At 41.4% G+C, this 60,948-nt stretch overlaps 2 long non-coding RNA genes across 3 annotated transcripts; both read right to left on the bottom strand.

Annotated features, from left to right (window-relative positions):
* Positions 1-9,083: 9,083 nt before the first annotated feature.
* On the bottom strand, positions 9,084-11,808 carry LOC134472635 (uncharacterized). The gene is made up of 2 exons (XR_010042528.1): positions 10,380-11,808; positions 9,084-10,025 (listed from the first exon to the last, which is right to left on the bottom strand). It is a non-coding gene; the product is annotated as an uncharacterized LOC134472635 (long non-coding RNA).
* A 6,338-nt stretch (positions 11,809-18,146) lies between these two features.
* Positions 18,147-28,566, bottom strand: LOC106025892 (uncharacterized). 2 transcript variants are annotated; one of them, XR_010042524.1, is made up of 6 exons: positions 28,382-28,566; positions 26,605-26,839; positions 26,307-26,423; positions 25,221-25,362; positions 23,179-23,324; positions 18,147-18,504 (listed from the first exon to the last, which is right to left on the bottom strand). It is a non-coding gene; the product is annotated as an uncharacterized LOC106025892 (long non-coding RNA). The 2 variants fall into 2 exon arrangements; XR_010042525.1 differs by lacking the exon at positions 18,147-18,504 and adding an exon at positions 21,245-22,194.
* Positions 28,567-60,948: the final 32,382 nt, after the last annotated feature.

The following is a 60,948-nucleotide window of genomic DNA, read 5'->3' as shown; positions in this document are numbered from 1 at the left end:
GACACTACAAACAGTTCTGTTCAATGATCCAACAAAAACTTAATAATATGGTTATCAATCCTACACACTTAAACATGCATGCAGTTATATCCTTTAGAGCACTTTTTTTTCCTCTCTTTTTTACAATAGCAATTACACATTACTCCTACTTCGATGATGTATATTATTTCTTGAATCCCCATGTTTAAAAGTTGACTTTTCTCTCTAACTAAGTGGCATGGTTGGGATCCAAAATGCCCCCCAAAGAGGCTCATTGTATTGAAGACCTGATTATTTAGGGGAAAGTGATTAAATAATGAAGGCTCTAATTTCTTACATCTGTGGATTAATTCACTGATGAGATCATAAACTGATGGGATTACTGAGAAGTGATGAAAACAGGAAGGGCGCCTAGCTGAAGGATGTGACCGTGACCGTGACCTTGAGACTGTGTCTAGTCCCTGGCCTCTTCCCCCAGTTTTTCTTTCTCTCTGCTTCCTGGCCGCCATGAAATGAGCAGCTTCCCCTCCCAGGTTCTTTATGCCAGGCTACAGACCTAGAAGCCTGAAACCTCTGAAACCATGAGCCAAAAATAAAGCTTTTTCGAAGTTGCTGTTCTAAAAAAAATAAAAACAAACAAACAAACAAACAAACAAAAAAACCAGTTGTTCTCAGGCGTTTAATCACAGAGGTAAAAGCTAACAAGTAGAGGGATTCCAGATTCTGGCTGTGGAAGGAAGCAGGGAGTCCACGGTATAGCTCCATGGCCGCCAAACAGAACAGGCAAATGAATCGCTCTGGCCTCAACACTTCTGTGATTCAGGGCCTGGCCAAGATCCCTGATTGCCTGTATCAAGGGTGCAGAGAGAGGATAAACTAAGAAACAGACAAATGTAGTAATACATGATGAGTGATTGGGAAGTTGATGTCTCCAGATGGACCAGAGAACAGCACTCCAAGACAGCCACTATCTATTGGGTGTGTACAGTGATAGGCGAGGTAGCACAAGATTCAAAGTTCGTGGAAGACTTGGAGGTCTATGCTCAATGGGCAAATATAATCTTGGAAAGACTCAAAAGGGCAGAGATGATCTTATGCCAAGAAAGAGCTTGCCCTGGAGTGTTTTTTGAACTTAGTGATTTTGATTGTAGTCTTAGTGGTGGGAGAGAATGGCCCATCCCTAAACAGTTAATGGGAAATCTCAAATGGGTGATATCAATAATGCCAAGCCTCCATTTATCCCTTAGGGAAGTATGCAAAATTAGCCATGATGAATTTTTGCTCCCCAACACTCTGGGACTTACATATACTTTTGAAAGAATAATTGCATTTTCATGGTGATTACATTTAGAGCTCCTTATCTCTGAAGTTGATAAGCTTGGTTTTAATAGGACAAACTTTGAGAACTTAGTCACTTTTAATGTGTGTAGGCCTAATGGTTGACAGAATAGTTTCAGGTTTTTCAGCTAATCCTGTAAGTATGCCTAAGAAAAATATTCTTTTTATTAAGGCTGACTGGCACAGTTTATAGGTGTGTGACGTATATTGCTTAAAGACCATGCTTTAAGCCAAGTGTGGTGGTACATGCCTGTCTCCCAGCAGTGAAGGAAATTGAGGCAGGAAGATCCAAGTTTGAGTCCAGCCTGGATATTAGCAAGACTCTGATTCAGGGGGAAAAAAATCAGACAGGATATAGCTCAATGGTATAGAGCCCCTGTCTCAATCCTGAGTATAGCACTGTAAAAATAGCAACAGAAAAGACTGACTTAGGGTTTGCCCCTAGCCAACAGATCTTTGCTTTCATGTTAAACTTTGTAATCAGAAGAACCTACGTCTGACCCCAGAGGGACATCTTTGTATTTAACTTTATCATGCAATAAAAAGTAGAACACATTAATTAAATGTAAGATTATTAGATTTTTGACTGAGGATGTATCAGGGTACTCTGAAGATACAGTGAAGGTTTAAATTTTTGAAAAGTATTACAATGAGACACATTTCCATGAATCCTCCCTCAGAATACTCCCATGTGCTTCAAACACACCTATCACTGTTAGAAGCATCAAGGACTCACGCCAATCTGTTTTATGGATCTACACTGGGAAAGGTCATTGGTGGAAGCTATAAAGTCTACACCAGTGGGGTGAAGGATCTGTGCCAGTAGGTTGAGGTTTCTACACTGGAGCCAAGAAATGACACTCAAAAAAGAACCAGGGCTACCCTAAAAAGTACCACAGCCATCCTCAGCGACAGTGAGATCCCAAGCTTCTCCAATGATGAGAACAATCGAGTACATGTCAGGAAGCCAGCGTGACAAGTGAGATTAAACAGCAAACATCTTTCCTTCTGGAATAAGGAAGAATGCTCCATAAAGTAAGGATCAGAGCTCTCCCAAAATGAACTGCAGCCATTCTGAGCAACAATGTCCTGAGCTTCTCCAGTGATAACAGCCAAATTTGTACTGGGGAAGCCAGTATGACAAGCTCCTCCAGAGAACCAACTGCTCCAAACACTTAGAAGAACCTACAACACCCCACTCTTCCTCTAGAAGGACAGCTTTTCTTAGATAAGCCATCTATACTCAGCACCATGCTAATTTAATTTAGCTGGTGTTAAGATGAACACCAATTTTTAATCCATAACACACCCTCAAAAACTAAGGAGGCTGGGCTTGTGGCTCAGTGGGAAACCACTAGCCTATCATGCACTAAGCCTGAGTTTGCTCCCCAGTACTGTAAAGGCACACACAAACACACACACACGAAAAAGCTAAGAATGGCAACTTTAAAATTTTCAACAAGGGAAAAATTGACTAACATGTTCTTTATTTTTCTTTATTTTTGAGGCGAGATCTTGCTGTTACCTAGGCTGGTCTGGATCCCCCTGGGTCAACCTCCCGAGTAGATGGCAACTATTGGCATGCATCACCATGTCAGGTGAATAATGCATTCTTTATATATTTGTGATACATAATGGTGATATTTATTATATATTATATATATTTATTATATATATATTTATTATATATATGTTCATCATTTTCCCTCTACTATCTCCTCCTGATTAATATGATCTTAATATTTACTTCCATTTACAGTTCTTTCTCAGTGTTAATTACTTGTTAAGTCATGCATTTTGCCTTGATGCAATTTTTCCCTAGGCAAGGCTTTTTGGGTCCTGAGGTAAAAATACTACCTCCCATTAGCTTACACAAAAGGGAAGGCTCCTGGGATAGCTAATGGAATCCAAGGGCATGGAGTATGCAGCTAGGCTCCACTGAGGACTACTAGGAAACCAGAAGCCAGTTTCTATCACTTCATGCTTGCTCAAGTTTGTGTGCTCCACTGGCCTCTCAACAAACTAGGGTCATTGCTAATGCATGAACAAGAGCCCATGAGCCTGCCTTGAGCTCCCTACTTTACATGTCCTCTGTCCATTGACCTGCAGAAAGGACTAAAAATCATTTCCCAGCCCTGATTCAGAGCTCTCAGGATGGAGATCCACTAGTCCATCAGCTACCTGTGAGGGAGAGCCTGTATCATCAGCCTCAGAGCTGTTCCGGGCTTCAAAGTTTGTAGCTAAAAGGTGCACTGAATGTCTACCGCCTCACCTGTTTGAAGGGAAGCTGTCTTAAGTACACCTAAGTACACGAGGATTTCAGGAAACTTTCATCTATACCAGAGTCTCTAGAATCTGAAAATCCCTTTTCCTAGGAATTGATAATGACAACACCATATCTAAACAATGATCTTTTATATCAAAATTGTGTTTGTTGGTCAAGGGCTTTTCTTTTCATTACAAACCAAGCTTTCTGGGATTTGAATTATTTCTCCTATCATGGTTTCTTTTTTTCATTGTTAAATACAGTGGTACCTTGGTTCACAGACTTAATTCATTCACAGTTCTGGGCAAAATGGGAAATGTTCCTGTTTGGGTGGCGAAAATGACTGCAGTTGTGTTTGTCACTCAACAGAATGACACACAGAGTGTGTGAATGGAGCAAATTTTTGCTGAACAACTCTGTCCATGAACTGAATTGTTAGCAAATAGGAGCATTTGTGAACTGAGCTATTATTATACATATATACATATATATATTTTTTTAATACGTGTTTGTGATACAGCATGAGTATATTCATTGTTAGTTTCTGACCCTCTGCACCACTACCAGCATCACCACACACAGCTAAAAAGACCCTTCCTTAAATATTTAGCTTGAAAGTTGTCACTTGATCTATTGATTGCAATCATCAACTATCAGTAATCTGAAGAGGTGGTCAAAAGACAGAATTATGACTTCCGGGAAAACATGGCAGATAAATAATAGCAGCTATGGAGGCTCTCTGAGATAGCCAGCTTAGAATTCAGGAACGGTGCGGTGTGGTGAGTCCTAAGTAAGGGGAGATATACCCTGCCGACCCAGGAATGAACTAAGCTGAGAGAAACCAACTGGAAATGCAATGCTGGTGCTATAACCAGAACAGATAAAATCTCAGCACGGAAGCTGGAACCCATGCCTCTGGAAGCCATGATTTGAATTTCCTGCTGCCACTGCTGCGTTTGAATCAGCACAGCAGGCAGAGCTCGAAAGCTCTGAGTGGGAAGCTGTGAATGGAGTTGAGAGCGGGACTGGTGGGGAGCCCTGCATCAACCTGCGGTGAGTGAGAGGAATAGAGACCCTTCCATAGACTAGAAGGCTACAACAGAGGACATTCTGGGATTGGGCAGACTAGCCGAAATAGGACACTGCAGTGACTTTAGTCGCATATTCCCCTCTCAAGCGGGATTGGTGTGGAGTGGTTGGCCTGGGTGATGCTGCTGACTAAGACCCAGTAGGCTAGCCCAAACCAGGTCCCAGTGCCTGGCAGTACACCTAGCAGTGAAGCCTTCAGTAGGTTGACCTGGAGGGGTGGGCCCAGCCGAGGCTGCCCAGGGCTGTGTCTCCCTAGTACACTGCAGTGGGCGGGAACACCTAGCCGGCAGATTCAAACTGTAACAGACAAAGAAAAAAAACTGGGCCTCCTATATACGCTTGTATGCAAGGAACAAAAAGTATGGGAAGAGGGAGCAACAAGAAAGGGTTCTCAGTCCCCAGTCCTGAGAACACTGATCCAGGAAAGGTAAATGCAAAGGAGAATGAGGACAGAAAACATGCAATATCAGACATGGCACCAATAGACAAAAAGTGATATCTCCAGAGCTTCATAGATGAGTTCAAAAGCGAAGTACTTAACAAAGTAAAGCAAGATATAAGTAGAATAGTTAGAGAAATGCTAAGCACCACCCAAGAAAATACAGATGGTGGAATGGAAGAACAGAAAAAAAGGGGAGAATTGTTTGATGGAGAACATAGAGAAAACATAGAATACGAAGCAGGTTCAAAGAGATTACCAGGAAACTAAAAACTCTATTGAAAGCTGGCATAACAGCTTGAAAGAAACTAGGGATAGATTATCTGAACTGGAGGGCAGATTTGTAATGTGGGAGCATGAAATGAAAAACTTCTTAAAAATAACAAAACTAACCGCAATAATACAAAGGCAAGATGATAAGAGGATCTATAACTTAAGAATTAAGAACATAAAAGAAGAAGTGGGGACACAAACAAATGAACTACAAAAGCTATTCACAGAAATAATCCAGGAGAATTTTCCTAATTTAGCAAAAGGTAAAGATACTCAGATGTATGAGGCATACAGGACCCCAACCACCTACAAACCAAACAGAGCTACACCCAAGCATATAATAATCAAAATTCCAGAAATCCAATATAAGAACAGAATATTAAAAGCCATCAGAGACAAGAAACAGATCACTTACAATGGAACACCATCAGAATTACAGCAGACTTCTCGGCACAAACCATCAAATCACGAAGAGCGTGGGGGAAAATAATTCAAGCTTTGAAAGATAATAACCTCCAGCCAAAATTGATATATCCTGCACAACTGTCCCTAGAAATTGATGGAAAAACAAGGTGCTTCCAGGATAAAGAGGAACTAGGGGAATTTGCAACCACCAATTCAACTCTACAGAGAATACTGCAGGATAGTCTAAAAAAGAAAAATACCAAGATTCCAGAAACAGTGGCAGAGAGGCCACAATGAATGGAGCAGAAAACAAAATGAAGAAGACAAACTGACAACTAATGACAGAAAAAGAGCTCAACAGAAATGAGGCAGAGAAGGTTGAATGGTAGGAACAGCTATTTTGGAGAAAACAAGACATCATAATAGCTAGTGCTGATTTAGTATCTTGTTTTGAAGTCCCATCAAGCTTTTGTTCTTCTATCTCCATTGGTCTTAACATGTTGTATCTTATTGGATTTTATTATATCTGATAATATAAACAAAAAGTTTTATAGACAAGGAGATTATACAGAAACCATTGTTCATTTTCTGATAGTTGGTTCTAAATATCCTGTAATGCTGTCATTCTCTTGAATGGTTTTACATTGTCTTGATATGTTTGGTGTTACAGTATACAAAGTTATACTCAAAGATTACAAGGAAAGAGACACTATGGTAACTACTTCTATGTCGGAATATCTTGTGGTGAAACACTATTTTGCTTAAATGATTATGTTTTGACCTGCGCTGTTTTGTTGTTATGCCCTCTTTTATCTCAATCTCCTTTTTTTATTATTTACTTTTTTATCTTTATCTTTTTAATGAAGGGAAAAATAAATAAAAATAGCAGGATACATTATAGTTAGCAACTTTGATTTCCTATTAACTTGATTTGAGACCCTGTATTGCTCTCACCATCTTGTTTTGACTGATTTTCCCCTGTTCTGCTTTGCTTGATAGTACCAAGTTTGAAAGTATTGGCAACAACTGTGAAGACAGCAAGATTCATTATGACGCCCATTCTGGTTGACTATTATCTTCTTTTGAAGTCCTCTAATGTCTCCAATGTTTTGGTTTTATTGGTTTTGTTCTTTACTGTTTTGTTCAATTTTATTATAACTGATGATATAGGTAATTCTTTTTAAGATAGCAAGAGGCAGTATGATAACCATTGTTGATCGCCTTGTATTTTTTTACATTATCTATTATGTCCATCCTTTTGATTTGACTGACTCTGTTCTGTTCTGTCGCATTTGGTTTTACTCTCTTCAAAAAAAAGTAATAAGAACTGTGGGAGTAATAAAACCCAAAATGTGTAATTGTCTTTATACAAAAGAGAAGAAAAGAAAGTGCTCTAAAGGATATAACTGCATGTATATTTAAGTGTATAAGATAGATAACCATATTACTGAGTTTTGTTGGATCACTGAACAGAACTGTTTGCAGTCTCACTGTTTGAAAGTCCACTTTATATGCTTTAATTTTGTAACTTGAACAACTATTTTTACGATGAGTATATGTAATCTATTAACTAGTGATTTCCTACTGTTTTATTTTTTCTGAAATTTTGTATAACTTGTACCCTTTTTCTGTATTTTTTTTTCCTTTTCTCCTTAAATAAAATTAAGGGAAAAAAAGAATTACACGAATTGAAAGATTTTAATTGGCTTTATTTTGAGTTTTAGAACCCGGCAACACTTGATAAAATAGAAAGATATTTTCCAATAGAATGGGAAAAAGAAATTGGTTTTACAGGCAGAAGGAGGTTAAAGGAAACAGAAACAAAAGAACAAAAAAGGGAGTTGTTTGTTTCAAAATTACTTCCCTTTTGTTAAAGTGGAGATAGAAGAGCAGAAAAACAGCTGATTAGTTAAAATCAAGTCACTGCAGGGATTATCATGCCCAAAGCTGGCCTGTTTGGGGGTTTGGGCTTTAGCTCTGTGGTAGAACTTTTTTCCTTACATGAGTAAGCTCCGGAGTTCAATTTCAACACAGAAAAAATTATTTTTGAACTATTTGGGAAATTTAGTTTTTATTTCTCTAAAATTTTTGTCTCAGAAGGCCAAATCAACAGCTAGTTCCTGCTTGATCATATGGAACTTTAGTGTGCTACCATTTTGAATTTTTGTCTGGTCTATTGCGGCCTATCACAGGATTTTAGGTGAGATAATGGCTTCCTATAATTTTTTTTAAACAAAGTGAATCCCAACTGTAGTATCCCAGATGGTTTTTATATATTTGTTTGTTTTTGAGACACAGTCTCGCTATGTAACTCAAGGTGATGTGAAACAACTCACCAAGTAGTCCAGCCTGGCCGCAAACAGGGTGATTCTTCTGACCTCCAGGAAATTAGAGTGTGGCAAACTGGCTGGGAAAGTGAGCGTAATCTGTTAATTAAAAAGTTCCAGGACACATGTGCAGAACAGTTCCCAAAGCCCTGCGCGGGGAACCAACCGGAGTGCTGTCTTCAATTCATCGTATGAGAACTGGAGCAAGCTTTACCAGAATGGCCTGGACCTGACGTCAGCCTGAGTGGCAGATATGAAAGGGCAGTGGATACTGAGCTCCGGGCTGCTGAGTTCTTTCACAGTAGTGTGCTTTTTCCCCTACTTCTACTTGGCCCAAACTCTCTCTGCAGAGCCTGTTTCTTTTTCTGTGTTTACACTTGTCTTGACCAGTTTCTCTGTTCAGCAGGAAGAACCCAGGAACCACCTCTAAAAGGAGCCTGTAACACCCTAGTCCTAGTGTAACACTTCCCCAGCCTCCCAAGTGCTGGGAGATTATCTCCTTTGTATTTTATTCCACAAACCCTCTCCCATTTCCTTGATTAATGTGAAATCTGTATTCTAAAAATAAGTTTAAAGAGTATTGCTTTGAGAGTGAATTTTGACTATTTTGTAGTGCCCAGTAAGCATTAAATGACATGAAAACCTAAGTGGGGAACTTTGGTCCTGTGAATGCATCCAGGAGACCCACACTCTTGTCAGCTGTGCACAGTAGTAGGTGGCTGTGGACACTCCCTGCAGCATCAGTGACTCTGTTTGCCACAGACCTCAAAGAGAGTTACACCTAGAATAGTGAGAAAGTGTGTGGAAACTGTCAGGTAATTGAGTCTCAATCTGGGCTGTGCATCAGAAAAACTTCACAATCTCTGAGAAAAAGTTGTTGACCAAAGTTCACACTGCCAGGGTTGAAGATGATCAGTGATAGAGTTATTTCCAAAAGATGAAAAATATTAACAAAAGATGAGAAATATAAAATAAAAAGCGGCCTTTATTCTGAGAACACGGAGAGAGATGACCGGCACCCCACCGCTGGTGTCCGGCGATCTCTCTGGCGGACACGTGGCGTGGGGGCCTGTAAATAGCCTCGGTTTGGGGTGGAACCTAAGGCGGGCATTAGGGATACACAGGTAGCCCATTGGTCCTAGGTTTGGTGCCATATGTAAATTCCCAGGGGCGGGAAGATGGCATCACAGGTAACTTCCTAGGGGCAGGGCAAGATGGGGCTTCCTGCTTCCGGTTGTGGCTTTCCTGGCTACAGTGTCCTGCCTGGGCCAAAACCTTTCATAGCCCGTCTTATGGTTATTATTATGAAAAGGGGCGAAGATTTCTCTCTTTAACTACTTCCTGCTGGCAAAGGGCGCTGTACTGGAGCCTAGGGGAGTCGACGGGATGAAGGTTGATGCCCAGGTAGACGCTGCTGCCAGGTGTTTTAGCCAGGACAACTTCACTGGTGAATGCACGTATGTCAGACTGGAAAAACAAAGAGACAAAATGTTATGAGGAGACATGGCACTGTCATATTTAAGGACCCAGGTGAGGTAGAGGGAAAGGTGCCTTTGATTTAGACATATCATTCTATCAGGACCATGTTGAGGTAGAAACATTTCCACAGTAAGGCAGAATTCTGAAAATTAAATGTGGGGTTAGGAGGAGTGGAGTTATGAGAGGTGATTACTCCCCCATCTGAAAGCATAAAAGTTAAGACGGTAGGTTGGTAAGGCTTGTCTCTGGTATACATGATGTTGGAGTCTGTAGGCAATACTGTTAAAGAGTCCTGCTGTAAAAATGATCATTAATAGAATGTAAGAAATTAGGAACCAAAATGGATAACAAAACATGACTTAGCCTGTTAACTGTGGCTGCGAGGCCTTTGTGAGACGGAGACGAGTAGGCGACAGAAGATGAGATGACCCTGAAAAAGTATAAACCAAGTGAGAAGATAAAAATGTATCTGTCAGTCTTGACCAGGGTACCTGAGAAATTGGTGAATAAGATAGGAGGAGGGGTGGTCTATATCACTGAGGAAGGGTCTACCAGCAACAACAGGTGGAAGCTGTTGAGGCCTCAGTGTGTCTAAGTCAGCCTGTATAAAAGGCATTTTGATTTAGGACTGGGACCTGCACAAAATAGGCCCTGTTTGTAAATGGCATAGGTTGACCATCAATACCCTGTCATAGAGATTGAGGACTTAATATAGCAGCCTGAATACTCAGGAAGAACTCTGTATATATGGCCTCTATGTCCACAAATATAGAGAATGTCTTACCTGAGACTTTAGTGCGACTTGGAATCTGAGACGGACACCTTAAAGGGGGCTGTTGTTGCCCTGAACTTCCTCAGTCTTCAGCAGCGATTTTCTGTCGGTGACGAATTTGGCAGTGTCGACATTTCCTGTCAGGGCTAGAACTTAGGATGACTTACCCACTCTCTGGTGGCTAGGACAGTCCAGTAGCCCTGGAGTAAGGTCTCAAAGAATGCCAGGATGGGGCGTCTTCTGCTGCATTTGAGCGTGGTCCATGGAGGGGGCAGGCAGCTCCACCTTGTGTAGGTTTACCTGTCTCAGAACTCCAAGTGTCACAAGTGTTAAAAATATGAAAAACCATATTAAGATCTCTCTAAGGTTTGAAGGTCAAGTTTTGCCTTTTTGTTTGGGATTTGGACTATAGTAGAATTAAGTAAGTATGCAGGAATTTAATATTGGCATTTTGGATTAGAGAGCAGGCTTTATCTGGATGGCATACCGCTTTTTTTATAGGGTGACACGTAGAATTAACAAAAAAGCTTTAGTCTGCCAAACAAGGCTTTAATGGAAACATTTTGCAGTAAAGGTTTAGCAATCTTATGAATAAATCAATCAAAACTGATCTAATACTGTCAAATTCTGAACACATTTACTTTTAAAGTTGTTATTTGCAGTAGTATGAACCAAGACAAATAAAATAAAACTTTGAAGAAAACCCTTGTCTTGAAATAGAGCTAGTGGTTCCCAGCAAAAAGGAATTTATAACCTTAGTTGTTAAACAGAAGATTGATGAAGGCTTTGATTGATAAACAAGGCTGGTAAAATTATCAGGTGGCCAGTAACTTTGATTAAATGGTTTGAGAATTGTAATAAAAAAGCATCTTTTGAGCGGAGCCAAATTGTAAAAAAAAGCATGCCTGAGCAGAGCCACTGAGCTGCTGTTTCTCTGCGCTCCAGCAGAGCACGCCCAGTGGGTGGGGCAAGCACTGGGATATAGCGCGCAGGGGCGGGCTCGGATTGCCCCCGGAAACGTGTAAGGTGGCAGCGGCGGCATGGGGGAGGGAGGGGCTGGGACGGCGCATGGGGGAGGGGCTGGGAGGCGGCCTGACACAGCGCGAGAAGCTGGAACTGCTTGCAGGGCTTGAGGATTAGAAAGCCAATTTAGGAACACAGCTCGGTTTTGATTAGCTTCCTGGACCTGTTTTAAAAGTTTGTTATAGTTAGTATGCTTGTCCTGCTCTGGCACAGCTATAGGCCTAGAGTCATTATAAACGTCCTTAAGATGTAAATCATAACAATTAATAATAAATTTAAATTGCCTGATATAATTCTGTGGGTCAACAGAGAGGCTACCTAATTTAAGGGTAATCTGAGATAGATCAGAAAGGGAAAAAGGCACATGGATGTTAACAAGTTCCTTGGGGCCAGCTTGCTCCCAAAGCGGTAGCAGAGCCTGAGGAGATTCCGGAGCAGAGGGCCACTGAGCAGCCATCCTTCCGGTAGGCGCATGTGAGCAATCATCTGTATAACGACTACAGAGCTGCTGCCGGTCACCCTGGGAAACATGAGCAGATGGCGTCTCACTGTGTGCCTTGCAGTGAGAGGACTGCTGTCGGCAGCACAATGAAGCATCATGTGCACTGCAACAGGACGGCTGTTGTAGTTCACAAGAGGAGCCACAAGGAGACACCTGTTGACAGTGAGGGCCCTGGAAACATGGCGGCGCCCTGTCACGTGACCCAAAACATGGCGGCGCCTGGGAACATGGCGGCACCCTGTCACGTGGCCCGAAACATGGCGGCGCCCTGTTGCCATGTGGCCCTCCGGAACATGGCGGCGCCATGCCACGTGGCAGAGGGTTGCAACATGGCGACTGTTCCCCGCGCAAGCTGGAACAATCACGCGACCTGCTGGAAGGACATAGCGACCGAGACCTAGTATGGTGGGCAGGCGGTGAGAATGCTGTAGGGGATACAGAATTCTCAGGAGAGGAAGTCGGAGACTGCGAGGAAGCGCTAACAGAGGGATTAAAGCTGCTGGGAGAGTTATGGGTCCCGGAAGGCAGAGAGGGAGACGATCGCCCAGCGGGAGGTATCTGCAACGGAGAGGGATTAGAGCTGCTGAGAGAATCAGGCATAGGGGGAGGAGAGAGCGGTCCGGCGGGAGATAACGGCAGGGAAGAGTTTGGTGGTAGGCAGGCGGTGGCCGGGAAAATGGATGGCAGGAAGGAAAAGTTTGCAGCGCAGTAGACTTAGCTAAAAGTATCTCAGCGGGAGCACAAGACTTAATGAGAGATGGGCGTGTTCTCAGAATAAGAAAGGCTTGGACATAAGGGAGTTCTAATAACTTGTTGCCAGCTTGACAAAAATCGTACAAGTTCCTGAGAATGCAGGGGTCAAATGTTCCTTTTTTGGGCCAAGGCTTGCCGATAAGCGGGTAGGTTGGCCAGACCTCCTGGCAGTAAAAAGTTAGTTGTTTAGTTTTTATGGTACCTTTAATTTTTAGAGTACGTAAATTGGAAATTAGGCATTGTAAAGGCGTCTTTTGGGAGTTAGAAAACACGTTCCCCATGACTGATTCAGGCAAGAAAAAAAAACCGGAGGTCCAGAAAAAAGTCGTCACTTATTTGTGGTACCACGCGGCGGCTACGGTTCCAAACCGTAAACTCCAGTCGTCACTGAGAGATTTACGAATGGAGTCTACGTGGGGTCAGTAACAGTTTTGCCCGTGAAAGCGCAAGGCTTTAAGGGAAGTGAGGCATTCTTTCAGTGTGGGCGGTCCCAAAAATCTCTGCTTTGGGCTATCCGAACCCAAAGAACGTGAGAGATTTTGTGGGCACAGGTTTGCCCAGAAAGAACCCTGCCCTGGGTGGTCCTAAGGACATGAAAATGCACAGACCCACGCAGACAGGGAGAACATTCCACTGGGGCTGCCCAGTGCGAAAAGTTCCCCGGGGAGTGCTCACCTGAAATCAGTCTGGCCGATGCGGGAGTGCAGGCGGCTGGCGACAGGAACGTCTCGGGAGAGGAAAAAGCTCGGGATTAATCCAGGATGTTATCTGGTTATCGGCGAGGAAACTCTGGGTATGTGGCCCAAGAGTCAGTTGCCTGCCGATCGAGTCACGGCACCAAATGATAGAGTTATTTCCAAAAGATGAAAAATATTAACAAAAGATGAGAAATATAAAATAAAAAGCGGCCTTTATTCTGAGAACACGGAGAGAGATGACCGGCACCCCACCGCTGGCGTCCGGCGATCTCTCCGGCGGACACGTGGCGTGGGGGCCTGTAAATAGCCTCGGTTTGGGGTGGAACCTAAGGCGGGCATTAGGGATACACAGGTAGCCCATTGGTCCTAGGTTTGGTGCCATATGTAAATTCCCAGGGGCGGGAAGATGGCATCACAGGTAACTTCCTAGGGGCAGGGCAAGATGGGGCTTCCTGCTTCCGGTTGTGGCTTTCCTGGCTACAGTGTCCTGCCTGGGCCAAAACCTTTCAATCAGGCTTAATAGAATTTTCAGACAACACATACAAGCTAGCAATGACTATTGCTTGGAAAGTTACCCACAGCAGAGTTGCCTCCCTTCTCTTTGCCTGACCTTCTAAATTCTAAAGAAAAGCTGCATCTAAATGATTAAGGCTAGTCATTTTTTAGCAGTACAGAAACCAGAGCATCTAGGGCCCCAAAGATAGCATCAGAATATAAAGCATATAAGTCACTATGGGGTTCAAGTCGTTGAAAAGAATGTGTTTGCCTAAAGAATTTTAGAAACTGGTCCTAGGAGGCTAAGTTCAATTATAATGCTATAGTTAGAAAAAAGGAAAAAGACATAGGTGTTGGATGAAAGACCTCACCTAGCATGCAATCTTCCTATCTGTTGCCCCCAGAACCTCTTCCTCAGGATTTAAGCCCTTCTGAACACCTGAGTTCCCAAGGTGGTCTTTTATGCAGCGGGGGAAGCTCCTTCCCACTTATCAGGGTACCAGCCTTTGAACAAACCTAATTTCCTTTCCACTAACTCTCATTGCCCCAGTATTGACTTTCGAACAGTAAGCAGGTAAACTTGGGAGTTATAATTGAAAAAAACTTTTTCAGGTGTTACTTTCAAAATAAATATGTGCATAATAATAAATTTTGTGCATAAGAATTAGAAAATAAAGAAGAAAAACAAAACATACACAACCTTATTAAGAGACAACCATTGCTACTATTTTATTAGATTTCCTAGTAATGTTTTGTGATTCTTTTTTTTTTATGTAACTACAGCTTTCTTGTAAATGCACAAAGATGCTTTTGCTTTGCAGTGTTTGACACAACCATAGTAGTATTTTCCAGTTAGGGCAGGTAGTATAATTACAAATAAATAAAAATCCTTTCATCTCTTTCCTTGTCCATTCTTCCACACACTTTTATGTTAGGTCAGCATAAGGACTCACAAAGGCAGAACATTAAAACATACAAAAAATGTTCAGTCTCAAAGCCTTTGTTTCATCTCAAAGCCTTATCAAATAGGGATTCTTAATAACAAAGCTCACACTGAACTGCAGATTTTAGGAACTCACTTTTTTTGTTCCTTTAAAACTTTATTTGGAGGTTCCTAAAAATTCTTGAGGGGATCTTGGAGTCAAAAACCTTCAGTTCAGAAAACAACGCGACCTCCCATAGCCTTCTCTGTCTACCCATAGCCTCCCCATGCAGAGTTTAACTGGGATCAGAGACGAGACCCAGTCCTACCGGGAGGACTCACCCAACCTAATACCACCCAAACTAAGGAAGGAGACCAGGGCATGGCAGAGCTGGCTGGGGAAGTAAGTGAGACCTGTTAATTGCAAAATGTCAGGACACACACCCAGAACAGTTTCCAAAGCCCTGGACAGGACTTTTCAGAATACTCTTTGATAGGATGGTTTTTGATAGGATGGCCCTGACTTGACCTCAGCCTGAGGAATGCGTGATACAAGACAGACCACCTCCAGCTTTTGCTACTGTATTTTCTGGTTATAGCCTGCTCTTGTCATATAGAGTATACCTGTTTTCCTACTTTTATTTGGACTCTCTCTGCAGAGTCTGTTTCTCTTCCTACCATTAATAAATATAAGACCTTGCTATCATTTGTGCTTGTCTTGACCAATTAATTCTTTGTTCAGGACAGAAAGGACTTAGAAACCAGCTCTGAAAGGAAACTCTAGCATCCTAAAATTTGGTAATGTATTGACAGAAATGAGCTGCTGCTGGCAGAGGGTTTTCCTGCCCATCCACTGAAGGTATTACTTGTCCCTCAAAATACCTTATCAAGGGCACGAGCTCTTATCAATGGCAGATGGCCTCTCCTCTGGAAATCTAAGTTTTCTTTGAAGTTTATATTTCAGTTAGGTTATTGCTATGTGTCTATGACTGTACCTTTTTATAGCAAAAAGGACAGTGGTTAAGACATCCTTTTAGAATACAGATCCCTTAGAATCTGTTGAATAAACATTATGGAAGACCATTGCTTTTGGACTAAGCTCGTACAGGGAATCCCAACAAACCAGAGTAGAATTGAAGCTAGGTTTTTATCTCACCTCCCTAGAAATCAGGAGAGATAGCAGCTAAGTTTCCCAAACAGGCCAGTTTCGTGAAGATGGATTTCTCTCTGCTTTAATCCTTATATAAAAAGTGATGAATCAGTTGTTTTGCTATTATGCATCTCTTCTCTGTCCTTCTTCCTCTCCCCAGTTCCTTAAATGACAAATTTATTTTTTATTCTTTATTTCTGTTTTTTTCCTTCTCTTTATTCTTTTGTTTCTTCTTTGTCTATGAAACCAACCTATATGCTCAGCCCATAGAATATTTATTTTATCTCATGGAATACAGCGGTGCCCAATTCTAAAATGAAAAATAAAGCCAATGAAGATCTTTACAGTGAATTTTTTGTAATTTTACTTTTTAACAATTCTTGGGCAGATATGGAAACAATGATAGATATTTTGCCTTTGCCTTCTGCTGAGCCCAAATAAATACTTCTTAACTTTGTTTGAAATACCATTGTTTTACACAGTAAGCATTAACAGAGTAATTTAACCAGAATGATTTTCTCACTAGTAAAATGTGCATCAATGGATAAATGAATAAAGAAAAAGTGATATATACATGTATATGTATAGATGGAATATTAGTCATTAAAAATAATAAGATCTTGTAATCTGTAGTGACATGTATGAATCTGGAGGACATAATGCTAAATGAATTATTCCAAGCACTGCATGTTTGTGGGAGACAACTTCATTGATTCCCTTTGAATCTAAAACAATTGCTGTGACTTTGACACTTGGAGACTCATTTCCTTATACTGATATGTAAAAGGCTGGCTAAGGTATTTCCTTCTCTCTTCAATTGGCTCTGAGCATCACAAATAAGACTAGCCCAGGTGCTAATGTGCAAAGTCTATAGCCATCAGACAGTCCTGTTTCCTCGTACAGTGTACTCCACAATACAGAATTGAGCTCACCAGATGTTAGAGCAAATAGCTCCTGGAATGTCAACTGGGTAGAGCCTCAAGATAAGAGGCTATGGACTCCCCAGGGCACAAGAGTTTGCATATCAGAAACCAAAGCGATAGCACCCCAGAACAATGCCACTGCTACCTTAATTGATCCTTCTGTATATCTTTATCTCTGCAAATTACAGAGATGCCATTCTTGCACCTGGCCAGCCAGTTCAAGTTACTCAGTAATCCCCAACATCCTCTCTTATCACTTATCTCTGGGCCACCCCCCTTTCTTCACAAGATAATAAATGCTGGGAAAGGCCTAGGACTGAGGCCTTTGTCTGCATGTCCTCAGGAGGATTGGATTTAGGACCCCTTGGCTGCCCTTAACTTGGAACATGTCTTAGTGTCTTTACTCTCACCATGGGGGTTGGATTAGTGGTGGTAGATTAGAGTTAACTTGCTAGGATTCCGATGGGATTACAAATACAGCTTTTTGGATTGTGAGTAAAACTAGAAAGAGGATTACAAAAGTTGGATGACTGAACTCGATATTTGGGTTTATAGTACATGTTCTCTCTCATCTATGGAAGCTAAAAAATTGCTTTCATAGAAGTAGAGAGTGGAATATTAGTTGCCACAAATTGGGAAGGAGACTGGAGAAAGGGTAACTTGGTCACTATTTTGTTACTGGGACAAAACACTCAACTTCTACAATTTAAAAGGGGAGAGGTTTATTTTGGCTCAGAGTTTTGGCTCATGGTTAGTTCCACCAAGGTAGGAACAAAATGGCGAGGGGCACAGCAGAGGAAAGGGCACTCAGCCTATGGCATCCAGGAAGCAGCAGTAAAGGGAGGTGCAAGTAAAGGGTAAAGTAAAGGTGGTACCCTTCCAGATCCCGCCTCCAGTGACCTGCCTCTTCCTGCCAGGTCCCATCTCCTACCATTCACAATGGGTGAATCCACTGATGAGCACACCACCTCCATGAACAAATCACCTTGCACATGAATGAGAAATGGCAGAGGGGGTATAGTTTAGATTTAAATCATAGCAAGGGGCAGTAGATGAAGACTGAATAATAGATAGCAAAATATTGTACAGTTACATAGGGCAGTTGTTACGGCTCATGTCAACATGTCTCCCCAAAGCCTGATGTGGTCACAGTTGGGGCTTTTCCTAAAGTGACTACATATGGAGTGTGTGATGCTGGGATCAAGGGTGTATGATTACTAATTGGTTTGGCATAGTTCTGGGTAGGATTAAGGGTGCCCCACTCTAGGTATGAATGGTATCTGCCATAAGGGCAAGTAACCTGGATAAAATCTAACGAACAAAAAGAGAGTTGCTATGGCTGCTTGCTGCTTTTGCTGCCTGCTGCCTGCCATAAACTCTTTGTCCTTTGTGATGCTTCCCTGCCTTGGAGCCAGGAATTGTGGACTGAAATCACTACAAGCCATGAGCTACAATAAGCTTTTCCTCTTTTAACTTTGGGTGTTAGATATTTTTTTCTCAGCAACAAGAAAAGTAAGAGCAATAGTAAATAATAATGTTTTACTATTTATATTTTATAAAGAACTAGGAGAGACAAGCACAGTGGTACACACCTGTAATCCCAGCACTTAGGAGGCTGAGGCAGGAGGATCACCATGATTTAGAAACCAGCCTGGACTACATAGAGAGATCCTGTTTCAAAAAAAATTAAATAAAAAGAGAGAATTTCAGAATGTGCTAACAAAAAGAAGTGATAAGTATTTGAGAAGATAAAAATGCTAATTACCCTGATTTGATTATTATACTTTGGATAGATGCATTAAAGTATCCCTATACCCCATAAATATATGCAATTATCACATCAATTTTTTAAAAAGATGTATGCTACTTTACACATGTGTGTGTGTGCATGCACCCATGCATGCATGAACCCATACATGCATGGCACATGCTAGGCAAATGCTTCACCATTGAGCTACATCATTGACACAATTTAATTTAATTTAATTTTACTTATTTATTTTTGGTATTGGGAATTGAACACAAGACCTTGCACTTGCCAGGCAGGCACTTTTGCCACTGAACTATATACCTGGCCCTTTTATTATTTTATTGAGACAGTCTTGCTAAATTGTCTAAGTTGGTCTTGAATTTGCAATCTTGCTGCTTCAGCCTTCTGAGCAGGGGGGATTATAAGCATGAGCCATTATACCCAGCCTCACGTGCTAATTTTAAAAGCAAAAAAATAAAACATAAACCTCCCATTCTTTAGAAGTTAAGAAAAATAAGTCTTTATAATTCATTGCTTTCCAGAAAACATTTCAAATCTTTATTTCATGAATTTGCATTACTTTCCAAGAGGAATTTGAAGTGGACTCAGGTAAAGAAAATGTGCACATCAGGATAAGTGAAGTATGAAGGAGCACAACAGCCACGGAGATGTGGAGAAGCCACGGCCCCAACTCAGAGGACCAACTGCTATGGGATGGATCAGGGTGTGATCTGGGCTTAAGAACTGGTATAAAACTCAGAACATGATAGATTCTTGTAAATGGGAGTTAATAATTCATAATGTATTACATTTCTCTTCTTGAACATCCATATCATTTTATCAAATGAAGTTGCACCTACATCCGTGTGTGTGTGTGTGTGTGTGTGTGTGTGTGTGTGTGGTACTAAAGGTTGAACCCAAGACCTTTACACTGAGCTACGCCTGCATACACTTTATTTTATTTTATTTTTTATTTTGAGACAAGGTCTTGCTAAATTGCTAAGTCACCCAGGTTGCACTCAAACTTGCATTCTTTTGGCCTCAACTTTGCAGGGTGCTGGGGTTATAGGCATGTGCAGGGCAGAACTCTTCTGCAAAACCAGACATTACCCTCTCCTGGGCTGTATCTGTGCCCACTATTGTAATGTGCAGCATCCTTTCAGGAAATAAAAAAAATGATTAAACTCATTATATGCTTTTGCTATATGGGTCACTTCATCTCTATCTTGCAAATTTTGAGGCAATAAACACCCTGGTATATTGGTCATAAAAGGATCTCTGTTATTCTTGATGGTCATGACAAACAAGAAGAAAAAGAACATCATTCCCATCCCATGTGAGAGAAAGCTCCAATTAGATAGCTCTCAAAACACATTCCCAGCTGTGGCAGAGAGGCTGCAGGATACAACCAAACCAAACTCATTCCTCTTCTGAGTCTGAGATTGTTGCCCCCAGAACCAGCTGGGCAGCACCGAAGTCCCACTGTGATCCAAGAATCTCCCAGAAGTACCTAAATGTAGGAGTCTGAAAATAAGCCCCATCCTCATTAGTAGCTAGTGATTGACACTAATAGCACCTGTGCAGACATTAGAAAAATCTAGGGCTTGGGTGTAATTCAGAGTATGGACAGGCAACTGTGGTCTCAAACATCAGCACCCAATAAATAAAGAAAGGGAAAGGGTGGGGCCTTTTGCCAAATCCCCACATAATTGCATCCTTTGCTTTTTCTACAGTAATACTGCAAGGGCGTTCCTGGCACCATAAAAGCACTCAGAACCAAAGTGATCCTGACAGTGCAAGTGTTCAGTCCAGATTTTTTAAAATAAAGAGTGAAGCTCATTGTCATAATAAAATTGTCTAAAAGTGACTGCATGGATTTCCACATGGAAATGCCTTGTGCTGCAGCCATGTCTTTAGTCTCTATGATTATCTGATTCTCTTCATCTTTCCAGAAACTTCCATGAACTATTATTATTTAGTACTGTCCCTTCATGAGAAACATAAGAATTGGGGTGAAGAAATGACAGTTGGAATATACTGTAATCTGTCTTATCAATCGATAAAATGGGAAAGGAAAAATGTGGACCTGACCAGTTTCCATCATTAATGAAATAGAAGATACTAGTTCCTTTTTATAGAAAACTTGTGGATTAAAGATGCTATACTTTTTCTCAAGAAACCTGCATTTGATCCCAATCTACCAAATGAATCTTTCTTGAATTTTTTTCTCAAGGTCCTAAACATCCTGTCTTTATTCACAAGATCTAAAATCTACCTTGTTTTTGTTGGCATATGTTTGACAGCAAAAAAGCATACATACTAAGTAGTATGTATATAGTTATGATGTGATTATGAAAAGTAGAAAAAGAGAAAAGTGGACTTACAATCATCACTGTAAAATTTTCCAGTCCTGACCCATCACATCGCTATTAAAAATCTTCAGAGATACCCAATGTGGCAGCACACACCTGTAACCTCAGACACTAGAGGCTGAGGCAAGAAGATTACAACTTCAAGACCAGCCCGCACAATTCAGTGAAATCCTGTATCAAAGTAAAAATGTGAAGGTCTGGGGATGTAGCTCAGCTGCAGAGAACTTACAGACCATGTGTAAGGCTCAACCTCCCCCATACACATACAAAAAAAGTCTTCAGAGGTAATTATAAAATTTTTATATGGTAAAAACTCTTATTTATGGACACAGATGACAAAATAGTAATCGACACGACTGCACAGAGGATATGAACATAGAAACAGCTCTTCAAGGTCAACCAGGTCCATTTGACTGCTCTGTAGTTTGCCTAGGACTAAAATGAGCTTTGCCAAAGAGAATTTATTCAAAAGGTGGCCAAGTGGATGCAGGAGAGTCTCAAATCTGTCTCTGTGAGATTTGGGGATGTTAATAAATGGAAAGGTAATTGGAGATTAGGAAGTAATCTGTGCTCTTTGCATATGTATGCAAGCCATCTATTGTTACCATTGTGACCCACAGGTTAGAGGTGTTACTTATACCTCTAAAACTGGTGATTTGAGGCTTTTGTTTATTTGTTTGTTTGTCTTGTTTGAGACAGAATCTTTCTATGTAATCCAAACTGGTGTATAACTTACTATGTAACCTAAGCTGGCCTTGAACTCATGGCAATCCTCCTGCTTCAGCTCCCAAGTGCTGGGATTACAGGTGTGTGCTACCACATATGAATCTAAAATTGGTAATTTTAAAAATCAACTAAAAGCAAGCAACTAGGAGCAACTGTAAGAGAATATGCCTAGAAAAATAAGTAATTAATAGCAGATAAAGTGGGAATTAAATGAGTTAGAGCGTATATTCAGGCTTTCTTTTGTTTCCAGTCTCTTAGGAATAGTTATCTGTTTCTTCGGTGAAGGGAAATTTCCTGTTCATAGGTGCTAAGTCTTAGTGATGCTTGACCACGAATGGTGAAGAGAGCAACTGGGTCACCACATGCTTTGCAGGACATCTGTTCTCGGGGAGAGTGCCTTTCTCCCTAGGTTCCTTGTGAGACCTTCTGCAATCCTCTCAGCACCCACACTTCCAGCCAAGGAGCAATGGATCTTTAAGTTTTGCTTTGTTTTATTTTCTCCTGGAAATATTCCTAGCACAAGATCAAAACTATGCTCAGAAAAATCTTCACATGGTAGCAACCTTGATATTTTCTTGAGTGCAAAACAAGAAACAATGGCACTGACCCACTGGCTCAGAGGCTCATCCTAGAGATGAGGGGAGGGTGTTATGATACCCTTCTTGGTTTACCTTTTAATCCCAGAGATCTGAGTCTTTCAGATCAACACTGTAACCTCCCTTACAGCCGTGAATTATGGGCTAAGAGTCAAGCTGGGTTCAGTTTGAGAAAAAGTTACTACTGTATGAGAAGGGAGAATGGTCCCCAGTGCGACTGCAATGTGCCTCAGCATCATTTGGGCCAATGCTTCCTTCAGTCCCACCTAGGTTCCTTGACTCCCCTGTGCCTGCTGGCCCCAAGCTTCACCTGGATCCTCTTGCACCCTTACCTAGCTTGATCAATCACATGATATTTTCCAGCATCTGCTGTTTTCTGTTCTCTTTGTGTCTTAGTTCCCACTGACACCGCTTTTCAGCAAACCCTTAAGTGCTGGTATCCTAAAGTTTCTGTTTTGAGCCCTCCCTGGGTGATTTTACCCATGCCTCTGATTTTAATTGCCTCTGTATATTGTTTGTAGCCTGGATTTGCCACTTAGTTGTCCACCTTGATAATCCCATTCATCATGTGTTTTTATTCAACAAGTCTTCCGAAATGCTCCAGCTCAGGCGTCTAGAGTGAGAGCCCCATTTTCTATAGCAGACAATGGTTGGCATCAGTGTCACCACTGCAGACCTTCAAAAACCCCAGCAGCCCTCTATCTGGGCACACAGGCCACATCTCTCCCCATATACCTTCATCTATCTCTTTTGCCTTCCACCAGATCCTTAGGTGATTCTGTCTTTCATTTCACCTAAGATATTAGAAGGCAGTTCATGAAGCATTACCTAACCTCAGATTCCCTAGCACAATGTGTGGTAGGCACCTGTTTTCATAAATTCTCTATCATACTCTACTTACTCTGATACCATCCTCTCATGTCTCAAGTGACTCTTGAAGGTGTCTCTTTTCCTCTCACTGCCATAGGTCAGCTTCCAGATCAATTTTCATCACTCCTTTCTCTGTGGTCTCTCTGGTTACTTCCAACAACACAAAATGCATCATTCCTAAACAAAACAGATGATTTCCAATTTCTTGGTGACAAACCCCAAACCCTGGTACATAGTTTTCAGGGTTGACCCTGGCTAGTTTACCCATTGCCTCTTTACTCACACCTCCCCAGTATCCAGGCTGCCCTAATTTCTGCCAGTCCCCAGCACATCTCAGCTACCCACGATTGGCCATGTGGTCTCCTCAGCTTGGAATGTTTTTATTTTCTGCAGAACACCCACCTACCACTTACAACCCAGTGCAGATGAGGCAGGAGAGAGAGAAGGGTCCAACGCTCCTCAAGAAGTAGTTTTTGTTTTTCTTTGCTTACTACCCCACATGCCTTGCAGGCACCCCAGTTATCTTTGGTGACCCACAGCTGCTTCAACAGATATTTGCTTTGGCTGCTTCAGGCTTCAACATGGACCTATTTGTACCTATATGTACCCTATAGTTCTCTGGATAATTCCACCCCTCTGTAGCCTTTCTTGTCTATGTTCACAAGGGGTCCCTCCTCTACCCATGACCAAACAAAAACTTTAACATTGCATGAGCAATTTTCCTTATATAAGTAATCGTCCCATACTCCTTAGCAAGTCGGTCCATGTGCTGCACTCCATTAATGCAGAATAAATCTTAAGCCTCTTTCTGCATGGCATGTCCTTGCCTATTCATGATCTCTCTCTTTCTCTTGAGTAGAGCATGCTGAGCTGTACATAAGACCTGGTGACACCAAAGGCTGCTGGTGTCAACTGTACCCAGCAGCTGAAGCTGGTAACACTGAAGGTGACCAGCAGTAGAAAAATCAGACAATGGTAGAGAGTGATGGAGAAGCTGGGAGCTGCCATTTTTGGTGGTAGGAGGAGTTCTCAAGGCCTGCTGGTAGCCACTGGTTCTTCTAAGTACCGGAACTAATAACAAAAGAGCTGATAGCTGCTGGTATTCAAGGTTCCCAAGTGTTTTCTATATGAAATCAGCAAGAACCCTCAGCAGTCTGTAATAGTTTTATGAGGACCCTCGCCTTCGGAGATCCTTAAACTAAAAGACAGACAATGGTGCCCATCATCAATAGGTTCAAGAAACAGCCAAGAATGCATGCTGACACAGATAGAATCTCTGTCCCCTGGGTACAGTCAGTCCCTCTGGGCTTCCATTGGCCTGTGGACCTAACAGGACAGAATGATGCAATTATCCTGCTCATCCCTTTGCTTCCAGATCAATTTGGACCCACACAAACTGATAGAGAGGAGGTAATGCCTGTTGATCTTAAATTTCATCATGGTTAGAGGAGAACCCATCTGCAGCTAGATGACTGACCTTCCTCATCTGTGTCTCAGTTTGCAGTTCAGTTAGGCTAGCTGAGAAGGAGTTGGACATAATAAACTGTGAAGAGTGATGGGAGCTCTGTGGTGATCAGACAAGGACCCTGGGAGGGGAGGTGCTTGGCAGGCTCTGCCTCTGCTTCACTCTCCATGTGGCCTCTTCATGGAGAGTCTTCCAGGAGACTGACTTATCTGAAGGCTGTGGAGCAGGCAGCAGAAAGGCACGCAAAGGGATGGCAGCATTAGTTGGAGATGGCCAGGTCCCAGGCAGGTGTGGCAATGGCAGGATGGTATAGAACACTTTTCCCTCATCATTTTCTCTCCTGCTAAAATTTGGACACTGATGGCTTTTCTCTGGATTGGTCCCCAAGTGACTAATTACTGTTCCCAGCGTGACCCCGCCCCCTATCACTGTGGCCTCTAGGCTGCGGTCAGATTGATGACTCCTATGGGCTGGGCTGGCCATGTGGTTTCCCTGCTTCTCAGGGTCCCAGCTACACCAGGATAAATCCAAGGTCTCCAGCTGGTCTCCGTGGACCTCCCAGCTCTAAGTCCTGCCTGGCTTTCCACTTCATCTCTTGACTTCCCCACCTCTCCTCCTAGGTTGGGTCTTTGGTGCCATTGATCAGCTCAGTGCACTTATCCAGGCTCTTCACTTTGCAGAGAGTATCCGTTATGATTTAGGTCAGGATTGGGGGCATAGCTCAGTGGTAGAGCTCTGGATCCTCATTACCTGCAAAATGAGAGCAGAAACTTTCAGAGCAGAAAGCACATGCTTAGCATGTGCAAGGCCCTGAGTGTGACATGCAGGCCCCAAAAAGAAAAAATATAAAGACTTAGGTAATTTATCTCATTCTCAAGGCAAATACACACACAGAAACACACATGCATAAAGACTCAGACCCATACATCGACATACAAGTAGACACATAAGTAGATACAGACACCCAGACACAGTCCCACACATATAGATGTGCATGCAGACACAAACATACAGAGATACCCAGATACATATGTAAAGAAACACACTCAAGCACATACATAGACACATATGAATACTCATAGACACAGCCTGACACTCAAACATATAGACACATATGCATATGCACACTCATGGGCACTCATACACTACACACACACACATAAACACACATGTAGACACACACACAACCACATCATACCCCAGCGCTGGCCTAATGGCTTTCTCTGGGCTCCCATAGAACCACTTTCTCTCTCCAAGATAAATTCTTTTAGCTCAGAGCCCCATCTTTCCCATTAAACACCCCGTCTTACCTTGCATCCTGTCTAATTCCTTGTAGGCCTTCAATCATAATTTACTAACCTGAACCAGTCATTCTACAGCAGGCCAGAATCACTAGGTGTGGAATGGCTCCCACAGCAACCAAACCTAAATTTACTCTTCTCTCTGAGTCTCTGGAAAGGCTAGATTACTGTGACCATAAAAGAACATAGCAGTTGACAGTAAGAACCTCACCCCACAACTTCCACCCCCCAATTTTATCATGCTCTTTAAAATGAAAAAAAAAGTTCTTGTTCTTAAAAGTTAGGTGTTGAATTCAAGAGCTGCTCCAATTTGAGTTATTTGGCAGAATAATGAGTCAACTCACATTTACTTAGCCTACAGGAAACTTGCTTAGCCCTTCTTTCAGCACTTACATTTCACTCCCATTTATCACCTCGATTAAAACCCTTTGAAGACAGGATCTGCAGCTGACCATTTTCTACAGTTCCCAGAGTTCCTGGCACGGTACTGCCCGGATGGGTGGCAAAACACTGGAGAAGGAGAAGGAATCATAATATGAGCTGGGCCCTCTGGGTTTCCCAGGGAAAGAAAATAATGTATAACTTGGACATATAGTGAAACCTCCACATGTATGCACCCTATCCTTGTTAATGTGCGTACTCAGCTGTGTTTCTGTCTGTTCATGGCAGTCTGTGAACTGTGTCTGCTCACCTGTGTCCTCGGCAGTCACAAGCACAGGCTTTGTTTGAGCAGGGTGAGAATCCCAGTGGTGTCACACACAAGTTGTTCCACTCTGGGTTAGCCTCTTGAGCATCAGTTTCCTCATCCATGAAAGAGGAAAATGAAGGCACTGATAAATCACTTAGCACGGTGCCGGGCCCATAGCATATGGACCATGCACTCTTGTTGTTTCTTCAGATTATTGTTCCATGTGTCCTCAGTAAATCTGAAATACAGCAAAGTGGAGATTCTCAGAGCAGAATGCTCTCAAAATATTAGTGTATTTAGGAAACAGGAGAAATCTGATGGGAGAAATACACTCTGAATATAAGTAAAGGCAAGACAAAATATAAAAACCATCTGTTAAAACCCAAGACTGGAGTACAACCCCCAGCATTTCTTTGGCAGAACAGGGCAGGTAGCAGAAGGGGACCTGGCTCTGGCAACCATGTGTTGCAAGAGGTAAAAAATGTATATATATTATGGTTTGGAACTAAAATGTCTCTGAGTGTTCTCCTGTGCATGGAAGGTGATTGAATTACGGAGGTGCTAGACTTATTTGTGGATGAGATTAGTAGCTGTGTGTGCTGGTAGGAGGCAAGTCACTGGGGGTGTGACCAGGAAGGATATGCCTCCCTCCTGGCCCCTCCCTTTTCTCTGCTTCCTGGCTGCCTTGTAGTGAGCAGCTGTCCTGTGGGGAGTGCTTCTGCCTTGGAGACAGCTGGCTTTGGACTGAACCTTTGGAAATCATAAGCCAGATAAACTTCTCTTGCTTTAGGTTGTGTCAGGTTTTTCTTTCTTTCTTTTTTTTTTTTTTTTAATCTCAGTGACAGGAAAGTAACTAAGATAGTTTGTCTAGCCACTAACAGAGGGTCAGCTCTCAAACCTAATTTAGGTTTCAAGATGGCAGCAGGTTCCCACATGGAGAGGGGATACCAGCTCAGAAAATCCAGGTGACAAGTGGTCTTCAGGGTGTGGCTTTTAGATGACCTACCTGCCCAGAATCCTGACTCTGGGAAGAGAGACTGAAGAATGAGATGACTAACAAGAAACAGACAGGACAGGGGTGCAGGTGGGTAGCAGGATGACTTTCAATCTGTTACAGCACAGCAGGGTGACTACAGTAGACTAAAATAGAGTATTTCAAAACAACTAGTAGAGAGAATTTTGAAAGGTCCAGCATAAAAAAAGATATAAGCCCCCTTTCATCCTTTCTTTTTCTACTGTCCCTTCAAAGATGAGGTAGGCCTTCAAAGTACTCTGGGAGCAGAGACCTTTGCTGGAGAGAAGAGCAGGAATAAAGGTTGGCTGGACTGGGAACACTTCAATCACTTGCATTCTGGGGCTGTGACCCCTGAGCTGCCTGATTCTCCCCACCCCCAGCTCCTGTAGCCCCTGGATCCAACTCATTTGGTTATTCAGGTCCTACCTCCAAGGTTTCACTTCACCTGCCTACTGTCTTCCAATGACTGAGCTACTGAAGAAGAAAGAAGCACAGAATGAGAATAAATTGTAGCTTCTGCTCTCTGAGATCTACATCTTCTGGAGGAACAGAACCATAAATGAGCGATGGTAGTGCAGTGTGATAACTGCAGTAACTAAAACAACAGCATTCCACAGCGGAAGCAAGGACAGAGCTGCTGTAATGCCTGAAGTGGAGAAGGCTGCTCAGAGCCTTTAATTGCAGTCTCAGAGGATAAGTAGAGGTTTGCTAATTGTTTTCTCTGGAAGTTATCATCATGTACTCATTGTACGGACTCCAACCCACCTGCCTAGCCATCTTCATGCTGAGCCAAGAGCTGGGAGGCAGTGGGCAAAGGCTTGCTGTGCTTTCAAAGAGTGTCCTTAAGGGCTCGATGTCTTGGGAGTTGCATGTGGTCTGCATTTTTGTTTCAGGGTGTCGTCCTCCAAAGCAATTACACATACTTTACCCAGAGATTGACATTAAATTCTTTTTGCTGCACCCACTTAAAAAAAAGAAAAGAGCCTTATTAGAGCTAAAATAAGCCCTTATTAGAAGCAGTCTGTTTAAAAATCAATAAACTCTTCTTAATCCTTCCAGTGGAAAAAGAGAGAGGCTCCTCCATGTCTTCCCTAAAAAGTCAGTATTTATACAAAGCCTCTCGTCACTGGACTCAGAGAGGCAGAGATGCCCTGTGTTCCACCAGCTGCCTGCACCCTCCAGTCCCGCATGACTTATTTGGCTATAACTAATCTCAGCCTCAGGCTTGCTTACATTTTTGGGTTACCCTTTTGCCTGGAATGCATCTCCGTGTTCTCATTAGAGCTGTCTTCCCAGCCCTAGCCCTCGCTCTCTTTTGTTGCTGTTACTTTCTGTCCCTCCATTAGTAATCTTGACTGCTTCCAGCACAGAGCCAGGCCCTGGTGTGTTCCCCATCAATTTGACACTTTCTCTTCCAGCGCCAGGCCAGATAGAGGCCCTGCACCTCCTCCCTCCCTCCCCTGTCCCCACAGCCATGCGCAGCTGCAGCCCTTCCTGGGTATTTACAGTAGGAGTTTTACAAATAATAATTCTTAAGCTTGTAGACAGAATAGCTGGCAAATAGTCAAGCTATCCAACAAGACGACCTGTCCAGGGGGCTCTGGTGTGCAGGCTGCAGAGGGGACAGGCACCTTTGTGGTTGACTCTCTAGGGTGGCAAAGCAGAGCTGTGAAGGGGACCTCCCCTGGGGATCCTGAGCCCCTCTGTCTAGCAGTATCTCTTCCTAGGAAATATTAATGTGTTTCCTTTAAAAGTAAATTTGAGCTGGTGTGGTGGAGCATGTATGCCTATAAAACCACCACTTGGGAGACAGAGGCAGGAGGATTGCTTTGAGTTTGAGGCCAGCCTGGGTTACAAAGTGAATTCAAGGCCAGCCTAAACTTCACAGCAAAATCCTGTCTCAAAAAATTAAAATTGAAAGTTAAAATAAGTTTGAATTTGTCACTTTTTAAAAAAATATTTTCCTATCTATAAAATTTATTTTATAGCATTATAGAAAACTTTAGAAAAAATATTAAGAAAACATCTATAATCCACCATCCAGAGTCAAGTATTCTTAGTCTTCTGGCAAAATTACAAATACATTTCAGTACAAAAGTAATGTATTTTTGGTATAAGGCAATGAGAATAGCACTTAATTTCTTTGGTTTTTTTCCCCCCAAAGTTTATAACTCCTTTCTAATTATGCAAAAAACACAAGACAAACTCTAATTGAGCATATTTTACAAAATATGGGCCCATATACCTCCAAACTTCCAGTTACCTGAAACAAGGGAAGCAGAAGAGATAGCACACTACAAAGAATCCTAAGAAGATGTTAAATAAAACATACTGCCCTGGATGAGATCCCGGAGCAGAAAAGTGATATTAGATACAAACTTTTAGAATCTCATTAAAAGGTCAGGGATGTAGCTCAGCAGCACAGTGCCTGCCTGGCAAGCACAAGTTCATGAGTTCAATTCCCAGCACAAAAATAAATAAACAAACAAATAAAATTTCATTAAAACACAAACGCTAGTTAGTAATAATGAGTCAATATTAAATCTACTGTGACGAATATAAGATGTTAGAAATAGAAGATGCTGGGTACCAGATATACAGGCACTCTCTCTCTGTAACTTTTGCAGCTTAATGTTAACATCTAAAATGGTCCTCAAATACAAGCTTTATTTTAATTTTATTTTATTTATTCATTTTTAAGACAGGGTCTCATCGTGCTTTGAGATTACTTTGTAGCTCAGGCTGGTCTCAAACTCACAATGATCCTCCTGCCTCAGCCTCCCAAGTGCTGGTATTATGGGTTTGCACCACCACTCCCGGTTTAGAAACTTTATTTTTAAAAAGTGTGACATTATCAAACAACCCAGAAGCATGTATGATAAAAGGTTAAAAGGCTTTTGCCCTCTGCTTCTATTTCCCCACCCCACAGCTGGCACCAACCTTGTTTTCTGGAAACATTTCTTCTTTATTGCATAGTTGAGCTCATGTTGCAAATAGAATTTTGAATCTTGGCTCCTTTGTTTAATGTTAAGACATAAGCATTTTCCCATGCCCTTAAGAACTCTTCTTAAAGACAATTTTATAGGTTGCGTAATATTCACTGCACTGTTTCATTGCCTAAATTAGCTGTGATCCAACCCTTGTGTTTCCGTGAGTTTGCTTTCATTTACCCATGTCTAAGAATGTTTTCTTCTGCAAAGAACTGCTTCTCTGTTTTCTCCAAGCAACAAGAAGTCAGCAAAATCTTCCTCTTTGTTCTCCTGAGGCCTCCACAAAACTTTAGTCAAATGTTTTTCAACAGGGTGTGAATTTAAAAACTTTCCTTTCTTGACCTCTTCCCTTGTCTTTAATCCTCATGATAAAGGGATTTATAATCCATTAGGGAGAACCCCAGTGCTGTCATTGCTGAGGTTATAATGAGGACTGTTGATGCGCTTGGATTGAAAAGTGCCCTCTCCGAATTCATATCCATCCAGAACCTCATTCCAAAATATAGTCCTTGGAACAATGGAACTTTATTCTAAAATAAGGACTTTACAGATGTAATTTGGTAAATGAGGTCATCTAGAATAGGGTGCGTCCTAAATCCAGTGACTGGTGTCCTTATAAGGCCATGTGCTATAGTTTACATCTGGGATGTTTTCCATGGGCCCATGTATTAAAGGCCTGGTTCCTACTGGGACGATTTGCCCCCATTGGAGGTGGTAGAAATTTAAAAGATGTGGAGTCTAAGGAGAGGTAGGACCCAGGTACTAAGACCAGACTCTTGAAGAGGATAGTGTGACCCCAGCACTTCCTCCTTTTCTTGTTTGCAACTGCGCCCCAACACAAATGGTTTTGGCTGTCCATGTACTCCCACCATGACCCACGGCTTCACCACATGCCCAAAAGTGACAGGGCCAACCAACCACCCACAGAAGCCTCTAAACTATGAGCCACAAAAAGCCATTGTAAGCCTTTCCTTTATTTGAGCTGTTCGTCTTGGGTGTTTTCTTAGAGTTACAGAAAGCTGACTGTCACCAGGTTAAAGTACAGATATGCACAGAGAAGATACCACATGAAGATGGACACAGAGATCAACCCAACGTGTCAAGACCTGGAAAACCAGGTCTTGACAGTCACCCCTCACCCAAGCCAGGAGAGATGCATGGAGCAACTTATCCCTTAGAGTCAGTAAAATGGAACCAACCCTGCCAGCATTTTGGGTTTTCATATCAATATTCCAAAATCATGAGAGAATACATTTCTGTTTTTGTTTTTTGGGGTTTTCTTTTTGTTTTTATTTTCGGTATGGGGATCAAACTCATGACCGTGTGTTTGCCAGGCAGGTGTTTATGCCACTGAGCTAAATCCTCAGCCTACGTTTCTGTTTTTTAAGCCTCTTAGTTTGTGATATTTTGTTAATGCAGAGTAAGTGGAGTGTGGCATCACAGGAGCTGGGTGTGAACAGAGCTTTGATGTGTATGTGTGAAAGGGCCACAGTTTTGCCCTTGGGGCTAGGGAGAAGTCTGCGGGGTGGTCACAGGACCAGATGGATAAGGAAGTGGACAGGATGCCATGTCCAGGTGTTCGGTGTTATTTCCTCCCTTGATTCTCCCCACCTGGTGACCATTTCACTCTGGTCAGGTAGAGAACAGTGATGATCACTTTCCTCTCTTTAATCTAAACCCATATTATGTCAAGATTTATGCTGGTAAATATCAGAATATATCTTTAATTCACAAAGCCTCCAAGTGGAAAGTTTATTTCAAAATTTTGACTGGGGCAAAATAAATTACTTAAGCTTTTCAGTTAGTTTTCAAATTACCTCTAGGGAATTTATTCTGGGAAAACACACACACACACACAACCTTGACAGTGACTATGATATGTATTTTCTAGTTTTCCTAAATGAGCATGTATTTCTTTCATAACGAAAGCTTCCTTTTAAGGAAGGTGTTGCCTTTGCCACAGAAACAGATTGTGGGTGGACAGATTCTCCTTGGAGGAGCGGATGGAGGCTGATGAGGGGTTGTAAGCAAGACATGAGCAAGAACTTTCCACTGTGCATGACCTGGGGACTTCTCCCGTCCAAGGAGTAATTGTCCTTAAGGTACTGTGCAATATTTTGAGACCCTCAGGAAAGACAAGGTCAAGAGGTCAAGGGATAAATTCCCCTTGTGGGCTTGGGCATGGTGTTATACAGCAGAGTCTTAAAGGAGTTTAATACCTTTTAGTACAGCACTGGGGTTAGAGGGGTCACAGAAAATACTTCTCAGACATTCTTTGCACAGCTGTGAGTGCAAAGAGGGAGGGATAGGGCTGTGAGCAGAAGGGGAAGCATCTGTGGTTCACCACAAGGATAGGTCACGCCTGCCAGGAGGTTCTTCAACATCCGCTGAAGTCCCAGCCTCACCTTCTGTAATATCTACTGTGTCACCTCAAGTATCAGTAGCTTAATGGAGTGAGACACAGTAATCACCTCAGAGTTTCTGTTGTATGGAGTTTGGGAGTGAATTAGTAAGAGAATTCTCACTTGGGGTCTCTCATAAGGCCGTAGTCAAGGGAGGGATTATCTGGGAGTAGAAGGTCTGTCCCCTTCCAGGGGGTCACTGACTGTTGTAGTCAGGGGTTGTACACAGAGAACACTTAGGTTTGTAGTCAGGGGTTGTACACAGAGAACACTTAGGATTAGGACATGGAGTTTATAATATTTTATAATGGTCACCAGGAGTTAACATAGGAAAATGCAGAAATCTATCCACAACACCAAAGATATAGATTAGTCAAGAGCCTAAACCCCACAGCAATGTCCCACATGAGTCCAGATAAAAACCCAGAGCTCAGGACAATGCCTCCCACGAGTCTAACTGGAGGTCCAGATCCCACAAGAAGGACTCACGCCAGTCTCTTTTACGGATCCGTGCCGGGAAGACCCAAGGGTCAGCGGTGGAAGCCAGAAAGTCTATGCCAGCAGGATGAAGGAGCTGTGCTAGTGGGATGAGGGTTCTACGCTGGAGCCAAGAAATCACACTCACAACAAAGACCAGGGCTAACCTGAAGGCACCACAGCCATCCTCAGCGACACGGAGGCCCCGAGCTCCTCCAACCACAAGCACAGTCGGGTACATGCCAGGAAGCAGCATGATGAGTTCATCCTGGAGACCAAGTGGCACATGTCTTCCCCTCCGGAGCCAGGAGGCAATGCTTGATGTGAGGACCAAAGCCTCTCCAGGAGAACCAACAGCTCAGACAGCAACTCGTAGGAGAACCCACAATGCCTCCTTAATGCCTCAACCCTTAACACCTCCCTTCTCCACCTTCTTATCCTGGCAACTCTCCTCAGGTGGAGCATCTTTGCTCAATGCATGCTGATGTAATCCAGCTGGCATTAAGCTGACCACCAGTTCTCTATCCCATAACAATAACCCACCAGCAAACTGATGCTGGCTGTTGGCAGCAGGCATTACATGCCTCTGCAAGGTCAGCTTCTCCAGAGCAAGTAGTCCAAGAGCAAGCCAGGTGGATGCTGCCATGTCTTTCAGGACCTCATCTCAGAAGTCACACACTGCATCATTCCTGTCACACACTCTTGGTCATGCAGCTGGCCTTATGCAGTGCAAGAGGGAGGGAGAGAGGGTAGGGGAGCAGGAGGGGGAAGGGGAAAAGGATCTTGAGTTGCCACAGTCTCCAGAGGATTATGTCATGGCTGTTGCTTCATTATTCAGTCTATGGCTGGGTCCAAATGTAGGGAAATCAACGCTGAGACTGGGATTTCCCAGAACCTGAGTAACAATATGTTCTTTCTGAACCCTCAGAGTGAAGGATTGAAAATATGCCCAGCCATATTGATTAAGGGCCTCAGAAGGATCCTAAGGATAAAGCAGAAAATGACGACAGGCTGCCACGCCCATTCTCTACCCCTCCAAAATCCATTTTAAACACTCAGCACTTCCTCCAAAATCCATTTTAAACATTCTTTTCCTCTTGGTATATATTTTACATACCAGGAGATGTAAGTATATTTGCCCTCTTTTGAACAATGTCTTGTACCTGTAAGACCAAAACACTATAAAAATACAGGAAGTTCTTGCATGCCCCATCCCCTCAGCTTCCTGCCTCCATCCTGTGCACTCCCAGTGAGGTGACCACTGTTCTGACGTCTTTTAACTATAGAGTTCCAGAATTTCAAATAAGTGGAGTCCTACAGTAGCCACCATTTTGCCTGGCTTTTTATTTAATCAGCATGTTGATTCATTCATCTTGTCATGACCACATATACAAGATGTGGTTAAAAATATGGGGAGTGCTGAGCCATAAAAAATTTTTAAAATTTTATTACAGTAAAAGATATATTGCAATTAATCCTCCTGAAATACTCCTTTGCATTTCAAATCCAATTAGCCCCTTATTCTTGCCACTTTATTTTTCTTAAACTTTTTTATTTGTACGTTATTACAGTAATGTTTATATTCTTCTTTGTGGGTAGGTATATGTACTTAACATACATCAATTCTTTTTATTTTCCCCCATTTCACCTTCCTCTACCTTCCCTTTGTATCTGGAATCTGGTCCCATTTCCAAAAGATTTATCTCCCTGTTTCCAATGTTTATTTTTTTAAAAAATTATTTATATTTTGGGTTTCTCATGTAAGAGAAGTGTGCTAATTAATCTTCTGTGTTTGATTTATTTCATTTAACATTATGGTCTAGGGTGCATCCATTTTCCTACAAATAACTGAAACTTATCCTTCTTCATTGCAGAAAAGTTAAGTACTTAATTCTGTAAATATAACACATTTTCTTTATCCATTCATGTGTAGATGGAGATATTGGTCACTTCCAAGATTGAACTATTGCTATGATTTATAGCTGGATGCCCCCCTCGACACACACACATACATAAATCCTCATGTACTCATAAGTGGGACTTCCCTGAGCTGGCTGCATCTGGATATGTGATACTAGGATTAACCGGTGTGTGGTACTAAATTAGTTCACTGATTGGAACTAGCATAGTTCTGGGTGTGGATAACGGAAACCCAACTCTTTGTGTGAGTGTCACAAAGCAACAGGTCACAGTCTGGATGGGACATAAAGGAGATAGGGAAGGTAGCTTTGCTGCTGCTGCTCGTTGCTTTGCTGTGTCTTGACTGCTTTGCCATGGATTGTTTCTTCTTTGCTATGTCCCTCTGCCACGTCATCTTGTCTTAGAACTTCCACAAATGCACACTGAAATAGACCTTTCCTCCTTTAACTTTGGATGTCTGATATTTTGTCTCATCAACAAAGTAAGTAGCTAAGACAGCTGTTATGAGTTGTGCTGCCATATAAATGGGTATGTATGTGCCCCTGTAATATGATGTCTTTAACTCTTTGAGAAGGAAGTCTTAGAAGGAGAAGAGCTGGGTTCTATGGTATTTCTAGTTTTAGCATTTTGAGGGATCTCCATAATGACTGCTATCATGCTTGTACCAGTTCACATTCCCAACAATGTAGAAGTGTTCCTTTTCCCCCATTGCCTTCCCAGCAATTGTTAGTGTTTGATTTCTTGATAATGACCATTCTTTCTGGAGTAGGATGGAATCCTAATGTTGCTTTAATTTGCATTTCTCCAATGACCAGAGATGTTTGAAATTTTTTCATGTTTTTTTTGTCATTTGTACTTCTGCTATTTATTTCATATGTTCATTTTTTGATAGGGTCATTTATTTTAAGGTGTCTGGATTTTTTGAGGGTTTTTCCCCATAGTAGTAGCTAGCAAAATTTTTTCTCATGCTGTACGTTCTCTCTACTCTATTGATGGTTTCCTTTGTTGTGGAGTATACTTTTAATTTGATATAATCCCACTTGTTCATTTTTTATGTTATTTCTTGTGCAACTGGAGTTCTGTTGAGAGGTCCTTTCTTGTGTCTATGACTTCAAGAGAGTTACCTATTTTATCTTCCAGTAGATTAAATGTTTCTGTTTCAGTATCTATGTCTTTGATCCATTTTTGCTTTTACTTTGGTGCATAGTGATAGATATGGGTCTAGAGTCAATCTTCTGCATGTGTACAACCAGTTTCCCCAGCACCATCTGTTATGGAGGCTGTCTTATTTCCACCATATGTTTTTGGCCTCTTTGTTAAAGTTCAGATGGCTTAATGTGCCTGGGACTGTTTCTTCATCTTCTATGCTATTCCACTGATCCATATGCGTTTTGCACCTGTTCTATGCTGTTTTTATCACTGTAGCTGTTATGGCTTATATCTAGATGCTCCTGCAAAGCTTCGTGCACTCATAAGTGGGGAATTTGGAAGATGGTGTGTGAATGTGGATTAAGGATGTGACACTAGGATTAGGAGCATAGATAGTGGAAGTCCCGCCCTGGTATGGGTAATACCAATCTACAGGCTAATAGCTTGGGGGGAAAATAAAGGGGAAATAAGGAGGGAAGGCTTGCTGGTGCTGCGGCTTACTTGGCCTGCCACACTGTGGGCTGTTTCTCCTCTCCATGCCCCTCTGCCATGGTGCTTTTCTTTGGAAGTCAGCTGACTATGGACTGAAACCTCTACAAACTGTGAACCAAAACTAACCTTTCCTCTTTTAACTTGTGGGTATCAGGTATTGTGTTTCAGTGACTAAAAAAGTAACCAAGACAGTAGCTTTGTAGTATAACTTGAAATCCAGGATTATGAGGTTTCCTGCCTTGCTTTTGTTGTATAGGATTGCTTTTTCTATTCTGGGTCTCTTCTGGTTTCATATAAATAGGATACTGTATTTTGTTCTAGTTAAGTGAGGAATATTATTTGTATTTTGCCTGGGATTTCATTAAATCTATACATCAGTTTTGACACTATTGATTCTGCTTATCTAAGAACAGGATACACCTTTCCATTTTCTGATGTCCTCTTCAATCTTCTTTAGAGTACTATAGTTTTTGTTGTAGATGTCTTTTATTTCCTTGGTTAATTCTTCAAGTGAAGTGTGTCAAGTTGTAAAAGAAAACTGACTTTGTGTGTTGATTTTGTATTTTGCTGCATTGCTGAATTAAGTTATTGATTCTAGAAGTTTTTTGTTAGAATTTTTTGGGTCTTACAAGTAGAGGATCATATCATCTGGAAATAATGATACTTTGACTTTATCCTTTCCTACATACATCCCTTTTGTTTCTTTCCTTTCCTGATTGCCATGGTTAAAGTTTCAAGTACTATATTGAACAGGAATGGTGATAGTGGTGATACATACTTGTTTTGTCTTGATTTTAGAAGGAAGCCTTTCAGATTTTCTCCCATTTAATACGATGTTGACAGTAGGTTGGTCCTGAATGTCTTTTACCATATTGAACTAAGTTTCCTCAATACCTATTTTCTTTAGCTTTTTATTTAATCATGAATATTGGATTTCATCGAAGGCTTTTTCTGCATCTATTGACATAATCATGTGATTTTTGTCCTTGCTTCTGTTTATGTGATGTTAACACCTATTGATTTATGTATATTAAACCATTCTTGCATACTTGAGGTGAATCCTACTTGGTCATTATGTATGATTTTTTGGGGGGATGATTTGTTGCATTCTGTGTGCCAGAATGTTGAATATTTTTACATCTATATTCATTAGGGAGATTGGACTGTAGTCTTTTGTTTTCTTAATGTGGGTCCTGGTCTGGTTTTGGAATCAAGGTGATAGTAGCTTTCAGGAATGATTTTAAAACTACTCTTTCCTTTTTAATTTCATAAAGAGTTGAGGAGTACCAATGTTATTTTCTGAAGTTCTTATAGAATTTTGTGAAGAAACCTTGCACTTTTCTTAATTGGTAGAGAAAAAAATTCTTAACATTTTCTTTTTAGGGCCTGGGGATTTAGCTCAATGATTGCAAGCGCCTGCCTGGCAAGTGCAAGGTCATAAGTTCCATTCCCAGTACCCCACCTTTTTTTCTTTTTAAATTATTGACTCAATTTCATTGGCTGTTAATGGATTATTCAGGGTTTTTATGTCTTCTTAGTTCCACTTTGGTAGTTTATATGTGTCTGGAATCTTTCCATTTCTTCAAGCTTGTCCTATTTACTGGAGTTTAATTTTCTGTATTAGTTATTAAAAATCTGAATTTTAGTAGATTTCACTGCAATTTCACTTTTTTCATTTCTAACTGCATTTATATCCCTTCTTTTATTAAGTTTGAGTAAGGGTTTGTCTATTCTTTCAAAAAACCAGCTATTTGATTCCTTGATTCATTAAGCTACATTTTGTTAGTTTTAATTTCATTCATTTCCATTCTGATCTTTATGATTTCCATCCTTATACTAGATTTGGGTTTGGGTTTTTCAAGAATCTTGAGGTGCATTGTTAGTTTTTCTATTTGAGATAACTGTTTTTCTAATGTGAGAATTCATAGCAATAAACTTTCTTCTTAGGATAGCTTTAATTGTGTCCCATAGTTTCTGTTATTTTGTACAGGTATTATTGTTTGATTCTAGGAATTGTTTTATTTCTTCCTTGATTTTTTTGATGATGTACTGAGTATCAGGAATGTATTACTTAATATTCAAGTGTTTGTAAAATTTCTGTGGTTTCTTTTTGCAATTGATTTCTAGTTTTAATGTGCTATGAATTGATAGTGTACATGAGTAATTTCAATTCTTTTGTATGTTTTTAAGAAGGCTTTATGGACTAGTATGTGGTTTCCTTTGGAGACAGTTCTGTGTGCTATTAAGAAGTGTTCTGTTGTAGTAGTATAGAACGTTCTGTCGATGTTTAAGTCAATGTTTTCTAAGACGTGGTTCGTGTTTGGTTTTTTTTTATTAGTTTTTCATTTATTTGATCATTTGCTGAAAATGGGGTGTTGAGGTACCTAAGTATGATTTTGTTGGTGTGTATTTGAATTTTATGTCCAGTAATGTTTAAGAAGTTGAGTGCACTGGCATTTGGTGTATACATGTTTACAGTCATTATCTGTTCCTGTTGATTTGTTCTTTTAACTAATATGTAGTAATCTTCTTTTCCTCTTCTGATCAGTTTTAACTTGAGGTCCACTTTAAGAATACATTAACTCTGCTTGCTTTTGGGATCCTGATGCATGGCACATTGTTTTCCACATTTGATTTTTAGTGTATGAATTCTTTTGGGATAGATTAATCTCATTTATGCAGCAAAGTGTTTTGTTTTTCCATCCAGTTGGCCGACCTGTATCTTTTGATTGAGGAGCTGAGGCCATTTACATTGAGAGTTATTACTGAAAGGTATCGACTTATTCCTGTCATTGCATTATTTTTATACTGTTGACTGCTTTATTTTTTCCTTTTTAACTGCTCACCTTGCTTGATATAGTCATCCCATTAGATATTTTGGCTTTGTTGGATTTATTATCTCTGTTACTTTTTGGAGTGCTGATTTGGTGGTCATGATTTTCTTAAAATGTACTCGATCATAGAATGTCTTTATTTCTCCATTGATTTTGAAAAATAATTTTGCAGATATATTAGTCCTGTAAAGATGCTCATTTGCCTATTTTCTTTCTTTCTATTCTCTTCCTGTCTTTCTTTCTTTCTTTTTGGTTTCTTTGAGACAGGCTCTCACTATGTAGTCCGGGCAGAGTTGAACTCACCATGTGGTCCAGGCTGGCCTCAAACTCATGGCAATCCTTCTGTTTCAGCCTCCCAAATGCTGGGATTATAGGTATATGCCAGTATACCTAGCTAGTTGTTTTCTTTTAGAGCTTGAAACACTTCATGCTCTCCTAAATTTTAAAGTCACTGCTGCTATATTCTTAATGGTTTACCATTATAAGGGTTTTTGTTTTGTTTTTGTCTTGCTTTTATCTGACAGTTTTTAAGATTCTGTCCTTATATTGGACTTCTGGCTTTGTGACTATTATGAGGTTTTGGGAGCTTTTTCATTATCTTTCCTAGGCATCCTGTAAGTCTTGCTTATTTGTATTTTGAGTTCTTTTTCATACTTGAAAAGTTTTCTACTATGATTTCTGTAAACAGATTTTTAAAGCTTCCATATGTGCTGTCTTTGAATTTCTTCAACTCCAATTATCCTTGGATTAGTCTTCTTAGCAACATCTAGTTCAACTGGATCAATTTTTCTTGTTATCTTGTCATCTTTAAGGGATTTCTTAGTATTTCATATTTGACTTCATTGTGTCCTCAAAGTCTGAAACTCTCTCCTCACATTGCTCATTTTTGCTATTCATTTATTTAATAGAATTCTTTATCCCTGGAATTTATGTTTGGCAGTTTTTCCATCTGTTTTTTGTAAGTTTATTATCCATGTTTTGATTAATTCTGGTCAACTTTTCTAAATATTTATTTGAACCTTCACTAACCACACTAGTCCATATTAGTTCTATCTTTAGGCTATGTTTCCTTTTGAGTTCATCAAGTTTCTTTGCATTCTTTTTAATCATTTTGTGCAGTTCAGCTATTAGGTATTTGATTTCTTCTCCATCAATCCCCTTGGATCTGCTTTGGGAGAGTTGGTAGGCTTTAGAAAGTTTTTTAATCTTTTTTTTTCATGTTCATGTGTGAGAACGTGTGAGTGTGTGTGTGTTTGTGTGTGTAAGATGAGATAAACTATAAAGAAGAGATTTTGTTGTTTTTATGAAGATTTCTTTAATTAGGTTCTGTTTTCTAGTGATGTGATCCTAGCTTAATTTGTCAAAAGATATTGCCTATAATCTTATCCTATTCAGTTTAATTGGGTTGGGTTGTAGGGAGAGAATTTCTCCTGGTTGTAACAAGCATCCACAGATCCAGCCATACATTAGTCATAAACATTAAAACTTCCTTTGGCACTTTTGTCCTTTAATCAGTGCTCCTTAAAAACTGTACAATAATTTTATTAGAAGTTAATCTTGAATGTGGAAGGAGAAGGGAAAGAAAAAAGGGAAAAGGAAGAGAGTAAGTCAGTAGGATGAAAGAGATAAAAGAAATGTTAAAAGGTTAAAAAATAGGTCAGACTCTGTGGGAGGTATTTTTATAGCTGGAGTAAATGATTAGTGTTCAACGTGTTGTGTTTAAGAGAATATTTATGAAGGTGGGAAGAGGTACACAGGAGAGTGGAAAGTGTAATTAGAGATTGAGGGAAGTTATGAAGTTGTCAGGTTTTGTTTATATACTTGTATGTAGTTTTGTTTGGATCTTTTAAATGAAGTTATGATAAGAGTTACCCCACTGTGACACATTCAAGTTAAAGCAATGGTCCAGAGCCATATTGGGCCTGGGAGGAGTAACAAGAAGCCAATTGTTATGGATTGAGAACTGGTGATCAACTTAATGCCAGCTAGATTACATCAGCATGCACTGAGAGAAGATGCTCCACCTGAGGAGGGTTGCCAGGATAAATACGTGGAGAAGAAGGGAGGTGTAGAGGGTTGAGGCATTAAGGAGGCATTGTGGGTTCTCCTACGAGTTGCTGTCTGAGCTGTTGATTCTCCTGGCGAGGCTTTGGTCCTCACATCGAGCATTGCTTCCTGGCTCCGGAGGGGAAGACGTGTGCTGCTTGGTCTCCAGGATGAACTCGTCATGCTGCTTCCTGGCATGTACCTGATTGTGCTTGTTGGAGGAGGAGCTCAGGGCCTCTGTGTCACTGAGGACAGCTGTGGTGCCTTTTAGGATTGCCCTGGTCTTTGTTGTGAGGGTGACTTCTTGGCTCCAGTGTAGAACCCTCATCCCACTAGCACAGCTCCTTCATCCTGCTGGCATAGACTTTCTGGCTTCCACCGCTGACCCTTGGGTCTTCCCGGCACGGATCCGTAAAAGAGATTGACGTGAGTCCTTCTTGTGGGCTCTGGACCTCCAGTTGGACTCATGGAGGCATTGTCCTGAGCTCTGGGTTTTTATCTGGACTCATGTGGGACATTGCTGTGGGGTTTAGGCTCTTAACTAAATAATCTATGTCTTTGGTGTTGCAGATAGATTTCCTGCATTTTCCTGTGTTAACTTCCAGTGACCATTATAAAAATATTATAAACTCTATGTTCTAATCCTAGTTGTTCTCTGTGTACAACCCCTGACTGCAATACCAATTCACCCTTCCTATGAGACAAGAACACACCCCACCCCATAAGCAACTGGCTGATTCAGAGCACAGGCTGAGTTGATAGCATCTGAGGTACAAAACAACTTAATGCTTGTATTGTTTAATTGACTTTGTGTGTCCAAGGCTGGTAGCCTGAGCATCTATTAAGAAGATAACAATATGCAACACAGCAACTATGGGGAATTTCTGTTTTGTTTTTGAAATCTAATATTGTTTTCACTGTTTTGTCTTGTTCAGTTTTATCATTTTGTTTTATTCAATGTTCTGTTTTGATTGGTTTTACTCTGTTCTGTTTTGTTCAATTTTACTATGTCTGATAGTATGGGCAGCAGTTTTGAAGTGGCATTATGGTAGCCATTGTTGATTTCTTATTATTTTGTTTTGAAGTCCTGTATCACTTTCACTGTTTTGTTTTGAATGGCTTTATTCTATTTTATTTCATTTGATTTTATTCTTTTTTAAAATATGCTTGCATAGCCAGGCACGGCGGTACATGCTTGTAATTCCAGCACTTGGGAGGCTGTTATGGTTTATGTCAGATGCCCCACTTCCACCCCAAGTCTCATGCAATCATAGATATGACTGAATCTAGTGTTTGTGATTAGTACATTGTCTGGCACTCAGATTGGTGGTGTGAGTGCTACACTCACCCAGGGGTGGAGCCAACATATACTGTAATGGTGGGAAGAAGGCTTGTCTCTCTCTTTTGCTGTTTGCAGGACATGAATGGTGATCCCACAATGCCACCCTGCCACTTGGAGCCAACTGAGTATGGAATGAAACCTCCAAAATTATAAAAAATAAACCTTCCCTTCCCTAATTTTTGGCATCAAGTATTTTGTCTCAGTAATGAGAGAAAAAAGTAACTAAGACAGAGTTTGGTACCCAGAGTGGGCCCTGGCTGTGACTGACCTGACCATGTGGTTTAGCCTTTGGAAATGGCTTGTGGGAAGAGTTTGGGAAAGTTTGGAGATGTCACCTGAAAGAGTGGTGCTAAAACAGCGTAGGTCATTCTGTAGAGGAGATTCTAGTCAGAACTCAGATCAGAAGGTTGATAGAAAGCCTACCAGTAAAGACCAGCTTGGTGTTTCTGCTGGGAAGAAGGACTGAACTGGTTGTTGAACTCCACATGATGTGTGCTATGGCTTGGCCAAAAGTTTATCTGCATTTTTCTCATGTCCAGAGACTTTACCTGAGACTGAGAGTAAGGGCACTGGGCTGATTAATCTGGCAGAAAACATTTCAAGGCAGTCAAATGTTGAAGTGGTGGCATGGCTGTTGTTGGGGGCTTTCAGTCACATTTATGTTGTGAGTCAAGAACAAAGAGCCCTGCAGGATGATTCAAAATGTTGAGAGCTGGACCAGAAAGTTGTGGATTCTGAAGATAAGAGATGAGACCTTGACTGCTGAGAAGGAACAGAGAAATAAAAAAGATGGTCTGGGAGAAGCAGTGGGTCTCCACCTTTTGCAGTCTCAAAACTGCAAAGGTGAAAGACTCTGCTCAGAGGAGAAAGCTGCAGAGTGCCAGTTTCCAGACTGGTGGTGGAGGCCACAGGAGGTTCCAAAATGGCAGCAACTGCCCCAGATTCCAGAATGGTGGCCGCATATGGAAGCTGTTCCTCATAATCAGGTTCAGAGAACTCAGTGATCCAAGCACTCAACCCCTACAGCCAAGAAAGAGGAAAGCCTAGCTACTGCTCCAGCTGGCAGCAGACCTCAGCACCATCCATGTGATGCTGGTTTTAGGCGAATGGAAAAATGTATGAGTTCTGAAGTTAAGGCAGCTTCCATCCCAATTTCAGAAGGCCTGGGAGGCCAGGCAGTGTCCCCCTCAGAGGGTAATGTGTAAGGCTGTGAGTGTGAAGCCAAAGATGCAATGGAAAAGCATGGAAAATCCAGAAACATGGATCATCTAAGTACGCTGCAAAGATTGAGCAGAAGGGGCTTAAGAGAGAAGCTGCAGGAGCTGAAATCCCTAGAAGTGCTGTTGGGGGTGGAGTCACTCAAACCATTTGGAGCTTACAACCAGATTGCTTCAGATTCTGAGCATAGAACACCAGGACTTAATGTTTGCTCTGCTGGATTTTGGACTTGCTTTGGTTCCAATGCTTTGTATTGTAACTTTTGGAATGGTAATGTTTATCTCGTGCCATTGCATATTGGAAGTGTTTAACCTTGTTTTTATTTATACAGGGACTTGAAGCTAAGAGTTTGCCTTAGATCAAGGAGGAAACTTGGGTCTTGGACTTTTCAGCAATGCTGAAACTGTTAGGATTTTGGCAACTCTTGGAGATGGAATAAATGTCTTTTGTATAAAGGATGTGCATGCAACTTTGAGGACCAGGGATGGAATGTAATGGTTTATGTCAGATGGCCCCCCAAGTCTCATGCAATCATGGACATGGCTAAATCTAGTGTTTGTGATTGGTTTATTGTCTAGCACTTGGATTGGTGGTGTGAGTGCTACACTCGCCCAGGGGTAGAGCCAGCATACAGTGTAATGGCAGAAGGAGGCTTGTCTGTCTTTTGCTGTTCATGCTTGCTGTTTTCAGGGCCCATGAATTGTGGTCCCATCACTTGGAGTCAACTGAGTATGGACTGAAACTTCCAAAATTGTAAGAAATAAACCCTTCCTTCCCTAACTTTGAATATCAAGTATTTTGTCTCAATAACAAGAGACAAAAGTAACTTAGACAGAGGCTGAAACAGGACCATTGCAAGTTTAAGACCAGCCAGTGTTACAAAGTGAGCTCAAGGCCAGCCTGAACTGCTTAGTGAGACCTTGTCTCAAAAAGACAAAACAAAAACAAACAAAATATACTTTCATCTTTTGTTTTGGTTGATTTTATTCTGTTTTATTTTGATTATGTCTGATGGTATGGACAGCTATTTTGAAAAAAACAAGAGACATCATGGTAGCCATTGTTGATTTCCTCTTATCTTGTTTTGAAGTGCTGTGTCGCTTTCATTGTTCTGTTTTGATTGGCTTTATTCTGTTTGGTTTGGTTTGGTTTTATTCTTTTTAAAATAAAAAATAAATCAATGGTCCACTCTTATTCTCTTTTGTACATATACACACATCTGATATATATTATTTATATTATATATATATATATATGTTGCATGAAAGAAAAAGCAAGGGAAGATGGGGGATTGGTAAAATGAGGAAGAGGGAAGAACAGAATAGAGAATAAAGAAGGTTGAAAAGAGAAACAAAAAGGAAGACTGAAAGAGCAGGATAAGGGAGAAAACTTGAAAATTGAGAAGGAAAAATAAATAAGAATTTTGGTAAAGAAACAAGAACCAAAGAAAAAGAAAAAGCAGAAACAAAAATAGACAGAAAATCAATAACAACAACAACAACACACACACACACACACACACACTATGTGGTCACTATAACCAACAGCCAGACAGTCTACACAGTTTACTTCCTACTGCGGTCATAGCCCATTCACAGAAAGCCAAGCTAGCTTTTCCACTGCCTGCAGGCTGCTTAGCTGCTTCTTTGGGAGTGGTGAGGGATGTCACTCTCTCCGGACCACCCCTGGCTATAAAACATGCTTTACTTATGGTTAACTGCAGGCCTTTGTCCAAAGATCCCATCACCTCAATTGTTTTGGAAAGAGAAGGATGTGAAATAGTTTGCCCACCAGCTCTCTGTTGACTTCTACCAGTTTCCTTCCACTCTCACTCAACTTGCTGCTGGGAAAGTCTCTCAGTAGTCTGTGTTCTTCTTCTGAGACCTTCTGCCCAGTAGAAGATGTAGGAGATGACCTGGATGACTCCCTTTGAATGCAGAGCAATTGCTTCAGCATTAGTTAAACCCAGCCTGTCTCCCTGTACTGAGATATACAGAGCTGGCTATGCTATGTCCTTCTGCCTTCAGTTGGCTGTAACCAATGCAAATAAAGCTTGCTAAGGTACTGATATGTAATCCACGAGGCCAGCCAACAGCTTCCTGTTTTCTCAAACTGTGTTCTCTATAAAATGGTTGAGTACAGTAAAATGGCGGAGCCAAGTAGCTCTAGGAATGTCAACTGGAATGTGCCATAAGATGAGGAGGCTATGACTTCCCAGGGCACAAAAGTTTACATATCAGAAACTCAAACAACAGCCTCCTAAAACCATTCAAATGCTATCCTAATTGAGTTATACAGATTGGTCTTTATGCATATCATTCTCCCTGCATATTGCAGAGCTTCTTACTCTCTACCTGGCCAGCTCAGCTTATATAGTTCCTGTCCTCCTCACTGTCACTGATCCCTTTTTCACAGGATATAAGTTCTGGGATAGACCTTGGATCAAGGCCTTTTGTTCCATGTAGCCGGACCTGGAATGGAATCAGGATCCCTTGGCTGCCCATAACCGTATGCTTTAGTGTGTTTACTCTTGCCGTGGGTTGTGCTGGAGGTGATAGATTGTAATTAATTCAGTAGCAATCCAGTAATGTATCAATGGAATTACAAATATAACTTTTCAGACTGCAAGGTGAATAGAAAAAGGGATTACAATATTTTAAGGTATTACAATATACAATATTGGGGTTACAATATATTGACAGAAGTCCCCTGCCCCAGAGGATCCCCTCTCTTCCTTCAAGCTCAGATCCCTAACCATCCCTGATCAAGAACTCTGCTTTCCAACCTGAAAAACTTGCCATGGTCCTATAGAGGTCAGTAGAGGGTCTCCCTTTCCTACCCAGGATTGTGGATGGAAATGATTTCCCATGTCTCAGATCTTTCTGGTGTTTGGGGAAACACCATTCTAGACAGACTCTATCAAGTCTTCTCCTCCTGTGTCTCCAGAGATGTGATCTGCAGGTCCCTGGCAGCACCATCAGCATCTTCCATAACACAATGTGTTCAACTTATTTCTCTGCCTAGGTCAGGAATTTTGCTTTGGGCAGTGGATAGGGGGTAGGATGCCACCAGGACACAGGTTTCCTGTGTTTCGATGATGGGAGGGGGGACTGCCCCTTTCTCACTCTCCAAGTGCTGTTCATGGCTTCCCTAGGGCCCGAAAGGCGATTTATTTGCATGCTGGGTTTCCTCTTTCAGGTGGGAGGGAACATTTGTAGGAAGGCTATGCCAGGAGAGTGGCCTCTGCAGCTGTCTGTTAGAACTGTCCCCAGGGGTGGCATAGTCCTTGGTAAATAGGGGTAGGATGGGTGCAGACCAGTAGTGGTGCCAGTCAGTGCTTCCTGGGCAGTTGGTTTCAGTTCTACTTACAGGAATTTTCCTTCCTTTTTATTGATGGCAACTCTTCTGCAGTACCCTTCAGGGAGCTTCCATGCCCACCACCTCAAGAAGCAACTCGATGATTCTCTGTGGTAGACAGGAAAGTTCTCATCTGTTCCTGAGCTATTGTGGACAGTGGGAAATCATTCCTTCCTCTTTCTCTTCCCTCCCTCCTTTCTTTTCTTTTTTTTTTTTTTTTTCTATGTGTTCAGGTCTTATTTCTTATGTAAACTTTCCTCCCTTCACTCCTTTCTCCTAACAACAGGCATTGGAAAGTTTTAAGAGTACACACCCCTTTCCTTACACACACACACACACACACACACACACACACTACACCAGCTGCTTCCCACCACTCAGACTCTCTCCTTCTGCTGGGTCAACCCCTAAGCTCCCACTAGAGTGATACAAGAGCTACTAAAGCCTACCCGGGTGAATTTATTGAGAGGCAATCTCCAGTAACCTCATCACTCTGGGCCCTTGTTAAATTAAGACACTTCCTGCCCAAACCCAAACATTTGACTGCCTACCTAACCTCACTGCTCCCAGGGCCTCACCACAGAAAGCTCCATACTAAGGAGAACAAGGACTCCGCTTTGTTACTCTGAATACCGACTCTTTATTGTAGCACTGTCCTCTGAACTACCTCCAGGAACAGCCTCTGGCAAGGCCAGGTCCCACTTATGGCACTCACAGAGCCAGCAAGAGGCTGAGGGCCTAGATGATTCTGAGTTCTAGGACTCACCTGACCCCTGAAGCAGCATTCGAGCTAGAAAGCAGCCAAGGTCAGCTAAGGAACTGGACATTTATTTTGAAGGCTACACTGTAGCTTTCACTGTTGCCCATGTCCACAAGAACTGGAAGGAAGAGACCAGAAAATGCCAGGTACTTTCCAGCACAAAAAAGATGCACAGCTCTTCACACGTTTTGCCAGTCTGGCAGAAACCCACAGCTCTTTCTGGTGGCACCTGCCTGCTCTTTGCACCTTAATCCACAGCAGGAATGTTTCTCAGAATCTGTCTGGCCTACCAGTGGGGGCCACCCTCCTGCCTCCAGCACAGCCAGTGCCCTTGCCTTAGCTTTCTGGATGCCTGAACTTCTCGGGTGAATGCAGGTAACTTGTTAGATCAACTCCAGAGAGGGGACTGGCTGGTTACCAGGGAACTTTGCCAGGTATTCTGAAAATGAACTGAAAGAATAGGACTTTGTCACATATGGAGGTCAGGAGAAGACTTAAAAGGGGGGGGGGTGGACTAGGCTGGGCCACTTTCATTGTTCATTCCATGAGGCTCACCCAAACCCTCTCTCTCCACTGTTCATCCTACCCAGAATCCCTTGCTCACTCCCATCCTGCCTTTCCATGGCTCCCCAGCCCCTACTGCTGAGATTTTTTTCTCTAGATCGCTATTTGATATCAATGTTTGATAGACGTTGCGTGAGGAATTTGAGGGGGCTTATGAAAATACAAGGTGAGTTGTGCAAAGTAAGAAAACTTTAAAAATTCAACTACCCTTGGCACACAGAAGAGACTTACATAGCTGCCAGAAGGGGGACAGTCTCCTGAGTCTCCTGGAGGAAACCGGAAAAGACCTTTGCAGCAGCTGCCCAGGTTGTTAAGCATGATCAGACTGGTTTGTGGAAATACAAAGTCTTGTCATTTCTCAAAACTGAGAATGGAGAGGAATCTTCCAGTGAGCCCAGCCAAGAGCTTTGCTGCTCTGTTTCATCCAGGGTGACTCTAATTTCTCCTGAGACATTGAGAGTTTTTGTTTTTGTATAGCTGTTCCTTTTTTCTTTTTTTAAAATCAGAATTATCAGTTAACTCAATCAGAATCACAAGTTAACTGCTTGATACAGATGAGAAAATCACATGCTGATATAAACAGATAAGGCATCCCAGGAACAAGGAAAGGATGGGAGAGACATTTTGTAGCTTACTAAGAACAAAGGACAAAAATGTTATCTGTAAAACAAATCTTAAAACTCCCACATCAAAGAACTACATGTGGAGTTTGTTGTATCCCTGTTGTGGCCCCTTCGCAGTGACAGGCCCAGAGTAGCTCAATACTTATTGTCATTCGTCACATTTTCTTTAGCATCTACCATTTGTCACTCAGAATTGTATTTAACCTCCGCTTCCTTTCTCATCTCAAGGGTAGGCCTGGTTTAGGCTGCAATATTTCATTTAGCCAGCAGGGGTCAGCAGTTAACATGCTCAGAGAAGCCTTCAAAAACCGTGAAGTTTCTTCTTCCCTACTTTAATTAAAACCTTTCACAGAACCTTAGTGTGGACAAGTTGGAATTCCTAACTAGCAATTCACAGCGCCTTCAAGTTTGTCCCAACTGACTTTTTAGGACCTGAGCTCATACCAATTCAGGCACACGTTCAATCAGCAGAGGTTTCTCATTTATGTAATGAAGTACTCTGCTGGGGCTGGAGATAAAAAGATGTCAGAGATTTTATCGCCTCTGGAGAATTTGCCTGCCTAGGGAAGGCCTGAGCTGCTATACTCTCAAGCGGGGCTTTGCTGCTCTGACACCCACGCACAGGCTGAAAGAGGATGCAGTTCATTTATTTTTCCAGCAGATCAGGGTGAATTATCCAGACTGCTGGGGCTGCTTGGCTCCACTGGGTCCGCTGGGGACATGGTTCCCTTCCCTCTGGTTGCATCATGTTGTCCTTGGCTGTGCTGTCAAAACTGGGCCAGGACCATATCCATGCTTCAGCCTTGGGATAAAGAAATAAAGCTGAGAAGAAACAACTGCCTTTTAAGAAAGAAAATTTGAAATCACATTTATCATTTCTATCCATGTTCTAGGACATGAACCTCATCATATGGTCTCATTTTGCTGCACGGAATGCTGGGAAATGTAGTCTGTTGCTAGGCAGCAGTGTGTCTAGCTAGTAATATGAAGCAAGTGGCTATCCTATGAGAAGGCATTCTCTCTCTCTCTGTGAAAGTTTTTGATATTGTCTGATAATTTCACCAATTGTTAATTGCAGATTCACAGTGTAGAAGTGCTTATAGAAATTTAGCACAGCAAAGTCGTGACTGGTGAGTTTTGACCCCACCTTCAAATTCCTGAGAGGAAGGATCTGTGGGGCCATTCCTGGACCCTGGGTGAGACATTTACCCTCAGTCCTCAAAAACTATAAATGTCCCTAAAGTGACAGAGGTTTGGAGTCATGAGGATAGATGACTAGAATGATATGAATAGAATACACTGTTAAGAGCTTACTGTCACATCTCCTATGAATAAGACAGATATTCATGCCTCTCTGGGAGGACCAGTATTATCATAATGACAATTAAGATGACTAATTTCCAGTAAATAAAACTTAAAATTCAGTTTATTTTCTACTCACAAACATGAAAGTTTTGAGTTGACTCTTGGAGCATGAGGAGAAGCCAGTTGGGTGTAAGAGAACAAAGAACATTTCCAGAATGCAGGCAGCTTGTGCAGAGCCTTGTAATTGTAGAGGGACAGGTCCTTCATTGTGTGGAGGCAGAAGTGAGCAGGTAGGAAAGGAAGGCAGTAACCTGGGCAAAGTCTGACTTAGTTCTTCCCCACCAAGCCAAGAAGCGAGACTCTGTCCTGCTGTGGAGACAGTGCAGGCCACCTTCCCATACCATGTCCCCAGACCTCTGTCCCTTGAGGGACATTTATAGTGTTTGATGACTAGAGGTGAATGCCTGACCTAGGACCCAGGAATGGCCCCCTCAGATCCTTCCTCTCAGGAATTTGAAGGTGGGGTCAAAACCTACCAATTACCTCCTACCTGTGTTAATGAACCAAAATAAAAACTGTACCAGGCACTGTGGGGTAGCCTGAGAGCCACGATTGTAGGACCAGATAGAAGTGGCATGCAGAGCACAGAAGGCTGAGGCGGGGGTAGCTCACAGTAGGAACCAGGGTGTTTTGCGTTTTGTCTTGCTCTCCAATCTCAGGCTCCAGTTCCTTCCCAAGGCTGGCTGCATTCCCACTTTTGTAGGCCCCCTTATCCAGTTTTGCTCTCCATGGTTAGTTATACACAGCCAACCTAACCTGAAAATATTAAATGAGAAATTCCAACATAAACACTTCATGACTTTTAAATAATGCTCATTATATCACTATAGTGTATTTTGTTTGCTGTTGGTAATCTCTTACTATAACTTATACATTAAAGTCAATCATATGTAAGTGCATATACATAGGAAAAATTGTCTATAGTCTGGCTCTTTCAGTGGGTTCAGGTGTCTACAGAATGTCAGGGCACAACACATCCCTTATGGATAAGGACAACTGCCACACTCAGGTTCCATACTGCCCTCCCTATAGCATCTCCCTCCTTTCTTTTTTCTTTTAAAACAGCTTGAGTAATTAGGGCAATTTTGGGGTTTTTTTTTGTTTTGTTTTTTGTTTTTTTTACTGCTGGTGATTTTTGTTTATTTTCATGGTATCAGGGACAGAACCCAGGGGCTTTTTACCAACTACATTCCCAGCCCTTTGTATTTTTTTGATCTCACTAACTTATTCCAGCTGACCTCAAACCTGTGATCTTCTTACTGCTGCCTCCTGAGTTGCTGAGATTACAGACATGTGTCATTATGCTCTGCTAGAGCAATAGGTCATTTATGGCACAGGCTAAGCTAGTGCTATTGCTGCATAAAAGGAAAAAAGACCCTCAAGCACAGATTCACTTTGTCTATTTATGGGCAGGCCAGAGAGGCTGGAGGAAATGTTGCACCAGGACATCCAGTACACCAGAGTCCTTCTTCATGTTTCTCAGCCAAATACCCTGCTGAGTGTTGCTTTTCTCTGCTAGATCAAAGCTGTCTCCTAGCACCTCACCTGTGCACCACGGAGACTTATGCCCAGGCTTTACTGAGGCAGGGCTTATAAATCATATGAACCACATCTGCTCATAACTCAATGGCCAGGACTTAACACCCACCACACCTAGCTGCAAGAGAGTCTGGAAATATAGTACTGAACCTGACAGCCACATGTTCAGCAGAAAGTCTCTGTTCTGTGAAGGGGAAGAACAGACAATGGAGGAAGAATTATTTGTCTGCCCCAAAGTGGTTTTTGTAAATTATACCTAAAGAACCCTGACTTGAACTCTTCCATAAAACTTTTCTTGACTACTTGAGGCTGTATTGATATCTCCTTATTCCACACCTGGTTCTGTGTGTATCACTACACTACTTTCCCCTATTAATATAGGTGGAGGGGACAGCTCTTTATTTTCAATTTATGTTCTTCTTTCTTAGTAGTCTCTTTGCCCCAGTTTTGTGCTTGGCACACTGTGGAAGAGAATAATGCCGACATTTGTCAGGCTCCCTTACTGATATACGTGGCCAACTATGAGTAAGTTCTGGCCAGTGAAGTTAAAGGAGGAATCACGTGTGACAGTTTAGAGGAAGACTTTACAGAAGATAGTTGGTACACACTCTTTGCCAGTTCCTACTCTCTTCTGCATTCCTGCTGTTTGGAGTAGCATTGTAACGACTGAAGCTATGACATCCTCCTAAGACGCTCTGGGGAATGGAAGCAGTCTTGGTCTCTTTCTTGTCACTGGGACACGATATAATTTAAGGAAGAGGAGATTTATTTTGGCTCATGGTTCAGAAGTTTCAGTCCATGTTAAGTCATCTTAGATGCAGAAAGACCTGGGCAGAAGAAAGCTGCTCACATCATAGTGACTAGAAAGCAGAGGGAACCTGTCAGGGAGGGAGATACATTCCTCCAGTCATCCCTGCAGGGACCTGTCTCTCATGATCAGGCCTCACCTCTCTGCAGCACATTTGGCCATAGTGTCGTCATGAGTCTATTACTTTCAGAAAGCCCTACCCGAACACACATCCAAACACAAACCATGACAGAAGCTATGCATGCCACTGCAATCAGAACTCTGCTCACAACCCTGGGGTGTCTCATACTAGTTCTGGACTGTAATATATTATTTTTGAGAGAGAAATAAACTTATGTTTTGTTTAAATCACTGTTGTTTTGGGCTTCTCTGTGACTCCCAGTGAAACCAAACCCTTATCCTGCATTTTTAGCCTTGAAATTTTCCCACAGTCTGAGTTCCAGAAAGCACAGACCGATTTTTATGCCCCATTACATTGCATATACCCATTCTTCAGATTATGTTCACATATATGATACAAATTTTACTTTGATCATAGTCATATTGACTCTACTTTACAAAGCTTCTCTTGTGCCCACTAGGGAACGTTACTGAACTTGGTGTTCCCCTCCCTCTCCTCCTCCCACAATCAGGACTTCAGAACCTCTGCCTTCTCTACAGATTCCCTCGCTCTCAGCCAGAGCTGAGAGTGTTGCTACAGAGCTGAGAAACAGAGAGGTGGAAGTGGCAATTTCTGCTTCTTTTCCAAACCAAATGTAGGCCCTCAGTTCCTGCCCCACATCTTGGTCATGAGTCTTTCATCAGAACACACAATGGTCCTGTCTCCCCACCAGCCCTCTCCCCTGCACAATCTCCTTTACCCCTGGGCCACTGGTAGCCCTAGGGCCAGATGACACACATTTCCTTCTCTAGTCCAGTCTTTGTATCTTATTGCCAACTCCATGTCTCTTGTTTTGACTGCCTGCAAGGCACCATGAACTAGATATTCTGAAACACTAAACTCTAGGCCTCTCTCCCAAACATGGCACCTCCTCTATCAGGTTGTACATGTCAGAAACTTAGATGCCATTCTTAATACTACCCTCATCCTATACCCAGTCTATCTCTCCATAGTATTGGTTTTGCCTCTAAAATACCTTGAGTCTGTTTACTTTCTTCCCTTCCTATCACCATCACTCAGGATGGTGAGCTCTGCTCGGCTGTCTCCTCGGCTCCCATAATGACATTTCAGCTGTGGCCACCTACACCCACACTCAACACCTCTGGTCTGCTCTTCATGCAGCTGTAAAGGAGACAGTTTCAAAATGCAAGTCAGCACTAGGTTCCCTCTGATCATGGACCAGGGATAGGCACCTCCCAAAAGGGTTCCAGGATCTTCCATCTCCTCCAGCCTCCTCCAGAGGCTTCCCAGACAGCCCCTCCCACTCCAAGCACATTCATCATTATTCCATGATCCCTTCCCAGATGGGACATTGGCATATGTTTCTCCTCTGCCTGGAGAGCATCGCCCTTCGCCTTGTGTTCCCTTTTGTCTGCTCATTGGTTGCTTCCTCTGTGACTGCTCAGAGGTCTCTGGCTAAGACCAAGCTCACTTTTATCATACACATTCCCCCTTTGCATGCCTCACCTGTCCTCTGCCACACAATCCTCCATTAGTCTGTGTGATTAGTTGATTGACATCTGGTGTCAACAGTCATATTGTCCTTATGGTTCTTTTTTTTCCCCAACCAGTGCCTCAAAACATGAATGTTTTTCACCCATTAATGTTCCCCTAAGTGTTTAGCCTTTGCTAGTATCACTTTTTGCCTGGCATAATTAGCAGGATTTGAAGCTCTCTTTCGCAAAGTATAAAGTTAAGGTCAGGGATGCAGCTCAGTGGCACAAGCACCTGCCTGGCAAGCGCAAGGTCGTGAGTTTGATTCCTGGTACCAAAAAACAAACAAAAAACCAAATAAAACACAAAGTATAAATTTACCTGTAAAAAAATACGAATCATCCCTTAATGATAGAATATGTCATTGTATGCAAAACTGCAGCATTCTTGGCTTGGTCTATTCTAGGTAGGTTAAGTAGCTACCTATTAACTTGCAAGTCACTAGATTAGTCATGGCTGGTGTCTAGATGGCCTCCAAAGCCTTGTCCACTCACAGGTGGGGCTTTTCAGAGCCAGCTGGCTACGGGGTGTGTGATGCTGGGATTAAGAATGTGTAGTACTAAATTAGTCCACTGATTGGTTTTGCACAGTTGTAGATAAGAATAATGAGAAGTCCCACCCTGGGTGTGGGTGACATCAATCAATAGGTTTATAGCCTGGATTGAATAAGGGAAAAATAAGGAAGGCAGGCTGGCTTCTTCCACTGCTTCTGTTGTTGCTTGCTCCTCCTGCTCAATTCTCCTCGCCAGTTCATGGCCCCTGTGCCATGCCACTCTACCTTAGAGCCAACCAATTATTGGTTGGAACCTCTAAAAACTGTGAGCCAAAAGAAACCTTTTCTCCTTTAACTTGTAAGTGTTGAGTATTTGGTCCCAGCAACAAGAAAAGGGTTAACTAGCATTTTAGAACAGATACAGTCCATCTACCAACTTATCCATCCAGAGCTCACCATGTTATATCCATGCATATAACAAATGTTCATCAGTAGCCTGTCAGGTAGAGTGGTAGACAACTGGAGATGCAGAGATGAATAAAACAAAGTAGTTGATAGCAGGACTGCTCTATACAGTTGTGCAAGTTTGTGTACTGCACAAAGTTATCCATGATGGAAGGATCGTAGGCTGAGATCCAGCTACCGTTTTACTAGGGAAGCACCAAGACAGATGGGCTGCATCTGCCCAGAGGCGTCATCTTTATCAGTGAACTCAGAGGGCAATATGAAAGTTTAAGGTCTTGGTTGAAGGCTATTTGCTTATGGATCTGAAAAATGAATGTGCTATAGAGAAGAAGTTGTCATTAAGTATGTGCTTGAGAGGACAGAGCAACAGGAACAGATGGAGGCCAGGCAGGCCTTTAGGAAATGATTTCCCAGTTAAAGAGGGTTGGGATGCTCTTCAGACCCAAGTGCTATTCTGGAAATGGGCTAGGCCCGCAGGGATTGCACAAGAAGACAGAGAGGAAGAGAAAGGGTGCCATCCAGAGGGGAAAGGAAGCTGCAGTCCCATGCTGCACTTTTGCCCTAGTTTGAAAGTATTTCCACTGCTGTAGGTGCCCTCTCCTCTGAGACACCTGTCAGAAGTGTAGGTAACACCACTACCCTTCAGATGCAGCCAACAGGCTGTCTGGAATGTTTTATGCTAATTAGCAGCACCCTCTCCAGCCAATCACAACAGGTCCCCAACTAGGGTAGCGAGAGTAAGAAATTGTTTCTTTTTCCTTGCCTTTCTTCCTTCCTTCCTTTCTTTCTAGCATTTGTTGCTGAACCTAGGGCCTGCACCGAGCTATGAAGTATGATCAAACAAAATACATGGTGAATGTATACATAAAATATTTATTACAGCAAAAGACACATTGCCATTAATCACCATCAAAATATTCCCCCTCCTTTCAAATACATTTTTAAGAGTTAAATAAATTTAATTGATAACACGGCAGGACCATTAAATTGCTCTTAAAACACAGAAGTAGATGATAAAAACTGCACTTAATTCTGAAGCAATTCAGTTCTATCCTACTGCCCCAACAACTTTCTAATAAAATAAACATTTACAACTTGGTTCCTTACCTCCCCTCACAAAAAGGCTCAGCATAACCACTTAAACATTCTGGTTGGTTTTAAAATATTTGGTCACATAAGATTAACAGGGCCAAAGTGATCTTACCCTGTGGAATCTGTGGATCCACATCCGATCCCAGAATAAGACAATTCGAAAATAAGATTTACAAATCCAAAACCCTTGGAATTGCCATCATCATCCCATTTCGACACTAGCAAAATCTTTTTCCCCTGGAGTCTATTGGAGTCCTCAAGGCTGCAATAGGTTCTTTGGTCTCCCTACTGCTGTATTTAGGTGCTATCTGGAGAACACCTTCTTCATCTCCCCACTCTAAATCAAAGGGTGTATTGTCTTCCTAGACTTAGCTTAAACTTAGTTTCCTAGACTTCCTTAGACTTCCTAAACTTAGAGACTTGTGGTTGATAAGTCTCTGTTACTTATGGATTAATGCAACTGAATATAGGATGCAGAAACAACTCTAGGCATACTCAATGTCCTTATTTTTGACAAAGGGGGCAAACGCTTTCATTGGAGGAGAGATACCCCGTTAACAAATGGTACTAGGAAAACTGACATCCACAAGCTGAAGATTGGACCTAGACCACCATTCCTCACCATAGTCTAAACTAAAATCAAAGATCTGAATTTTAAAATAGAAACTCTTTGTCTACTAGGAGACAAAATAGGTAAAGTTCTTGAAGACATAGGCATAGACAAAGACTTTCTGAACAGAGCCTCCTTTGCACAAGAAATAATATCAAGAATCAACAGACAGAAACACATCAAATTAAAAACCTACCTATGTTCACTTCAGCAGCACATACACTAAAAGCTTCTGTAAGCAGAGTGAAGAGAACCTACAGAATGGGAACAAAATTTTGCCAGCTACTTCTCAAAGGATTAATATCTAGAATATGTAAAGAACTGAAAAAAACTAGCTCCCTCAAATTTAGTTTTTAAATTTTGTTTAAAGAAAAAAAAGCAAAACGGAAAAAGGGTAGAAATAATACATAATTTCAAAAAACAAACAGTAAGAAATCACTAGTTGATAAATTACATATTGTCCTCATAGAAACAGTTGTTCAAGTTACAAAAGTAGCGTATACAAAGTGAACATTTAAACCGTGAGACTGCAAACAGTTCTGTTCAACTATATTCCCAAATTTAAAGACCCAGGCCAAGGATTTAGCTCAGTAGCATAAGTGCCTGTCTGGCAAGTGCAACTTTATTTGAGTTCAATCCCTGGTACCAAAGTTAAAGACCAAATAAAAATGACCATTTGAACTGAATAGACACTTTTCAGATGAAGAAGTACAAATGGCCAATAAATACATGAAAAAGTATTCAACATCACTGGCCATTGGAGAAATGCAAATTAAAGTAACACTTAGATTCCATCTCACTCCAGAAAGAATAGCTATCTTCAAGAATTCAAGCTATCTTCAAGAATTTCAGTAACAAATGCTGAAGAGGCTGCAGTGGTAGGGGAGGAACTCTTCTTCATTGTTGGTGGGAGTGTAAACTGGAACAACCACTACGGAAATCAGAATGGAGATTCCACAAAAGACTAAAAATAGAAATTCCATTTGACCCAGCTATTCACCTTCTAGGTATCTTCCTGAAAGAGTTAAAGACATCATATCACAGTAACTTATGCATAGCCATGTAAGTAGTAGCACAGTTCATAATAGCTTGTCTTGGAAGCAACCTGTGTGTGTGTCCATCAACAGATGAATGGCCAGGTGTGGTGGCACATGCCTGTGATCCCTTCACTTGGGAGGCTGAGGCAGCAGGCTTGCTATGAGTTCAAGGCCAGGCTAGGCTATATAGTAAGTTCAAGGATAGCCTGAATTATAGAGCAAGAGCTTATCCGAAAAAAAACCCCAAAATTAATTAATTAATCAATTAAAAAATAAAAGAATGCAGTAGAATGGATAAAGGAAATGTGGTATTATACACAATGGAGTTCTGCTTTAAAGAAAAATAATCTTGAGCCATTTGTAGGAAAATGTGTGTACCTTGAGACCATAAGGTTAAGTAAAGTAAATCAGACACAAAGTTAAATGACAAACCCAATATAGCAAAGTACAAAATAAATAACAGACAAATAGGAAAAAAGAGGAATTATTGTACTCTAGCATGGACAATGTATCTAAAAGTGTAATTTGATTCAATATCATTGTTTTATATGCTTTTACATGACTTTTTTCTTGGCCTATTATTCTGGCTGTTAATTTCTATTTATGACAATCAATTTAGTATGACATAAATAAAGTAATCTGATGCTGGCAATAGTTTTTTTTTTAAATGGGGATGAAGGATAAGACAAAAAAAAGTTAAGACTTCATTAAAAGCTTTGTGTCTGTTGAGATGATCATGTGATTTTTGTCATTGTCTCTGTTGATATGATATATTACATTTATTGATTTGCATATGTTGAACTATCCCTACCTTCCTGGGATGAATCCTACTTGGTCATAGTGTGTAATCTTCTTGATGATTTGTTGCATTTGGTTTGCCAGCATCTTATTGAGGATTTTTGCATCTATGTTCATGAGAGAGATTGGCTTATAGTTATCTTTTTTGGTCAGATGCTTTTCTGGTTTTGGTAACAAGGTAATAATACTTGCTTCCAGGAATGACTTTGGGAGTGCCACTTCCTTTTCAATTTCATTAAAGAGTTTGAGGTATAATAGTATTAGATCTTCTCTAAATTTCTTATGGAATTCAGCAGTGAATCCATCAGGGCCTGGGCTTTTCTTTGTTGGTAAGTTTTTAATTACATCTTCCATTTCCCTGATACTGGTTTATTTAGGATTTTTATATCTATTTGATTCATCTGTGATAATTCACATACATCGAGGAATCTGTCTATTCTCCATTTTATACATACAAGTTCTCAAGGTAGGTATAGGTGATCTTCTGGATTTAATCTTTCAAAGAACCAACTTCAATTCATTGATTCTTTGTATTGTTTTCTTAGTCTCCATTGCATTAACTTCTTTTCTTTTCCTTTAATTTTATTTAAAGAAAGACTAAACAAAACAGAAAATAGGTAGAAATAATACATATGTTCAGAGAAAAAAGTAAACAGTAAGAAAACACTAGTTGATATTTACATATTGTCATTTTACACATAGTTGTTAAAGATGCAAAAATGGAACATGTAAAGTGGGAATTCAAACAGCGAGACTGCAAACAGTTCTGTTCAACTGTCCAACAAAAACTTAGAAATATGGTAATCAATCCTATACACTTAAACATACATGCAATTATCCATATCTTCAATTATGGTGACATTGAATAAACCCAAGCAGGCTAATATCACTCTGAGCAAAGAATAATACTACTGCTGGGTTTCACAATATGACACTCCAGGATCAGCACTGGGTATTTTAGTGTCTCTTTTTCTTCAAAGTATCTGTTTATTTAATCATGTGTCATAAGATCAGTTCTCATAAACTGTTTATAGATTCTACACATGCATGAGTCTTAACATGTATTTCTATCCTTTCTATGTTAGAAGGAGAAACAAAAACAAGAGAAAACAAAACATATTCCTATAAACACATGAAATGAAATAAACATATAAGACCATTGTACAAATCGTTCTACCATGGTTCCTGTGTTATCTCTTGTTATCTCCAATAGAATTGGCTGTATCATCAGACATAATATAATTGAATATATCAGTACATAACAGTATTAATAAAAACACAACTTTGTATATAGTAT

Source organism: Cavia porcellus, unplaced genomic scaffold (assembly GCF_034190915.1).
Source record: "Cavia porcellus strain 051 isolate PalLab524CR breed Dunkin Hartley unplaced genomic scaffold, mCavPor4.1 scaffold_24, whole genome shotgun sequence".
In the NCBI taxonomy this organism is placed as follows: Eukaryota; Metazoa; Chordata; class Mammalia; order Rodentia; family Caviidae; genus Cavia; species Cavia porcellus.
The sequence above is the reverse complement of the archived record's forward strand: the minus strand, read 5'-3'. Positions and strand labels throughout refer to the sequence as shown.